At 32.6% G+C, this 70,684-nt stretch overlaps 7 protein-coding genes across 12 annotated transcripts in view; 5 read left to right on the top strand and 2 right to left on the bottom strand.

Moving 5' to 3' along the window:
* Nucleotides 1–6,823: 6,823 nt before the first annotated feature.
* Nucleotides 6,824–10,512, top strand: LOC18094578 (carbamoyl-phosphate synthase small chain, chloroplastic). 3 transcript variants are annotated; one of them, XM_006368907.3, is made up of 11 exons: nt 6,824–7,092; nt 7,229–7,361; nt 8,044–8,132; nt 8,216–8,276; nt 8,383–8,450; nt 8,558–8,686; nt 8,771–8,877; nt 8,969–9,316; nt 9,536–9,701; nt 10,079–10,157; nt 10,338–10,512. In XM_006368907.3, exons 1-10 carry the CDS (start codon nt 6,951–6,953, stop codon nt 10,126–10,128), a joined length of 1,293 nt encoding a protein of 430 aa, XP_006368969.3. In that variant the 5' UTR covers nt 6,824–6,950; the 3' UTR covers nt 10,129–10,157; nt 10,338–10,512. The 3 variants fall into 3 exon arrangements, with proteins under 3 accessions (XP_006368969.3, XP_024455008.2, XP_006368971.3); XM_024599240.2 differs by lacking the exon at nt 10,338–10,512 and having other exon boundaries at nt 6,824–7,080; nt 10,079–10,334; XM_006368909.3 differs by lacking the exon at nt 10,338–10,512 and having other exon boundaries at nt 10,079–10,334.
* Nucleotides 10,513–14,899: 4,387 nt separating this feature from the next.
* LOC18094577 (probable enoyl-CoA hydratase 2, mitochondrial) lies at nt 14,900–18,412 on the bottom strand. Of its 3 annotated transcripts, XR_002982420.2 has the most exons (9): nt 18,052–18,412; nt 17,772–17,941; nt 16,998–17,072; nt 16,509–16,599; nt 16,342–16,393; nt 15,917–16,020; nt 15,758–15,834; nt 15,331–15,395; nt 15,064–15,227 (listed from the first exon to the last, which is right to left on the bottom strand). XR_002982420.2 is itself a non-coding variant. In XM_024603369.2 (8 exons), exons 1-8 carry the CDS (start codon nt 18,239–18,241, stop codon nt 15,051–15,053), a joined length of 936 nt encoding a protein of 311 aa, XP_024459137.1. In that variant the 5' UTR covers nt 18,242–18,408; the 3' UTR covers nt 14,900–15,050. The 3 variants fall into 3 exon arrangements, 2 of the variants coding, with proteins under 2 accessions (XP_024459137.1, XP_024459141.1); XM_024603369.2 differs by lacking the exon at nt 15,331–15,395 and having other exon boundaries at nt 14,900–15,227; nt 18,052–18,408; XM_024603373.2 differs by having other exon boundaries at nt 15,064–15,395.
* A 6,557-nt stretch (nt 18,413–24,969) lies between these two features.
* Nucleotides 24,970–28,580, top strand: LOC18094576 (increased DNA methylation 1). Of its 2 annotated transcripts, none has more exons than XM_024594836.2 (8): nt 24,970–25,097; nt 25,337–26,122; nt 26,225–26,324; nt 26,418–26,503; nt 26,649–26,884; nt 27,157–27,243; nt 27,355–27,454; nt 27,923–28,580. In XM_024594836.2, the coding sequence occupies exons 2-8, from the start codon at nt 25,403–25,405 to the stop codon at nt 28,256–28,258; spliced, it is 1,665 nt and encodes a 554-aa protein (XP_024450604.1). In that variant the 5' UTR covers nt 24,970–25,097; nt 25,337–25,402; the 3' UTR covers nt 28,259–28,580. The 2 variants fall into 2 exon arrangements, with proteins under 2 accessions (XP_024450604.1, XP_024450597.1); XM_024594829.2 differs by having other exon boundaries at nt 24,995–25,116.
* A 14,628-nt stretch (nt 28,581–43,208) lies between these two features.
* On the top strand, nt 43,209–45,001 carry LOC18094575 (phospholipase A1-Ibeta2, chloroplastic). Its single transcript, XM_006368904.3, has one exon. It carries the CDS (start codon nt 43,376–43,378, stop codon nt 44,918–44,920), a length of 1,545 nt encoding a protein of 514 aa, XP_006368966.1. The 5' UTR covers nt 43,209–43,375; the 3' UTR covers nt 44,921–45,001.
* Nucleotides 45,002–55,583: 10,582 nt separating this feature from the next.
* On the top strand, nt 55,584–59,579 carry LOC18094574 (RGG repeats nuclear RNA binding protein A). Its single transcript, XM_006368903.3, has 7 exons — nt 55,584–56,009; nt 56,688–57,021; nt 57,138–57,203; nt 57,311–57,464; nt 58,498–58,656; nt 58,734–58,790; nt 59,046–59,579. Exons 1-7 carry the CDS (start codon nt 55,826–55,828, stop codon nt 59,214–59,216), a joined length of 1,125 nt encoding a protein of 374 aa, XP_006368965.1. The 5' UTR covers nt 55,584–55,825; the 3' UTR covers nt 59,217–59,579.
* Nucleotides 59,580–63,116: 3,537 nt separating this feature from the next.
* LOC18094572 (GTP-binding protein YPTM2) lies at nt 63,117–65,765 on the bottom strand. Its single transcript, XM_052449944.1, has 8 exons — nt 65,473–65,765; nt 64,935–65,007; nt 64,686–64,733; nt 64,540–64,587; nt 64,146–64,217; nt 63,887–64,042; nt 63,641–63,744; nt 63,117–63,444 (listed from the first exon to the last, which is right to left on the bottom strand). Exons 1-8 carry the CDS (start codon nt 65,484–65,486, stop codon nt 63,348–63,350), a joined length of 612 nt encoding a protein of 203 aa, XP_052305904.1. The 5' UTR covers nt 65,487–65,765; the 3' UTR covers nt 63,117–63,347.
* Nucleotides 65,766–68,855: 3,090 nt separating this feature from the next.
* Nucleotides 68,856–70,684, top strand: part of LOC18104711 (uncharacterized) — a 7,598-nt gene continuing 5,769 nt past the window's right edge. Inside the window, exons 1-3 of the mRNA XM_052449992.1 lie at nt 68,856–69,072; nt 69,578–69,680; nt 70,040–70,207. Coding sequence (XP_052305952.1) covers nt 68,856–69,072; nt 69,578–69,680; nt 70,040–70,207 — 488 coding nt within the window. The remainder of the gene's footprint in view (nt 69,073–69,577; nt 69,681–70,039; nt 70,208–70,684) is intronic.

The following is a 70,684-nucleotide window of genomic DNA, read 5'->3' as shown; positions in this document are numbered from 1 at the left end:
TAAAAATGACTTATATAAAAGGCAAGAAAAATCATATCTTCTGAGAAACGATTTTAGTTTTAAGCCTGAAACTAGAATTCCTCTCCAGAGATCTACGACCATTAAAATAAGCTCTAGAATTGAAAGTGACGCTACTTAACTCTCTTATATAAAAAAGGTAATGAGCTTGTCCTTTAAGAGGCTTTAAATCTCAAGGGAAAACTAATGTTACCTAGGACACCTAAGGATGAGGCAGAAAACATTGTCTTTTATGAGCAAACAACCCTGACCAACTTTAAATAACTAAGTGATTTTTTGGTTTAATTGCTGGAGGATAATGACCGTATTACCTAGGTCACTAGTAAACCTATTGAGGGTAATTTTATTATCATTATCCCCATTTGTATATATGAGTTTGAGTACTTGTTTCCCTTACAAGGGTTTGTAAGAGATGCATTTTTGTTACTCTAACCTGAGTCTTGCTCAGCTCCATCCTAACAAATGGACTATCGTGTTTGCCTTTGACAAGTTAATGAAGATCTTCAAGGAGAAACTCATGGTTAGGGTGTTCAAACACTCCTATTCACTAACCAATAATGCTCAAGATGGACCTTCCATTCCCTGGATTTTTACCTTCTCTACTAAGCTAAGAGAGTTTATGAAAGGCACATTTCAAGGAGAATCCACTCATACAAAGAAATGAAGGAGAAGATGGGTGATAGTTGCTTAAACTAGCCCAATCCCTATGCTCACCGGGTTTTCCAGCTAAATGTCTCATGTCATAGAGGTGAAGGACTTCTTCTCCAGGCTGAACTTGGATCGCGCTCCTCTTTGCTTTCCTAACCTGAGCTAGGAGGAAATAAGCATGATGAATTCTATTCTTCAGGGAAGGCCCACTTTCGAGTATGGAGGACTAGAGATTATGGACACCTTAGACAGGCTACTTACCTTTCCTTCTAATGTCAATGTGCTGACAGACCCTAATTATCAACATCACTTAGCTGTAACTGGGTAAATGACCTTTTATGCATGAATAGTCTTTACATATTTTTTTTCTTCTAATATACTAACTGGTCTTATTTAATAAAAGTTTGAATTTATTTTGTTTTTGTTTGGACTTTTATGATGTATGCTCATTCGGGAATTGATCGGTTAAGGAGAGAAAGTTCATAGAAGAGGCGATGAAGCAATATCATGCTGATAGGAAAGAGGTGCAAAGATTAAATGAAGAAAAGACTGCTTAAGATGTAGAGCTGAAAACTACTAAGGTTGTTCATGCTCAACTATAGAGAGAGATAAAGGGACAAACTTATATCCTGAGCTCGATTGAGAAGAAGCTTGGGGAGATGAATAACCGAATAGATTTTTTAGAAAAAGAGATAGCTGAGCTCAGGGAGTCTAGGAAAGCCATGAAGGAGTTGGGGGCTACTATGGAAGAGGCTCATAATTCTAGTCCGAGGATGGAAACATTACAGAATTCATCCCAAGAATTCTACACTGAGTATGGAGAGTCTGTCTTCTTAACAGAGACCATAAGGGACAAAATCTTCTTATCCATGTCTAATTTGTATTTCCTTAACCTCTATAGGGGAATGCAAGTGGACTTCAATGAGTCCTTTCCTATTGGCCAAATTCTTGATTTTAAGGACATCTTCCCTGCCAGGGTCGCTGCAGCCAAGGATGAAATCTATTTTGCCCAAGAGCAGGGCATGAATATGTAAAAACTTTATTTATTTATTTATTTTGAGTAGACATTATTTGTCTTAGTCTTGTAGGGCGTTTAATCACATAATGAATATATTGGCTTTCAAGCCCAGAGTTGGCCCTGAGACCTTTAACTATTTATTTTTATATATGGTGTTATATTTTCTAAGTATGATTGTAAGGTTTTTTAGTAGATTTAATATTTCTCTAAGTAGTTTGTATCCCGGCCTATATAGGTCCAATGCCCGATACTTAGAAAAATATAAGAGGGATCCCTTTAAACAGCCTAGATGGGTACTTAGAAAATTTAAAACATTCCACTTATACTTATTGAAAGCTTTTCAAAATCTCAAGGCTCTAATTGCATTCGTGAAGTTAGCAAACACATAACCCAAATTTACTCATCTCACTAAGTTTATGGGCAAGTAGAAAAAATCATAATATTTATGATTTAGAATGATCTAATTACTATTTAGCTTTTCCTACTTTTTATTAAAGAGTTATTGAAGCTCTAATAGAGTAGATGTGCCAAGAACTATAGGGAGGTTCGTGACACATCCTATTCCAGGAGTCTTAATTATCTATCTTTGATGGTGATTATGAATGTCAATAAACTAGTTCTGGAAGAATAATTAATGACTTTTTTATTAGTTTTCCACTGATAGCGTCAATTAATAATGTCTCAAAATCCGATATGCTTAAGAATAAGATTATTTGGTGTTTGAAAAATGGTTAATCAAATGTTCATGTCAATATTTCCCTCTCTATAGCCCAATAAGTACATAATTTATGGTAGAAGTCCTTTTATGTGCAATTTAGTCCAATTCGATAGGATTTTAGGTTTGATAACTTTTTAAACCCACGTCGACTTGGGTTGAGTATATGACTGGGTCCAAGTATATTAGGTATGATTACTTGCCAGACCCACACCGAGCAGATGCCGGAGTGGAGCATATCAAGGGAAGCGAAGTGAAAAATGACATCTATCTATAAGCCACAAACTACCACAAGCACCAAAGTACAAGGCTAAAAGTTTAAAACATAATCATGGCCAATCACAAAGCTAAACACAAGCTAATAACCTAGAGTTGACTGGATGGGTCATTGAACTTCTATATTTAGAGGGAAAGTCTTGTTCTTAGCTTAGAACATCTTCAGAAGCCTGGCCCGGCCTTTAGGTTGGGATATTTGATTGAATTAGAGAATCGGTTCTTACAGTGCCTGGAATTAGACAAACAACTCTTTGAAGATGCAGATGAATTGAATTAGACAAAAAAGAATAGGAGGGGGAGGATTCTGTCACCACAGTCTTAGACTTCCTCTAGGGCTAATAGACTCTCGCACCTTAGAACTGCGAATAGAGGCTTAATAGTAAAGGGACCGGTTGGAACGACTAACATAAGAAAGAAAAGCGCAAAGGGAGATGACCTTCACAACTGCAAGGAACGATTGCTGGGAGTCGGCCTCCATTGCTGCCGGGTTCACACCGCTGCAGCAACTTGTCTGCCGAAAAGGAGGCTGCACACCATTATCAGCATGACTGTGAAATGATAAGGATGGCCGCTGCTCCTCTTCTCTTGGCTTTCATGAGGCCCGAAATAAAACATTTTACATCAAATAACTTCATAAGCCACATTATTCAACTTCCACGTAGTAATTAAAGCAATAACCCTCTACTTGTTGAAAATCTTCATTTGTGTTTCATGTTAATTATTTCAATACTTCTATTGACCTAAAACATTCATCCATGTTGTTCCCGTCTTAGCACACATAACATAAAAGTTTACAAGGACAAAAAAATAAACTAAAGGATTCTAATTTATACATGTATCAAGCTGCCTGATGATGATGCACAATGCTATATTGGCCTAGATTTTCTCCCATTAAGCTAAAAAAGTTTTCTTATGTATAAGATAACTATGACTTAGTATTATGAATAGTCGAAACCAAAACTATTCACAAGCTCACCAACTAAAAACAACGCTATATTGTTGTTTTTTCATGCCTTAAACAAGCGTAGCAAAAGGGAAGCTGATTATTTAAGTGTTTACCATCCACATAAGTGAAGCATATAAAATGAGCGTCCACATTATCTGAAGCCTACACAAACAACAATTAACAAGAAATCAAAAGGAATGGCATGAACCAAGCAAAATGAAGATGAAGTAAACGTATGGCTAATTTTCAACGAAGTTTATTTATTTTAGTCAATTTTCAGTGTAAAGCCTTTACAACCATAGCAGCACATTACTTCCGCATCAAACATGAAGAAATAATGTATATCTGCAACTTCATATATTAAAAGCCAAGCTTGGCTTTTATTCCAAGTGAAACCCATGCTTTCAGCTTACATTTCTTGCAAAGTCTATTCATCAGACCATCTTTCCAACCTTTCTTAATTCAAACTCCTTAATCCTCAACATTTCTTTCTCCAACTCAGCCTATTCTCTAAATTAAGGTGGTTAAAGACCATGAAGATTTCTTCATAGAACCCGTTTTCTGAATTTTGCTACGAGTCAATGAATCTCGAGTAGTTATGACATGTTTCTAACGTAATTACTTGACCTAATTATGCTAGCTTGAGGCAAACTCTTGTCATCCAACCTCCAAGGCTACAACTCATTTATTTATCTCCCACACTTAAGGTTCTTAGCTCTCTGGAATATAGAAATTATTATGTTATCCAGTAATAAAGAGTACGAACACTGAAAGCCATGTGTATTTCTTAACCACATATGGATTGAAAAATCAAACTTCCCCTAAATCAACTAGGATAAGAAATTTTTTTATTAGTCTGATCACTTGTTAAGGAAGCATAACTCGATCAAAATCCTACGTTTTATTATTGAATTCTCTAATTATTAGAGGTCATTTAATGGGGTTTCCTGCCTAAGTACCCAATAATAGAAGAACGAAAAGTAAAAAGTCATGTTGTTATAGCTTCCTTATGTTTACATTACCTACGTTATATCACCAAATTGAATATACTATGCCATCACTGGTAACTGAAAACTGTAATTACTAGAACACTTACATCTGTATTACCATATGTGGGGCAATTACAGCATGGGCATCTTCCATTTCACTGTCACTCTGAAGAAATCTTGCTCGCTGCACAAAAAAGATGAAGAAAATATAAAAGGGAAGAAAAAGATATGATCGTAAGATGACACATATAGTAACCATTTAAATTCATCATCAAAACTCTGTAGACGTGAATTGTGGGTGCAGAGAAAGGGTGGCTGAGTAGTAGCAGCAGCAGCAACAACTAGCAGCAGAATAGCTAAAGACAAAAGGAGAAAAAGTAAAACCCCCAATCCATGCTTGTAGTGGATTTGAAAAGTCTATCCAAGAATGATCCGTCAGCTGAAACTAAAATGTTAAACAATAAATAATTACAGTTATAGCATGTGGAAATTTGGTTAGTTCCTCATTGTTGAGATTTGGAGTTTCCTCTCCCGATAATAGGTTGTTATCGTCTTTCTCCTAGAACCTAATAATGGGTTGTTATAGTTTTTCTCCTAAAACTCGATTATAAACACTTAGGGTCTTTGCACTTGTATCCTAAATAAGCTTTTCATTATGTTTTTTCATCTTATGGGAGAGACTTCGAAAAGCGGCTTACTAACGGCTCTCCGATGATGGTATGACTGACTTACTTCACTGTTCTTTCTCCCTCATATCAGAAAAATGGTCTTATAGGCGAGGTATTTAATTGCCTTCTCACTAAGGTAGCTGATTCGTCTTGAATTCTCTTGCTATCAACGAAGGTGTCTATAAGAGCCTTTCTTGACCGCTCATGCACTAAATTAGACTCTCAAACTTCTTCGGGTAGGTGTGTAGGTGATCAGTTTGTTAGAAGCGAGACAACTCGTCGTCGTGGTCCAATACTTAACGTGACAAAACCTAGCCAATAGCTCCTTTTTTTTTTTTCAAAATCCTTCCTTCTAATGATCTTCTCAATCCACTGTCATCATAGATTGGCCTCCCCTTTAAGAAGGAAGGCGGCGTAACTGACCATGTCTTCCTTTTAAATCTCTTGAAGAACTGGTTTGCTCGATAGAAATTACATCCATGGTTTGGTGGAGTGTTTTTTATAAGGATTGTTTGCGACCTATTCTAATGAAGAAGAAGGCTCCCCGATCCTGGTTTCGAGTCAAATTGCCAAGAGAAAGAAAACCTTTAGCTAGAATCCGTGCTTTTGTTGCGTCTTTGTAGACTCTTTATGATCACCTCCTTTGGGTGAATAATTCGTTGGTGGACATCATGCAATCCAATGCTTCAATTTGTTGAAAACATCAATGATAAATATACAAGTAGGAAATTTCTGAAATTAATTTTGTTCAATACAACCTGTAAAAATAAGATAATATAAATATTATAGATGATATTGAATTAAAATTTTTTTAAAATAAATATCATGGGTCAGATGACGAGTCAAAATTTTTAAAACCTGATTAACCCGTATACTTTATATTTTTTTATTTTTATATTTGATATAATTTGCGAATTAAATATTTTTTTTTGTTTAAATATGTTTTGGATCCAAAGTTTTTATTAGTGGACTTTCTATTGGATTTCTTTAATGTAATTAAAAAAAGACTTGTTTATTTGATGAAAGGAAGGGGGAGGTAACTAAAATTTAATGATGGTATAGAGTATGAGAATTAGACTTAATATTGGGTGTGCTATCACATGTATCTTCCATGCTGAAAATCCATCTCTAAATACAAATCCATAAAAATTAAAAATATAAACTCAATTAGTGAATATTTATAATATCTATAAAAAATTAATTTAAGCTAATATATCTAGTCTGCACAGATAAAAATAAACCAAATAGATTGGGTTTATAAATTATAAAATATAAAAAATCAGATAAAATATAATTATCAATGACCCAATTATATATATAGATCCGTGGATTTTAGCATCTGTTAGTTGACTTGCAAGTTGCAAGTATATTTTTACAGTCACTTATTCATAATCAGGTCCATTATTCATTACGGCCGGCTCCAATTCAAACTACCTCCAGCCCATTTTATAAGAGGCTCAGAAGCTGAAGCCACTTTGGTTTTAAAATGGGCTTTAAGCCTACAACTCTTTATACCTATCAAGCATCTTTCATAGCCAGCCTAAAGAAGAAGGGTTTATACCTGTCTCCTTGATACTAAAGAAAACCAGAGACAGACAGCACACCCGCACGCACAGAAAGCAAAAACCAAACGAATCACAGACACTGAAAGTGAGTGAGTGAGGGGGAGAGGATGGAGCTTGCAATAAAAAACCGTATTGCCCTAACAACACAAAACTTCTTAACACCAAAACCAAAACCAAAGGTGAAATCTTTGAGGGTTTTCAGTGTTAAATGCACAGCTTCTCTTTCTTCCTTGGATGGTGCTGCCACTGGTCAACCTCTCTCCTTTCTTAATATCATTTTTTCTGGGATTATTCTATATTGTTGATTTGTTGTTTTAATCGAGAGTAACGTAAGGATTATGTGCATGAAAATGTGAAAACTTTGAGGTCTTTTTTGGTTTTTAAGGAGTGGTGGAAAGGCCTTGGAAAACTTCAGATGCTAGATTAGTACTTGAAGATGGTTCAGTTTGGAGGGCAAAGTCATTTGGTGCTAGAGGAACTCAAGTTGGTGAAGTTGTCTTCAATACTTCTTTGACAGGGTAAGATTTCTTCATGTTCTTTATAAAGAAATGAATTTTAATTTTCTTTGTTTGGCCTTTTTATGGTATTATGTCCATTTATCATGTGGAGTAGTTTACTTAATTGAGTCAGTAGAAATAACATTGATGTAATCCAGTTTTTTTTTACAACGGAGAGTTTCCCTCATTTCAAATTATTAGGTTTGGAACATTTAAAAGTGGGACCACTCCAAATTTGCATAGTTAGATTAGAATTGACATGTTCACCTTAATATCGAGCTGAGCTTGGATATCCACTTTTTGAAGTGGTAGAACGAAGCAAGATAACAGTCATGTCTTCTCACCCTAGGAATGCTATTCTGTTATATGGTTTAGATAGAAAGCCCATACAAATCAATGTCTGAGGCACATTAAGGGACAGACAAGCGCATTTTACAATTGGTGCAGAGACATTAAGCAAAGGTATATATGATGCCAATTTGAAGGCCATTCAAATGGAAAAGGCTGACTAGTTTAAGTCTTAAATAGTTTTGTAAACACTACACACCGTTGTATGTCAATTCAAAGTTTTTTCCCTAAAATTGATGCAGCATTACCATGGTAGCTTCCCAAGCCTGTGAAGTACACTGTCTGTTTCAATTGTAAAAAAATTGTATTATCCATTATTGAAGTGAAACATTTCTCATATATATTCACATTATAGGTATCAAGAAATCCTTACGGATCCTAGTTATGCGGGGCAGTTTGTTCTTATGACGAACCCACATATTGGGAACACTGGGGTAAATTTTGGTAGGTTAACCAGCCTTCAATTCTTCACATAGTATATCATCTTTTTGCTACTGGCAATCTGATTCTGATGCCTTGCATGCCAGATGATGAGGAATCAAGGCAGTGTTTCCTTGCTGGTCTTGTGATCAGAAGCTTAAGTATCAGGTGCTGTTTCTTCATTTGCTGCTTTCTAATCTGTTTCTTCTTCACTTGACATATCTAACCAGCTTCTGCTTATTATGTTTGTAAACTGTCTAATAACTGGATTCAGCACATCGAATTGGAGGTGCACCAAAGCCCTTGGTGATTACCTGCTAGAAAGGAACATCATGGGAATATGTAAGTTAAATTTCAGTTTGTTGATGCTCTGTTTGTTATTTAGTGTCCTGCTTTGTTTGTCAATAGATTTTAACCTCTGCATTTGATGCTGTTTCAATACACAACAGATGATGTTGACACCCGTGCAATAACCCGCAGATTGAGGCAAGATGGAAGCCTTGTTGGTGTTCTAACCACTGAAGAATCGAAGACAGATGAGGAACTTTTGGAAATGTCTCGCTCATGGGACATTGTAGGTAAAAGATTCAGTTTACTTGATGGATACGGTTGTGAGTATTACAGAACATTGGCAGTTCTCACTTTGCTGATTCAATTTTCAGGAATTGATTTGATAAGTGGTGTCACTTGCACTGCCCCTTATGAATGGGTTGACAAAACAGATCCAGAGTGGGACTTTAACTGCGAGGGAAGAGGAGAGATTTACCATGTTAGTATGACTTGCCTTAGTTTGATTTCAGTTGAATATCTTTGCTTACAATTTGCTCTTACTCTTTTTCATGCTTATTCTTGGATTGAAGGTCATTGCATATGATTTTGGGATCAAGCATAATATACTCAGACGCTTATCATCTTATGGATGTAAAATCACCGTGGTCCCTTCAAGTTGGCCAGCATCAGAAACTCTAAAGATGAAACCAGATGGAGTTCTTTTCAGCAATGGACCTGGAGACCCTTCTGCAGTTCCTTGCGCTGTTAAAACAGTCAAAGAATTGCTGGGAAAGGTCCCTGTTTTTGGAATTTGTATGGGCCATCAATTGCTTGGCCAGGCATTAGGTGGTAAAACCTTTAAGATGAAGTTTGGCCACCATGGAGGAAATCATCCTGTTCGTAACCTTGTTGCAAACCGTGTAGAGATCAGTGCCCAGGTGAGTTTTTCAATGGTAACCTGTTTAAATGAATTTTCAATATTTGAATAGGTGAATTCATGAAAACATCAAAGTCAAAAAGGGGGTGGTCATGTTTTACAATGATTGAATTAGAATATAGTAGTTAAGATTGTATGTGCATAGTTGAATTCATGCAGGAAATGCTCTCCTTTTGTTCTATTCTAGTCACTTTCTAACATGCAATGGTTGATGTGGCAGAATCACAACTATGCAGTTGACCCTGCATCACTTCCCAAAGGTGTGGAAGTGACACACATTAATCTTAATGATGGAAGCTGTGCTGGTCTTGCTTTTCCGGCGCTAAATGTCATGTCTCTTCAATATCACCCAGAGGCATCACCAGGACCTCATGATTCAGATTCTGGTAATCAAAGTCCTTTCTTATCTTTGCTTGTTCCTTTTTTTTTTTCCATTTTCTGCACTTCTATGCACAACATAAAATCACTTTTCACTATATAGCTGATACAGAATTACATCCAAAAAAAGCTATTGTCATTGTCAAGTAGTTCCATTATACGACAGCTGAAAGGGAGAGGGAGAGCACAATGCAAAACAGAGTCCTTTCCTTGCTTCATTTTAGCTTTCCCCTCTGCACACAAGTGGAGCTGGGTGGTGTTTGTCATTTTTCTTGTTGTTGATGATGATGCATAATTGCTTCTTGAACCTCATCATTGATTACGCCTCTGTTTATATATTGGATTTCTTGCACATGCATGTTAACCTAGAGTTTTCTCGCTGCAGTTTTTGGAGAATTCATCGAGTTAATGAAGAAAGTCAAACAAAAGGCATAAGCAGAAATATCTGTTACTGTAAAGAAAAGGTGGTGATAAATCTCAGGGTTGTCTTACTCTCAGTTTTGTTGATCTGTGCGAAATAGTTGGGATAATTTATGTATCCCCATTTTTGTTTTTTTTACTATATAAGAAGTTCCAATGGATCGAACATACCATGTAATTTGTCCTATATTAATTATGTCCTTTTTCTTTTTTTGGTTGAACAGGAGGTTCAATGAACTCTGGGCTACACAATGGATAGTTTAATAGTCTTTTCCCGATTTCTAAAGAGAAGAAGGACATGAAAATCTTTTTAATGAAATCAACACGAACAGAGAGAACACACGTGCTTGTAATTTATGCAATTTTCTGGTAATTAATTTAATGTCTCCGTTCATGTTTGATTTGTTAAAAACCATTGGTAAAATGGACAATTACTCATTTTCAAATCTTCACCTTTCTTAGAGTTAGAACTTGAAATCTTGAAGTAGAAATTTTAAGTTTTAACTTTTAATCATTGAAACGCGAGGAATGTTCATTACTTTCATTCTACTACCTTCATCAATTTTTATTAAAAAAGTATATTTTCCTCAAATATTGAAGTTCTTTACCTTTTTTTATTACTGTAAAATCAGTAAAAGAAGCAAGCATAAAGCCAGATAAATACATTCTGCATAATTTATGATCAATCTCTACAAAACAACGACTTATATGGTTTCTCCCCTATTCACTAAACGAAATCAACTAGCCATGGAACCTGAAGCCTTCATAAAGATTTCTACTTAAGAAATGTCAACACAATTGCATGTATATCTAAAGGTGCTAATAACGTGGAGAAAAAAAAATCAGTGTTTGTTTAGTTGTTGCCAGAACAAGAAAAGGCAAAGAAAAGTCATGATGAACAAGGATATCTATCCAGATATTCAAGCAGCAAAACAATGAGCTTGCTTGCATAGACATGAAAGAGAATAAGAAGAAAAATCTGTTTTCCTATTGATGGTTACGATAAAATCATGAGCCTACGTTGGCAAGCCAGATTGGACAACTTTTGCTGGAACTAAAGACTTTTTGTCACTGACATTTCTCAGACTCGTCCATTTTTTGTCCAAAATCTGGTTTTTGGTCGGTGTGGGAAGTTTTCTGGCTGTCATGTGCTTTTACAACGAAACAAGATGGGCAATAAATGATTTAGAGAGGATAATAACCTGCAATGCAAGGATCAAGAACAGATAGAGATCATTGCAAGTAAATATTCATGTGATAGGACAAACTCAGTGATGGAGATTTGGTCAAGATTGCTTCCTTAAAGTTAACCTAAAGCCAAATAGCATGATGAACCTTTTTCTTTAATTAATAACAGAAGTAGCATACCAGTCCTTGTCTGTTTCAGAAATGCATTCGACCAATGTCAATTTTATTCCTATTGGAGCCATATTGTATATTTTTTTCCTTTAAGATTTACTTAGTCTCCATCAATATTTTCCATTCAATCTTTGAGAAAAGTGGACAATTGAAAAAAGAGACTGAAAATACATTAAGCTATTGTCCATTTCTAAACAGGAAAGACTTAGCCAGTAGGATAGCCATTAAATTAGCAGAGCAAACACAAGACTCATTTATGGTAATTCTAAGCTGCGGAGATAGGTCTAGTTAGTTCACTAAGTAATGGTTAACAGTTTCAAATTTTTATCTTGACGTAATCAAATGAGATTAAATTTAGGAAAATGTTGGCGGGATTCCTTTCGTGAACCTGAGAAATACTGAAACTGGACCGCAAAAAAACCTCCATTTGCAAAAGGGTCAGTACACCTGAGTCTTAGGCTAAATTTCAAGCTTAACACGGGAAAGTGCCCTTGTAAACCATGTATGATATTTGAAAAGGCAAACATGACAGTTCAGTTGCAATTGTCTTTTAGAGAATGACGAGCTAAAATTCTGAGAACAAAAGGAAATAAAGATTCAAGTCTCATGGACCTATCCATTTCAACAGAATTTACAACCATTATTTGCTAATACAATGCATTGCATTGTACTGTAAATTGATCTCTTTTTTCTTCTTCAGCAACAAATTATGTCATCCACGTAAACTATACATTGTGCTTGTTGGCTGGATGAAGGATGCAGTTGCTACTGATTCTAGCAGTATGACAATTTCGCATAACTACTTCTGAAATTCAATGATACCTTAAATGAATAGCAAGTTCAAAACAGTAAATTCAGGGTTTCAATTTCAAGGATTCTGTATGCTCGTGTCAATGTTTATATTCAAGCTAAATGAGGAGTTTTTCCGGCCATTTACTCTCCGTATCTGGAAAAAGACAAGTCATTTGCTAGCTTAATTTCGGTTTATGGCTCACATTAGCGTAAAAAAACATTAGATTTCCATTCCCAAAAGTAGTGTAATTTCAAACTAAGTGAATCATAATAAATGTGTTGGTCATTTTCTTAATCAAACTGATCTAATTTACGGCACGTCAAAGTCATGGTGATCATAGGAAGGATGCATTCCATATTGACAGCTAAAGTTCATCTGCATAAATTACAGCAGTATAAATTCTTTCCAAGTTCTGAAAAGCAAACTCACACTACAGCAGGCTCATATTGCATGTTCAGCATATCTAATATTTAAGTTTATGTACTAGAGAAAATTTGGAGACCTTTCTAAGAAGCAAATTTCAAAGAAAATAAAAATAAAAATGGGGTTAGATCGGAAGAAAACTTAATACAAATGGTTTAACTCAGGAAAGATCCCTAAATGGAGCTTGGTGGTAAAGAGTAAAACTTGTTCTTAAATTTTGTAAGAACTTAAATCCATATATGAGGTGGATGTGTCCTTTGCTAATATAGATTTCTCTGAAATTATTAACAATCTTAGACAAAAATTGGAAATTGTTTTGACAGAGACAAGCCTGCCTATGTGTAATGTTTGCAACAGACTTGTAATGAGGCCATAGAAGAAAGGTAGCAGTCTCAAATTTGCTTCACTCGAAAACACGTTATTATCAAGCCAATTTTCTAGTTTGATGTGAAGCTTTAGATTATGAACCTTGTAGCATCTGCTCAAAACCTGAACAGTGATATCTGCAAGGATTAAGAATGGAGTCTCGCCTGCTTCTATGTCAAGGATTCTCTTTTAGTGATCAAGAAGTTCATAGACATCCTAAAGTTCTGAAATCTGAAGGTTGAAAATCTATTTATTTTTACACACACACACACACACACATATCATACTTTAATCAAAGAAGATAATGTAAAAAGTCACAACATTGCTTAAGCAGAGCAGTTGAAAAGCTGATGAAATTTGGTCATGATCTAACAAAATAAATAACGTTGATTGGTTCCATGCATAAACAAAACTTAAAATAAACTAGAAAATAAAGTGATTTATTTTTTCTGTACAAAGAGAAATTAATTTTAGTCACCAGTAACATATATTCATCTGCACAGCCCAGAACATCATCTAATACAGTTTTTAAGTTAAACTAGAGCTCTCTGATAATTCAGCAAAGAACATATCATTTCTTGCTGAATGATTTGATTATCCTACAAATATAAGAAAATGATTATTGCATGCACTTAAGTTATAAAGACATTTCAAAATGAGTAATTCAACTAAAACAAGTATCTTAGCAGAAAAAAAATGTTGTTTTCTTTAGAGTACCTTTGCCCAGAGCGAGCAGGTATTTGGCAAAGCCTGCAATTTTGAGAAAACGACAGACACGACAAACTGGGGGCACATAAGATTTGAGCTAGCTTAAGATACCAATACAAACTAGATTATATATATAAATTGATGTCGTTAGTTGTAATGCCTTTATATTCAACTGAAGTTAAATCATGGTTTGTAATATTTCATCATCCTCCTTTCAAATTGAAAAGGCTAATCATCTTACAGAAAACAACCATTTCTTTTCAGTGTTGTCAAAGATCCTGTAGTCAATAAACTCACTTTCCAGTGCAGTCAAAGATTTCTTTGACAAAGAACCTGTAATCAATAATTAAAAAAAATGTAAATTTTTTTTTGCCAGCATGTTTTGTTGTTTAAAATTAAATACGTAGATATCCCAAGCTCATCATCCCCCAATTGAAGCTCGAATCCAAACCTCGAAACTTTTCTACTTTCTAAACAACTCAGCTGGTTCTAAAAGACTAAAACAGTGGTCAAAGACCTTTATCTCAAATCTGAAGCGGAGAACACTCCATATCAAATAGTTTCAGATACCTGGTCAACTGGCTTGTTAACCAAAATGAGCAAATGAAATTATAGCAGAAGTCGAGGGTAAAAGGCTTCTCTACATCCGGTTTCTCATTTTGACAGTAGTGTAAGTTTTGATTTTGCGAATCTTTTAATCTTTCATTATAAGCTAGTTTTTCAAATTCTTAATTTCACCCCAAAAACTCATCAAATTTGTAATGACTTCCAAGGCATTGCAAAACTCCCATATGCTCCTACTTTTCTGTATTTTAAACCTAAAACGACAGCAGTTTTTAATAATAGAGATATGTCACTTTCCCCCTTCATTAAGGGACCGCTCATACATGAAGATTCACTAGAAGCCCTCGCTAGCAATATGGCAAAGGTCTTCACTCAACCATCGATTTATCAATTCTATCAATAATATATTTTATATGACATTATTTGTATGTTAGGAGGTTACCATCTGTAAATAAATGCCCCACTTCAAAAGATGTTTTGCGCAGATTTCCAAATCATTAACTCACTAATGAAACTAGGTAGCTTCTAAACAAATAGATAACCAACAATACATTCTAATCATCACCAAATTGATTATGACAGACAAGATGAATGCTTAGTATTTTCTTTATTAATAATTTATACAAATTTAATACTGTCTGGCATGCACATTTGCTCATGGGCACAAATTGTATGAAGAATGGCATTTAATCCTAAGAAACTTGTCCAGGAACATTTTCTCTTTTTATTCCCCTCTGTACCTTGGTTTCCGCTTTTCAGCAAATGCTGCCAAGCCTTCCAAACGATCTTTTGTGTTCAAGATCTGTTCATAGCACTCTTCTTCCAATTCCAAAGCTGATGGTAAATCTATCTCAAGTCCCTCATTGATGGCCTTTTTTGCCATCCTAATTGCTATTGGACCCTGACAAGAGTACACACATGTCAAAGTGAACTTCCAACAAACTGATAGTAATAAATTGGTGCTCTATGTTCTACATCAAAATGACTTCAGGTTTACACAATACCCTTGAAATGCTGTGCATATGGTCACCATCAAGTCATTCAGTCTCCAAAGCTAACAACAGGCGCTCTTTGAACAAATTCAGTCCACAAAATAAAGGATCGTCAATGCAGTTCCAACAATGCCAAAGATAAAGCTTTACAATAGTTTTCCCCAATCCCACCATAAATGGGTTTGAAAGTTAATGTTGGGATTCAAGACCCCAGTTTTTGCATACGCATGACATTAAATACACAGGGTTTTAGACCTCCCAGAATTTCCTATCTTGAATTAACATTTAAAAATAACGAGTTTTTAGTATTCTAAGTTCTAGCAGAGATGCTTAGTCTTCTATGTTCAATGACAAAGTTTCCGCAGAGTGCAGAGTTGCACTGTTATTCTGTGCTAAATAATTTTCTGTGAGAAAAATCCTTAAGGTTTACATTTTGTACCTTCTGAATAATCTCCCGAGCAATTTCAAGTGCTTTTGAATGAGCTTCACCAGCAGGGACAGAGTAATTGACAAGCCCTGCAACATAACACACCTTCGTTGCTAAATATGAATCAAAGAAAGAAAAAAAAGATTCAAAGCGGCTACCAGCTAAACATACCCATTGACATGGCCTCTCTGCCGTCAATCTTGCGGCCAGTAAATATAAGTTCCTTTGCTAGTGATTTTCCAACCAACCTAGGAAGTCTTTGTGTCCCACCTGCACTGTTAGGACCAAAGATTCCATAAGAGGATGATCTATCACTAAATGGCCAATTTCCAATGAAACTTAAGAAGGTTTCAAGCACAATGATGTCTGTTTAAAATTGTTACATATCAGAAGTCCATTCCATGTACAGTTCATCATCAATGATAGATAAGAAAAATTACATTGTAGAATATAAGTGCTGTAACAATAAGTTGAGGAGACAGTACAATACATCCATGTTTATCTATAAAGAAAACAAGAGCAGTCAAATAAAAAATGCAAAGAACTTGCAATTCCAAGTAATTAACTACCAATGACAAGCCAAATTTAGCAAATACCCAGGAATTATGGCAAGTCCTGTTTCTGGCAAGCCCAATACTGCATCTTCTCCTGAATCATTGATATGGGGTAAGATGAGGTAAGAATCACATTTTGAGTATCAAGATACAATAATACATAAGAAAATATTTTACAGAAGCAAATGAATGAATAAATCTGCAACTACCACATATGCGAAGATCACACGATAAAGCCATTTCAAGTCCACCACCTAATGCTGCTCCTTCAATAACAGCAACAGTAGGAACATAGAGTGCCTGCATTGACAGAAACATGTTGCTCATTATGTTGTTAAAGAGGAGATAGAAATTGGGACAAATACTCTGACATAAAGACATCTTATAATAAACACATGGATCTTAGAATTGCCCTTGGGCTATAGTTCAGGAAACAAGTTTTCAAGGAGTTGGCTACATGCAAAATTCAAAACTTAAAACAAAAGGTCAGAGATAGAATTATAAAGAAGAGATATTAGAATTCATGCAAAACCAAAGAACTAGAATTTGAATGACATGTACACAATTCATCTACGGATATGGAACCCACCCCTTTACACCAGTCTCACAAACATATTCACACATCACCGTATCTACAATGTTCGAGTAACAAAAAAACATAACTTCTAGAAAAGATATGGACAATCATAAGGACCCACCTCTATGAGTGAGAATGTAGATCGCAATGAGTTCACAAAATCTTGAACTTCAGATGGAGTCATTGTCTTGCGCTCCTGCCAATCCAATCAAAGACAGATCTGTCAAGTCTCATTCACCACCAAATATAAGTACAGACTTGCAGTCCCCAAGAGGAAATATTATCAATACTGTCATCCTTACAAGAGAAAAATAAATACCTAGCAGAAAGGGAAAAGAAGAACAACAAAAAATCACAAAAACCTGAATGAGCTTCTGAACACGGAGAATATAGCCACAGCCCACAGGTGAGTTTAGAGTGCCTCAAAATTAAAGTCTATCAATATTAAAGCTCATAAAGGAGATCAAGTTCTTATCCTCACTTGTAATGAACACGACTTCAACTGATTTTTTTTATATATATAAAATCATGGTTGAGTATAACTGCCATAATTGTGTTGAACCAAAAAAGTGTAGGAAGAGATTCAAAGAAAGATATTGGTGATTAATGATTATTTGACATCAATAAAGTAACATGTAAAGAGAAAACAGGGAATCTAACAACCCAACTAGACATTAAGATTAGTTCTTAGAAACTCAAAGAGATGAAGTCTCCTCTACTTTCTAATGGTCTGTTCAAGCCTTCTGCGGTTCAAAGCAAGTTGCTTTTCATGAAGTCTCTTTCTTTTGGGATATTGTGATGAGCCCTTTTGTGACATAGCAAAGTTTTTAACAAATAAAATCCCCAACTACTGAGAAAAGGAGAAAAATCAAAGACCGAGGAGAGAATGCATTACCTTCAAATCAGCACCAGCACAGAAAACCTTCGGAACCGAACTGCAAATCAAAACAACCTGAGCAGAGACATCGCTTTCAATTGTTTCAAAAGCATTGCGTAACCCTCTTAACATTTCCTTGCCAATTGAATTTTTCGCTGCAGGCCTATCCAAATTAACCTCGACAATCCCTGTTTTAACAACAAAAGTATTCACTTTTTTAACAATCTAAAAACTTGTCAGAAACAAAAAAGAGTACAGCACCAAACACTAATGCAGAGAGTTTAAGGTGGGATTTTACCAGAATCCGAATCTGACAATCTTCGAAGCCTGACTGATTCAGAGGACAGGGAGTCCAAGATGAGGAGGGTTCTATGGGTTTGGTACTGGTGACCGTTGCTGTAAACGTGAGGATTCGGAAAGTTAAAGGATCTCGACTTTTTAATACAGTAATGACCCAGTGATCTTGTTAGAGCAGGGAAAGTACCCATTTGCTTGTTTCTTTGATTTTGGAAAGATTTAGACAAATTTTTGTGCGAGTAACTTGGACGGGAATAATTGTTTTATATTAATTCTACCTTATCCATTAATTAAATTAAAAAGCTCGTCAATCAATCATATAGGGTTATAATCTCATCTTCTTGTGAATTCGACGAGATTAGGTTCGAAAACTCATCTATCATATAATATTTAAAGTTTAAACATAATGAACATGGTTAAATTTGATCAACATTAAAAACAAAATAAAAAAATACTAATAAGTAGGCTGGTTGATTTTTGTTTTCTTAGACGTAGACATTCAATTTGTTGAGTTTTCCAGCATAATTGTAAATCTAAAATTCCCTAGTGAATAAATCATATAAAAATTAAATTATTAAGAATGAAATTATATATATATATATATATATAAAAGAACTATGATTAATAAATAATGTGATATTTTTTTAATTTTTTATATTTTTAAAAAAGTATTTTTTATTCAAAATAAAAATAAAATATTTTTCTAAAACCAGACCAAATTTTTTTACTAGAAAACAATTTATTGAGAATCACTTTTCATTAACAAACATAGTTAAAATATGTTTTTATTCACACCATTATCAAAATCTATCCTTTTTAATTATCAATGGTCCACACACACACGTAACAAAATCATTTCAGTGGATATTGGATAATGTCCTTATATCTTATGTTTATTGCCACGTAGATGGTTTATTTTTCCATCCTTTAAATTGGTTGTTAAATGAATGAATTTTAATATCATGACATGGAGGTGGTTAAATGATGATTAGCGTGATTCTATAATTAAAAAAGAAGTTAAAAAAGAAGCTAATCATCAAACTTTCTTGAGATAGGATATAAAATTAAAAAAAATCATCTAATAGTTTGATATGAATTATATTTTTCTCTTCATATTGTTATAATAAGAAAAAAATCAAATAAAATACATTGTCAAGATATGTAATATGTAAATTACATGATAAAAAATATAATTTATAAAAATTTAAAAGCAAACTATAAAAGAATTTTTATAATTATTCGAATTAAAAACTATCCTACCTCAATTCTTATGAAAATGATGTCATTTGACTAGTGCCAAGGTTGATATCGATACCCATGCCGCTTTTCTATTATAATTTTATGTTTTCAAGAAAATTGTAGATGAGAAATAGATGTGTAGAATTTATTTATTTTGGTTTAATTTATGAATTTTAAAAGAGATTGAATTGTTTTCACCTAGTTTTTATAAATTTGGTCTATTAAACTAAAACACAGTGGAAAAGAAAAGCGCAAAAATGGTTCAACTCTTATTTATTTATTTATTTTCTCCTCCATTATTATCGGTTTAAATTAAAGATCATTAAAATGATATTTTAGTGTGCAGTGCTGTCTAGGGCAAAAGAATTTTTTGCTAAACCTAATTTTAAACCAAAACCGTTATTAGCACTCTAAATAGTTTAATCACTGGTTATTTAACTCGTATTAATATGCTGTGGGTTGTATATTTTTTTAATAAAAAAAATTAAATATAAAAGTTTTATTGATGTGTTTTTTTTATATAAAAAAATAATAATTATAAATTAAAAAGCTCATGCAAATATTTTATTAAATAAATCAAGCATCATCTGTGTAAACAAATAAATAAAAAATCATTAACGATAACTAAAAATAAAACTGAAAAAATTAAGAGATAAATATAGATCAAGATATTTGATCTTATAATATAAAATATTTATTTGATTATGTTTATTGAATTTATTTATTAAAATCAAATTTATATTCAATTAAATGATAATAAAAATAAACACACACATTAAATTAATTGAATAAAACAAAAGAAAAAAATATTATACAAAACTACACACATTAGAAATATCATCAAAGAATAAGTATTTTTTTATTTTTAAAAATAAACCTCATCTAAATAAAATATAAAAAATATTTATAAATGAATCAGAATAATATCTTCAAAAATTAAATACATATAAAATAATTAATAAAAAACCTCTAACACTGAATGTTGCCGCAAGTGTTATCCAAAGAGCGAGTGTTGCATTGACGCACGTACTAACAACTTTTTTATATAAATATTTTATATCATTTAAATACATAAATTCCCCTCATTGCTCTAAATATAGCTAAAAAAACCAAGATAAAAGACTGAAATGCCTCTACAAGACAACTTTGGTTTTTTGATCTTGATGGTATGTTTGTCATTTTAGTGTACAACAAAAAATTAAAATTACTATAAAACCCCTGAACATAAAACTATTTTTTTCCTATAAAGTTACTTTGGTAATTATACTACTTTTAAAAAGATAAAATGACCTTTGTGCCCTTAATGAATCTAGAAAAGACATGTGTCCTTATAAAAAGACTATAATACCCCTTATCCATTGCCTTTTGTTTTATATAGATAAGGGCAAAATGGGCAAAACATTGTGGACCGTCCACAATGTTTTTCAGACGCATTTTATATTTATTTACTAAATATTTGACATGCGCTTCACCGTATGTTGAATAATGTTTTTAGCAAAAAAATAAATATATACAAGCTTTTCCAACATGTTTTTTGACAAAAAAAAATCCTAATCATAAATCAAAAAGCTTATGCATTCTTTTAATTAAATAAATTGAGCACAATCTATGTGAGTAAATGAAAAAAAAAAGTGTTAACATGTTTATTTGACTTACTTCGTTGCTAGGTTAGATTTTTCTTAAAGTGAAATAATGAATATATAGGTGTTGTCAACATGTTTTTTGACATAAAAAAAAATATAATTATGCATCGAAAAGTCGATACTTACATATAATGAAATAAAACGAGGATCATATACATTAATAAATACAAAAATAGAGTTCTTAACGCAATGTCATGTGTAGGGTCTCAAGTGCGTTTAATTGAGACAATATTGCGAGTGTGTTTAACTGTTTCGTGATTCTCTTGATTAAGAAACATAAAGACATTGTTTATGCTAAACGAAATAAAACTTAGAATGTATGAACCGATAAATTGAGAAATAGTTACTAATACCAATCAAATTCTAAAATAAAAAGATAATCATTCTCATAAAAATAAAAGATAGATAAGTATGATATTTAACCCCAACTTTTTTCTTTAATGCATATTTTTTTTTATCTTAAAGGTAACTTTTTCTTACTAAGAACAAATAATTTTTATTTTTATAAACACCTCATGAAAATAAATTTTATTTATATAAAATATAAAAAATATTATAGATGAATTACAATAATCTTTTCGAAACATTAAATACATACAAAATAATTTAAAAAAGGGTATATAAAAAATCTAAAAAATCAGAGAGAGAAGGGGTATTAATTTAGATATAAATTAAAAAAACTACTTAAAAATACATATAAAAAAGGTATCAATTAAAAAAACAAAAAAAAGGTCAGGCGCTGCTATGCTTAGCAAACTAGGCTCACTTGTGGTCCCTTATCTTTTTATTTGTAACATGTTTTCCACCCCAATTTTTTTAAAAAATAAGGCAAGTGACGCGTCGCGTATTTTTTCCTAAATTTCAGCCAAAAATGGTTGAAAAATCAAGGGTTTTTTTTATGTAAAAACTCTTTTTTTTTCAAACCATTTTGACCCAAAATACCTATAAAACACCCTATACACCTTGATAAACTTGTATGTGGTATCAAATAACCCAAAAACCAGTCTATGAACCTAAAATCAACTCCAAGCTCATATCTACCATTTTAGGTGTTGGGAAGGTTAAATAACACCTAGTAAGATTCTTTTCATCGAATGGAACCTATTGACATCAAGATCGATCTTTTTTAGGCCTAAATCAGTGTCAACCAAGTCTTTTTTTCTCCATCATCAGAATCCAGTAACTTTCTCTCCCCTCTCTCAAACTAGGGACTAAGAAATTTCAAAAACCAAGGAGATTGAAAAAATAAATTGGAAAGTATAAGGATTAAACTGAACTTTTTTTCTCAAAGTATAAGGTTGCCATATATTTTCCATGTCCTTTTCACTTTGGTCCTCTGTCTTTTATTTTTTCATTCCTCAACAATTTAACTTAAATTAGCCTTTTATTCGGTCATAAAATGGCGTAATTGAAAAAAAAAGAGAAAAGTTTATATGCTAATCTAAAAAAGTGTAACTTTTGCATGGAATATATATATATATATATATATATTGTTAGTACAAAAGGTATTGTGATGGATGAAGTTAAGGTTAATGTTAAAAAAGAGTGGTCTGCACATAAAATGATAAGTGAGATAGGAAGTTTTCATGGATTTGCTAGTTTTTATAGAAGGTTTGTGAAAGATTTTTGTACAATAGTTGCTCTATTAACTGAAATTGTAAAGAAAACAATATATTTTAAATGGAAAATTGAATAGGAGAAAGCTTTAAATTTGTTAGAAGAAAACTTTATTTCGGCCTCATTACTTGTTTTGCCTAACTTTACAAAAAATTTAAGATTGAATGTGATGATTTAGTTAGAGGTATTGAATTTGTTGCAAGGGAGGATAAAAGACACATATCTTATTTCAATACAAAGCTTAATTGTGCAACTCTAAATTATCCAACATATAAAAAAGAGTTATATGTATTAGTGAGGACTTTGAAGACTTGACAACATTTTCTTTGGCCTAAGGAGTTTGTGATTCATATCGATCACTAATCTTCGAGACATCTGAAAAGTCAAGGTAAGTTGAATCGTAGACATGCCAGGTGAGTGAGATTTATTGAGATATTCTCATATGTCATCAATCACTGTAATGGTTGTTGTGTTAACATACAAACTTTTCTTTCTAAACATATCAAGTATTTGTCTTAAATAATTTATATGTCCATCTAATTCTTCACTGTAAATCAATGTATTATCAAAATAAACAACTACGAACCTACCAAGAAATGCACGCAATATATAGTTTATCAGTCTCATAAAAGTACTAAATGCATTAGTAAATTCAAAAGGCATGACTAACCACTCATATATACCATATTTAAATAGTGAAATTAATATTTTTCATTAACCAAAAAATTAATCACCATCATTTTTTATATTTCTATATATATTTTTTTAATTTAACTATCCCTTTTTTAAATAATATCAATTTTTCAAATTTGTAGATGGTGTTTGTAATTTTATATTATCTCAAGAGGGTTATTGTAATTTCTTCCACTCAAAAAATGGAAACGAGCTTCACTTATTATATAGTTATCCATATTTACTAATACGGAGATTTTCTTTAATTGTATTGCTAGAACTCAGCGGTGAAGTGACCCAATTTTGCTAAAACGTATCTACAATTCGAGATAATACTGCTATACACACACTTAGATTTGAATTTCTCATATGCAACATTGCCATACAAGGAAAAAGGCTTTACAAAAATTGCATTTGGGATTCCTCTTGCCTTCCATTGCATGTAGATTTTCTCGTTTTTGCTTCGTGTCTTGCTCTTCTGTCTCCAAATCATTTCTGAACTCTTTAAAAGCAATCTTACTCTCGATTTCTCTCAGAACCCTTTTAACCAATCCCTTTTATTTTTTTGAATCTTGAAAAGAAGAATACTGTTTTGTTCTTCTTCTTATTATTATTGTAAAACTGTGATATTTCTTGATTTTAAGATCAGGAGGTCTTTGAAGAAGTTATCGGTCACTTCTTTTCATGATTAATACTTGATATCTGAAGAGAATCACATACATGCTGAGAATTTAGAGTGATCATCTCCATATACCAATAGGTAAATTTTCTCCTTAATTACATTTGTAGAGAATCGTGTTAGTGTTTTTTTTTTTTTTTGGTAACCCGGGGTGTCCGGGCCAGCTTACACGCACCACAACTAATCTCCGGACCCACTGAACACCCTGCAAGCCCAGTAGGCAGGTAAGACACCGCGGGGGTGACAGGCGTGCACGCTGAGGCTCGAACCCAGGTGACAGAGGCAAGGAAACCTTGCCTCTGCCGTTGGGCCACAAGCCTCGGTGCAGAGAATCGTGTTAGTTCGTTTGGAGTGTGGTTGCGGTTGCTTTTCAAAGTGCTTTTCATACCGAAATATATCAAAATGATATATTTTTTATTTTTAAAAAATTATTTTTGAGATTAGCGCATCAAAACGATCCAAAACATACAAAAAAAAAATTAATTTTTATCAAAAAAAATTTAATTTTTAGCAAAAAAAATTTAATTTTTGTGGAACGCCGTGCAAATCGCGTTCCCAAACAGTACCTCATAGATAAGAAATATATCAAAATTATATATTATTGCTAAGAAAAAGGTGGGTATATCTAATATATAAAAAATCATCTTACAAATTAGATTAATCTCATCATAATTATGAATATAGCCTAATTTAATTTGGGTCACTTAATTTATTTAAAAATGAATATTTGATGCACAATCTAATTTGATCCAAGAAAGATAATGTTTTTTCTTCATCAAATTTTAAATAATTTGGAAATTTTACTTGTCGGTGGGATATTTAATTTCATACGTAACTACTCAGACATGACTTTCACTATCAAGTTAAATCACTGGCAGGGTGTTGGGCTAAAAAAGATGATAGGTTTGGGTTTACACAAAAACCTGGTTGGCTGGTTTAATGGCGGAGGATTTTATTTTTTTTGTTAGTAAAAACAAATTAAATTAGGGATTCATTAGAAGCAAAAAAAAAAATATTTAAAATTTATATAATCTTTGCATATATTTACTTACTTAAAAAGCAAGCCAATAAGATTAGTGCTCAAAATAGTGAGTGTCGGGGAGAAAAACAGGTGTTTTTGACAAACAGAAATGGATTCGAGCAAAAAAAAAACAGAAAAATGAACATCAACCGTAACGCTCCAATCATTATTACTCGGTACAGCAATAGCTACAAGGTTTTTTCTGTACTTCAGTTCTTGTTCCGTATTTGGACGTTAACATTGAAACTCTCCCACGAAGAAGATTACAGCAATCAACAAATGAAATGGAAACAAATCAAGATGATTTTGTGTTTTTACACCGATGCTATTTTTGTTTCTGGCTAGCTAGCCAGCTCTTGCTGTTATGTGGTTACTATTCTGATTATTATTGTTGTTGTTATTGTTTCTGTTTCAGATACTTTCTTGCGTACCAAAAACACAAATTCTTGAAGCAAAACCAGGGTTCTTGAAATCTAGAAACATGGCTTATAAGTTAAGGGCTAGAAAACAAAAGAGGCCGTACGTCAGCTGTGATGATGATGATGATGATGATGGACATGAAAGTGATTCTAGCAGGAGAATGGATCCTGATTTTACCAGGAACGTTAGACCGCGAAGAAGTAACACTATGATTACTGAAAGTTCGGAGCAGAGAAGGGCGGGTCGCCCTCCTAAGAGGACGAGGAAATCAACTCCTTCAGCCGGAGAAGCAAGTACTTCCGGCAGCAAACCTGCAGAATATGTAGCGAGAACTATAATGTCAAGGTTGATAGACCATGGCATGATCATCGAGAACGAGAAAATTTATTATGTTGCTGATAGGGAGGGGGATTCGGATGCTCGCAAACAAAGCAAAAAGGAGGTGCTGATGAAGGGAAGAGCAAGAAGAGAGGGTGTACGGTGTGAGTGCTGCAATGAAGTTATGACAGTGTGGGATTTTGAGACCCATGCCGGGAGTGTTTTACAAAGGCCATATGAACATATCCATGTTGCTCGAAGCAACAGCTCCCTCTTGCAGTGTCAGTTTGAAGTTTGGCAGAGCAATGTAGAGGTCGAGCGGCGCACCTTTAATGAGATTGTTCCCCGTAATGGCGCCTCCGATAAACACGATGATGCTTGCCTGATTTGTGCAGATGGAGGGGACTTGATCTGTTGCGAAAAGTGTTGGTCCACTTCCCATCTCAAATGTATGGGGTTGGAAGTAAGTAAATTTTCTTGACATGATAAGTTTTTTTCGAAGAAGTAAAAATCATTGCTCCTCTGTTTTTAATGTAAATTTTTCAATTTTTTATTAATTGCGCAGAGGATTCCCCAAGGAGATTGGATTTGTCCCTACTGTGTGTGCAAGCACTGTAATAAAAACGACAAAGACCTGCAAACTTGCGTTCAATGTGATAAAAAATGTATTTACTTTCCTATCATTTCCTGGTTATTATTTTTTTAAAGATTCTCAATTCTTGTAGTCACTAATGAAGCTGTATCCTTTGCTGTCATAGATCATTGCCAGTGTTTAGTTAGCAATAAGGAGTTGGATCTTAATGCCAGTGGCGAAACCTTAGCATGTGATTCTCACTGCGGAGAGGTATATATTTCAACACAATTAGCTTTCTTTCAATTTCCTTAACAATTACCATTTTACTGTTAAGAATATGTAAGATTAACCCAACACATTAACATTTAAGACTTGTCAACTTGAGATTTGAATTGATCTTGAGCTTTATTCATAGGTTTACGAGAAGCTTCAGAGCCTCGTAGGTGTGAAACATGAGTTAGAAGGGGGGTTCTGTTGGACTCTCCTCCAGCGGATGGAGCCAGACAACTTGGACTTCAAGGATCTTCATTTAATCACCGAATGCAATTCAAAAATTGCATTGGCCTGGGAGGTGCTGGACGAATGTTTCACGACAATCATTGATCGGCATACGCAGATCAATGTAGTTCAGAGTGTGGCTTATAGTCGAGGGTGAGCGCTTATAGATTTTGCAGAGCTGTGCCTTTTTCCCATTGTATTTATGTTTAAGCTCCTCGGTACAATTGTGGACATAAGGCTGTTTAATACTTACCAACCTCGTAACATTTTTTTCTTTTGTTTTACATGTTGTGTCATATACATACTGATGCAAGAACTTCTCTATAACATGATCACTTTTGCTATTTACGTTCATAAAGAATTCCTCAAAAGTCAAAACATATGAAAAATCCAAGAAATAAAGACTAATATTTCTGTCTTTTCAGATCGAACCTCAACAGGATAAATTTTCGAGGCTTTTATACTGCGATCCTGGAGAAGAACGATGACATCATTTCAGCTGCAACTATAAGGTATCTTCATTTGTCGGAAACAAATTACACATGCTGTTCTTTGTGCAACTATCAGCAAAATACATACGTAGGATATGGTTAACTTGAAATGTTTGTTCCGTGCTTCTGCAGAGTGCATGGGACCGATTTGGCTGAGATGCCTTTCATTGGAACTCGGCACTTGTATAGGCAAAACGGGATGTCAAGAATGTTACTGGTTACTCTTGAATCTGTAAGTTCTCATGTGAAATTCTCTACTATCTGAAAGTAATTCTCCACATTCTCATTCGTCTTGATTAAGAGCTTCCAAAAGTAATTTCTGCTAACTGCTTCACATAAATTATGGCAAGTTCGGTCAAAACCTGGAACTTTCACTTCTGTTTCATTTTTTAAGTGCTCATTTAGAAAGAAAAAAAAATCATGGAGAAAAACTATGTGATCGAACTAGGTTGGTCTCAATTCTGCCCATTACGCTATTTTATGCTACAACCCTCGGCAAATCACAGAGAAAAAGCAGTTTTCAGCCAATGTACTCTCTTCTCTTTTCTGTCATTGACAATTTCAGAATTCAGATTGTAGCTGATGTTATGCTCTCAACTGCTAAAATATATGGTTCAATTTGTACTGATCATTAAAGCCTTCTGTTTATATTATAATTTTCAGTATCTGACCACGTTGTTACTTCTGATTTAATTTCCAGATTTTTTCAGTTATGGGGGTTGAGCATCTAATCATCCCATCAGTCCAGGAGCTCACTGAGATGTGGGAGGGGAAATGCGGGTTTTCCCCCATTGAGGATGCTGTTAGCCAAAAGATCACCAACTGGAACACCCTCACGTTTCCAAGTGCAGTCAGGCTGCAAAAGGCCCTTCTCAGCACCCCAGCTAGTAGTTCTTCTGCAGTCATGAATGCGGACGTGGGCGTGGATGTGGATGAGGGTGTGGATATGGTCAGTGATAACTGTGCAAAACTAGCTGGTCTAGATTTAAACCATGAATATATTGAATCTGGAGATGAAGAGGCAGAAGACAAGTGACATAAATTGTGCAGTTTAATCAAACACCAGGGACCTGATTTTTTGGTCATTTAAAGGATGGTTTCAGGCCAGATCCTTCTGTTCTAGAATGCTATTAGATTTCAGGTTTTTGTGCTGTGCAATGTCTCTTGCGTTGTTGTCTTAGTCTTGCTGGATTTAGGATTAGTTCGTCTGCTGGATGTTAACTTGCAAGCTTGGAGACACCCCTACTAGTGCTGATAAACTACATTTTGATCATCTGCTACTAAAAACTTAAATTTCGAATTGTCTATCTTATTGATTATCATAGTGATCAATGTAGTAATAATAACCATTATTTCAATGTCAAATTTATGAAAATTAGCACCCCGTTGGTCATTGAAATTAAAACCCAGGATCTCATTCCCTATACCACTAAATGTTTTTCAATGTCTTAATTAAATAGTATTCCTGAAAACGCACATCCAGAATTACCTCCTTGAAGTGTCCAACAAATCATCTTCATGGTGGATCATCTCATGTGGATGAAACATGGTCCAACAAATATTTTCGATACGAAAGTTTCAAGCATTAGTACCTATACTTTTGTTTTTTTATCAAGCAAAGTTGCACCATATACACCACTTCGTAATACGGTAATGCAAGTCCTCCAGAAATTTCTTCAAAATTCTTATTTTAGTTCGCATTCAACTTAAATCACGAGTAACCATCAGTTTGCAAATTACCTTGGTGTTATTTAGCAAAAGCGCATATGAAAATGTTGGAATGCAAGAAGAAAAATGGTTTGACGAGCCAATAGTTCAAGTGATCCATTAAAAATTGGAAGATACAGGTAAAGTCTGATAAACATCCCTCGAAAGAAACGAAAAAACACCAAGGAAAATTAACAGGTTGGAAATTTCAAAGAATAATAAAAAAAAAGAGCACAAATTTTCAGGTATTAACTAATCTTGAGCAATGCCCTTTGCATAATAGAAATCATTTATCTAGTTCAAAAACAAATATTTTGAGAACCCTCAAGTAAAAACGCATAACCAGTAGATTCTTTAAAGTCTACTGAGAAATATGAAGTGAAGGAAAACACGTGATGCATTCATTTTCTTAAGACAGTGGAAGGAGGGAGGAGGGGGATAGGAAGACCTAAGATAACCTGGAGGTAACTGGTATTGAAGGATCTAAAATCCCTGATATTGAGGCAGATTTCTTAAGAAAATTCATCATAGAATGATAGCCTCTAAAATCTTGAAGGGATGAAAATAATGTAATATTCATTTAGTATAAAAAGCTCGGATGTTACAGTTAATTCCATCACAGCAGACGAGTAACCGATAATCAACAGGCCAGACAAATGATGCAGCAGAAAGTTGAAGGTAACAGGTTCAGTAATAATTAATCACCTGAACTCTATGAGTGACAAAATTGTCGTTCCTGCAGAAGTGCATGGCTGGAAAAAGAAAATTTCAGAAAGGATTAGAATTCCAAATTGAGACAATTAAAGAGAACATATTTTTGGTAGCAGTCTCCGCTTTATACGATGTTATCTATGGTCCCATGTCAAGCTTCACAGTCCGCCAACCTCCTTACGTATGTCAATTATCTGATAATTTTACTAATTGTCCACGGTCCAGCAATCCCTCACGGATTACTCACGGATATTAATAAATTTAATAATTGTTTTGATTATTTATAATCCATCAATCCCCTCACAGATTATTAATTAATCAGATAATTTTTCTGATAGTCGATAATCTAACAATCCTTCTGATTATCACCGATTCAACAATCTCATTAATGAATGTCAATAAATCTTCTGACAATATCATTTTAATTCTTAACAATCCAACAATCTCCTAATAAATATTAATTAATCTGGTAATTTTATTAATTGTTTATAATTTGATAATCTTTTCATGGATGCCAATTAATTTGAATTCTACTGATTGTCTACAAATTGATAATTTCCTCATGATATTAATAAATTCGATAATTACTGACAATGTTTTTTATTGTCAGTAATCCGGTAATCCCTCACGGATACTAATTAATTTGATAATCATTATGATTGTTTACAATTCATAATTTCTTTATGAATACCAATTAATCCAACAAACTCAATTATAACTTAGAATAACTTCACATAAACTTGTTGAAATGAGTATAAAACACCTTATCAGATGATTTTGTGAGCCTTAAATGTTCTTCAGGGGGATTTCCAATGGTTCCTCTTCTTCCTTGGTACTCGGCTAAACCTCCCTATTCATTTTCTTCCTTCCTCTCACTTGTTTTCCTCTTAATTTTGCGTTTAAAAAACTTAATCCTCACAAACTCTCAAGACTTTCCCTTTGACTTCTTGTTTTCTAAGGATTTCTAAGATTTTTTCTAGAATTTTCTCCAAGTTTCTCTCATTCACTTAATCCTGAGATCTATTTCACTGAATTTAAACTAGGGCATATTGAATTTTATTATACTACATTTCATCTTAATTCTTTCGTTATTTATTTATCCCATTTGATTTTAATTCATATTTCTGTTTTTTTTTGTTATTTTTCACAATTTATTTTTTAAAAACCCATACATAAACATTTTATTCTAACTTCTCTTATCTATCATCATCCCCATAAGTTAAATATTTCTTTTACACACTTAGCATAATATTTCCTTCATCAATTAATTTTTTTTTCCAAGGGTTGACAACTTGGATCAAGGGATTTACGGTGGTTAATTTTGGAGTCGGTTTCTATGCTGATCATCAATTTAATCACAAAGCATCGTAACAAAGTGGATGCTAACTACACTACGGTTAATAGAGCGAAGGAGATCCTGCCCAGGAAATGCGATGTTAGAGCTCAACACATATTTAAAGAGGCCAATACAATAGTAGATTGGTTAGCAAACTTTGGTTCGATGAAATGTCCATATAGTAAGGACAATTGGATTATAGATGGCCCAACCATGGGTTTATTTTCAATTTTGTATTATGATTTTATTGAGTACTATTAACTCGATTAATCTAATCATGGTCGTTAAGCCCCGATTTTCATCCCAAAAAAAATAGAGAAAAAGTGAAAGAAAAAATTAATTCATTTTTTATATATAAAAAAAAACTTAACAAGTTTTTAATTGGGCTAACTGGATTGTAGATCAATTTAAATTTTTAACTAAATTAAGTTAAGTCAATTATTATTTTTTTCAATCTAAATTGATTTAGGTCTCAGGTTGCAGCCAGGAAGAAGTTTTATAACTTTACATTGGACTTTGTTCATGCTTCTCGTCGAGCTACCAAAGCCTATAAGCCTTGGCCTTTCTTTCGTTTTCTTTCACTTTTCTCCTTGACCGCTAGTATACTTCCAAAGTGCTTTTAACATTATCCCGACTCCTGAGCCGTAAGGGGGAAAAAAAGTGCTATGAATCTTTCACCGTACTGTTACTATAGTGTCTATTGACTTATTAATTTTTTAGGGCGTAACACCCATTAAAAGGTACGTTATTGTGATCTGCTTCTTGTTCCTTCAGAAACAAGCAATGAAACATTGTTGATGACGCATGCCAGGCACCAGCAATTGCATGAGCAAGAGAGGAAAACTCAACTCTAAATAAATAAAAAAATACAAGAAAAGTATTAAAGATTTTGAATCATGGTATAGATCTTGTACTTCTGCTCTCACGGTGGTTTGGCCCTTCATTTTGTTCGTGTTTTATTGTTGACATTGCCTCAATTCTCCACCAGTCCAATTCAATGCTTATGACTTGCCAGAGCAGCAACATGGCGTCTACTTAGAAACCCTTTGTGGAAAGAATTTAATATTTTATTGATTTCTCTAAAAATTAGTTGGTTAGACTAGACTACGAATTGTCCATATTTCACATTGGGATTTTCTAATTCGTACTCCACTGTTAATATTTAGAAAGAAAAAAAAGGGGGGGGGTTCTATTTCCCTGTCGGGGAAATCATCAAATTACTTCATAGGCTTTGTCATTTTCTTGAGAAATATAACCTTTTTTGTTTTTTTGGGGTTCCTCGAGACTTCTTCGTGTCTAACGTGAGTACAAGTATGCGATAATGTTTTCTATCATGTACTAGTCGCTTTTGTTTTCTGTGCACGCAACATAAAAGAGAAATTAAGGAATAAACACATAAATGTGAAAGACTGTATCTTATTTTTATTGACTTTTTCCTTTTGAATTATGCACATTAATCTCCAATATATATCCTTAATTATAACAAGGGAGGGGAAAGGAAGAGTTGATTACTTGAAAAATCTTGCTAAGATAGTAGAGAAGAAAGGAAGATCAAAGCAGCATGCATGAAAACAAAAACAAAAGGAATAAAAGAATCCCTTGCCTGTTTTTTTTTCACTGTCATGATTTTTGCCAAACTATGAAGATTGGAACAAGACAATTTTTATTTTCATTCTAAGAACATGATCCATCAAATAAGGATTCAGCAAGAGTAATGGTGCCTTTAATTAGTCATGTTGGAATTTCATCTCTTACCAGTTAAGATCTGTCTCTTTCATTTTATTTTGTTTGAAATGTATGAATCCCCTTTTGATCTGAACACCTTTACAGCTTAGACTGGTGTACCTTTTCTCTTAAGATTTAATCACGCCAATCAGCTTGGACGGTGGAACTTCCTTTCTGACTAACCATCATCAGAGCACCTTCCCCGCAAGTCTCCACTTTTGCTGATCTTTTTAATTGCAGTGGTTGTTTTCTACTGCATGCGTGCGGTGCAAATATAATTAATTTCTTTAGTCAATCCTACAAAATTTCCTCGGCAGAGCCTTTCCTCGTATGCTCGTTGACTTAGCTACAAATTTTGAAAGAGAATTCAGTGACCAGGACATGCAAAACACAAAAAAAGAAAAAAGAAATGAAAAGGAAGAAGAAGAATACTTCTCGTGAGAAACACTAGCTGTTTTCTTTGCATGCACTTAATTTAATTCCATTGTATGGTATCGAATATCTATCTATTGCTTACCTTTACACATTTGACATTAATGCTATCCTACCCAATTGTCAACATGGTTTTCTCACTGCCAGATGCCCGGCCCCTCGCACTCAAGGAAACAGGCAGCATATAGTGTGATTTCATAGGGCAAAAGCCTAGCACCGACAGTCGACTAGATTGTCAACCAGCATGTCGTCTCTAGACAATAACTATCTTGTAAGAAATATTATAAACTATACGATGAAGGAGGACCAGATAAATCAAAGTAATTAACACTTGCGGGTTAAAGAAAGATTTTTCCTTATCTTTGAAGTCTTTTAATATAGGTATATGGTAGCCGATTTTCAACCTGCAGTCACGTCATTTAAATACAGTAGTGGATGTTAGTTGGCATTTCTAAGGGGAAGATAATCGTCTTCCTCTTCTTGTTCTAGTTGTTGTTGATTAATTCATTTCAAAATAATCCTTTAGACTCAGCCTTTTCAATGAAGTGCTCGTTCAATTCCATTTTCAATATCACGTATATAGCTTTATCCTTTAATTTCCTTCCCACTACCAAACTGTTCCTAATTTCATTCACCAACACACATGCATATTCGTCCAGGCAGCGTCTCATTCAAATATATCGAACTACGGTCAAGGAAACTCTGCGCGCGTATTAATTCTAGAGTAGAATGGAATTGTAAAAGATATATAACAAATGGGATCAGAATTAAGGGTATTTTTTTCTGAGGAACTATTTAATTTCCATTGGCAAGGAACATTAATCTGTTGCCGACGAAATGTTTCCTTTGGTTTTTTTTTTAAAAAAGTTCTCTTGTGAGGCACATAAGATTGAAATAGTAATGGAGATTCTTGATACACACATATAAAGCGTAATTTACACTCCCTGAGAGTTTAAGTGTGATGTTGCTGGTATTTGGCTCATGTTCATACTGCTATGCATGAGATCTAGCTAGTGTTGGCAAATTCAAAACCGACGTCCCCACTTATCCAATCTAAATGCACCCGTAAACATTGGGTTATGGGTGTAATATTTTCATCCTGAGACTTTTCAGTTGAGTCAACCTTACCCGTGGATAATTTCTCAGGTCACTGATCCAATCTAATGTGTTTACTTCATATAATAAAATTATATTTTTTTATTTTAGATGAAAATCAAAAGATATTTGTAATTCATATATATGTATATAGATATTAGTTTACAATAATATATATTTCAATTCTTTCTTTTATACGGAAAAAAAAAATCTCTCAAATCTATAGGTAAACTTAAATCCGCCCCAATCTGTGGGTTAGAATTTGAATAAGGAATATTAAAACAAAAACCAAAAAGACAAGAGATTCAATGTGAACCACGACACAGTATATTTTGATAGCTATTGGCAGCAAAATAATTTTTTTTATATGGTTTATTTATCATTATTATATTAATATGAGACAAATCACTCTTTTAAAATTTTAGATGGATGATAAAATAATTTAAATAATTTTAAAATGAAAAAACAAAAAATATAGCCCAGCCAATAGCTTTTCAATCTTTTAATACATACTCTAATTGTAGAGTGAAATGACTCCATTGCTTTTAAAAACAAAAAAAAAAACAGTCTAGTAGCTTTTGAGTCTTTTAACACTTTAAAATCTACTTTGATTTGGAACTTTTAATATTTTCAAGGAATTTTTTGTATTTTCATCATAGTTTTTTTAATTATAATTAATTTGGATAAGAAGAAAATAATATTTTTAATAAATATAAATATAATTAAAAAAAATAAAAGTGGTTGGCACCTGCTGGACACTCGCCAGCAAGTGAGAGGCCCCAACACTCTTTAGGAGGCACATGTGGTATTTTTCGGTGGTTAAATATCACCTTACATGACTGCATTAATTGAAAGAATGATGGCATTCTCTCTTCTCAGTGATCAGGCATGTGTGCTTGGTGTAGCAGCGGTTGGACTCCAGTTGATTATTTTTCTCCCTCTTTTCTCTCTTCTCATTTTAGATTTCATTCTATCTGTTTTAAAAATTAAACATGTTCTGTTAGTTTATATTTAGAAATTTTAATTTGTAATTTTTTTGTGTTTACTTCTATAGGGTAATTATAATATAGGTAATAGATTTCAAAGATTAGCTAATTAACTTTGATTTTTTGAAGTTTTTTTTATGAGGTTTTTTGCTAATTTGTCTGTATTCAGTTTTATTTCGTGTTGCTTTATTTTGTACAACGACTTAGATGCATCATATATGTAAAAGGAGCATCAAGTGTAACAAAATCAAGAAACAGAAAGAAGAGCATTGACCGCCTAGATCACAATAAACGAAACCAATTAGATCCATGTATATAAAAACGATATATATAATAATTTCTATGAAAATAATAAATCGAGGGAACGTTAGTATTTTTTATTTTTTTTTCGTAAAAAGCGAGGTTCATGTTTATGCGGAAGATTGGATAACACAATGCAACATGGAATCATATATATAATAATTTCTATAAAAATAAAAATAAAAAACAGCGATATTGTCTTTGAATATAAAAAAGAATACTAATATACTCGCGCTCTCCTTTTTTTCTTCATGAATTTGGGTACGAGCACGACTACCCTCGATCATCACACACTCTCTCACTTGGTGCTGCACGCTTTCCCCCCTGTTGGTGGTTCGTCAATCTGCATCTCATGTGATTCATGCTTCTGTTTGTTAATTTTTCTTTGAAAAAATAATTTATATAATAATAGGAAACAGCCCCTTAATTTCTTTCATTGACAGATAGATGTGTCTCTGCAATAATTATTTCCCGAAATTCTGCACCAGAAGACGTCAAGCACAAGCATATTATTCATCAAGTCTTTCTCCCTTTCCATATAACGGCATGATCGGTAGCCAGTGCTCTTAATTTGTTCAGAACTCAGTAGTTTCCCTCTTATATATATCTCTATACCATTCTCTCATCGTTAAAGTTTTTTTTAAAGAAAGTAGGGCGTCACTTGGCAATGGCCAATTGCTTGTTGTTCTAGCTAGCCAAGCAAATCAAAAATAAGTAGCATGATGATGATATGTTTAATGCAACTAGTAATAAACTAATTCTTGCCGTGTCCCACGTTTTCCATCATACACTCAGATTTTATAAGCCCAAAAGGGTTGATGATTATCTCCGAGTATGTATTACGTTAAACCCTATCATCATTAAGAACTAAGAAAGTTAGCTATTGTCAAATGGAGCATGATCAAAAGTCAGCAACAGCGGGTCATGAGACACGCCAACGGGATTTAGTACAGTAGAGGAGAGACCCGTAAAGAACGAGACATGATGTGTTTGTACTGATCTAAACGAGAAACTCATTAAACGTTCATGTGTTGTTTCTGTTTCAGAATTTACTCAGTTGCTTCGCTTATATAACGCATTGATTCAATCGTTTACATATAAACTAGCTAGCTAGTTATATTTTATTTTATTTTAGTTTGAATATTAATTATAATCAATATATATTATAATTCTCTAAACATATTAGACCAATGTCATTAAGTAGTGCACGTTTAAAACTGTTTAAGAATAATTTAATCTCAATTAATGTACAAAATTGATTTGAAATATAAATTCGTTATTATAAAAATAAAAATTAATTTCAATAGTATTGCTGATTTGGGCATGTATCATGACAACGGACAGAGAGTATACTTGTAGAATTCTTTTTCTTTATTATGTTATCTAGCTTGTTTTGTCCAATAGTTCAATGTCAGTGCCCTAGCTTTAGGAAGGAGGGAGGGGCCTTAAATATTTGATTGCTGAGAGATTCTTGTCGTAAAAAAAAAAAACCATCGAATTGATGTGACGCCCCAATCTTGTCATGGGTATGTATAATTTTTGCGTTTTGCATCGTAATTCATTCTCAATGTCATGGATGATCTACAGCATAATTGCTTCCAGTTTTGTAAAATATCCTGCTTGCATGTAAATCGAAAACATGTATGGTATGCAATCGTTTTTCGTGATGTGTAGCATGATTTTCTCCCTTTTGTAGTATGAACAGCTTATAAATGAAAAGAACGTTTTTGTTGTCCGGAAATTCACATATAAAAAAATAATTGGCAAGTGAATTTATTTATTTCATGCAAGCATATGAAAACATGGTAATCATACAATCGATATAAAAACTATCATCCATACTAAATAAATATATAAACTTGTGAAAATATAGGAAAAACAATCATTGAATGCAAACTAAAAAAAAATTGAAATTATACTTAAACAAAAATAGTTTAGAGTACTTGTTAAAGTTCTTAAAAGATATCCAATTTAAAATTTTATTTCTGTCAAAGATTAATTATTTATTTTTAAAGCTTTATTGCTCCTCAATTGATGCAAAATGACTTTCTTCAATATGTTTCTCATGATTCCAACAACTCCTTATTTAGATGTACTTTTAAACAAGGTTCAATAAACTCAAAGGAATTGTACTTAATATCTCTCTATAAATATCGAACCTAAAATCTAAACTATAAAGAATGAATAGAAGAACACGATTTAGAGAAAATTAATAACAACAAAAGGAGAAATTAACTCAAAAATTCTTTCTATCCCTTTCCACTCATCCAAGATACCTATTTATATATAGAACAGGAAGATATGTTGATGAAGCAATTGAGGAAAATGATTTAGTTGGGTCAATAAACCAATTCATATGACCTCTTATTCCTAAATTTAAGGATATTAGTGGGCCGACTCAACTGATATGCAATTTACTAGGCTTTGAGTTGTAAAAATTTAGGTTTAATTATTGAGTTGAAGGATAGACAAACCTTTCAATCCATGTTTAAATTAATTATTGTAGTTAGGTGGTGGCATACAAAGAATTCATTATATCATAAAGTGTAACGCTCAACAATAATTTATATGTAGTTACCGTATATGTATGAGCCAGTATATTAATGGTATTTGTGTAGTGTATATCGCAATAATTCTTTTTCATTTGAGATTTTAAAATTAAAAGAACCACACATATCTCAATCCAATGATTATGCAAAGTCACCATCAGTTTGATTCGGATTTTATCGTTAATGTAATGTTGATCATTGTCAAAGCTAAAATAACTATTAAAATAGTGATCATTCAAGCTACTAGGGATTTTATTATATGATGTCTCATATCATAAGGTGTTGGTAGCTAAACAAAAACTATTTGAGCAATTATTTGGTTTGTATAAGTCCTTTTTAAGTATTTTCTACAATTATAAAAATATTGTTAAAAAATTATTTTTTAACATGTTACATATATAATTACATGCAGAATTGTATTAACTTTGTGATGTTGTCGATGATGTTGTGTGTGCCGCTCTCTCCATTTGGTTCTCATCATGTCATTTTGGACCTAGTCAGGTTAGGAAGGTTTGATCCTTTGGACATTGAAATAGAGGAGGATGAGCTTTTTTTTCATACATGACAGCATGTTCATGGTTTTGATGGTGCAAGCTCATCCACGAGATAATTTATTAGATATAGTTAAATGATGTACTTGAATATTATGAGAATTGTTTTTGTTGATATAAAAAGATTGTTTGAGTTTGTTTTAATTATGAATTGATTTGAGATGAAATTGAATTATAGATCATGGGAATTGTGTTGAATTGGTTGTGGATTATATTGAATACCACTAGTTGAGTTTGTTGGATTTTTTTTTTTTAACATAGAATTGAAAGATTGAAAAAACATCATTGGTACTGCAATGTTGAGATCAGGCATGTCACACATGCACATCTTTGCTAGTTGTGAAGGTCTCATCTGTGCCTTTTATTGTCTCAATTAATTATATTATTTTTATAAATAAGTTTTTAGTGGTCATGTTTTCCCAAAAAAAAAAAAAAAAAGGAATTTCCACTATACTATTTTTCAAAAAAACAAAAAACTCAAAACAAAACATGCTGAATTTTTCTCCGCCAATGCTTTATATCACGAGTGAATGAAACTCTGAATTAAAGCCTGCAGAATATTGCGGTGTGCTGTTCTTGTCACTATAGAATATAGATAGTGGGAAATAAAGTGAAAAGGAAAAGCACTATTCTCGTTTAGTGCCTTTAGCTCTCCTCCACATTCTCTCGAGACCTCATATCAGAGCAATAATTTTGTACTCGGTGTTTTCGAAGAGCGAGATGGATAAAAAAAGGTAGATCCCAAAAGCACAGATATATATATAGAAAAAAGATTGGCATGTTTTTTACATGTGATGCAGCTGAACTACATACGATGTTTCTTTTCTTTGACAACAAAACAGATCTTACGTGTTTTCATTAAATTACTGCTTCTAAGTGCTCAGATAGCAAATTTCTTTGTAAGTGGGAATCTTGGCCTTTGTGTCTTTTTTTGTAAATAAATTGTTTAAATATATAATATTTGTCCATATTGATCTTAAACTTAGCTTCTTGTCTTGGCATAGTAGTTGATATATATGCAAATGCGTGTCTTATCTATTTAATTAGCACGTTTTAATAACAATTACAGTAGGAGTGCTAGTGGCTAGAGTTAGATATACGTACTTACTATGAACGGATGAAATCAGCCTCAACTATTTTTTTTGTTTTTATTATTATTTCATAAGCTGAGGGATATATTAACAGTAAAAGCGAGCTAGCTCACAACGACAAAACACCCACAGTAAAATATGGAAGAAAAAAAGAGAGGCAGTATGTGAGCGAAGTACTCTCTCCTGCAAGACCAACTTGCATGAAAAAGAAAAGGATCCTGAGGAAATTAAATTTAAGAGCTTAATTTGGTATGTTTTTTTTTTTTAAGAAGTATAATATTGCATTAGAATACGGAGGAGACATATAAAACATAGAAAATCTGCTTACAGCTCACGATTAGCAGGTCTAAGAAATGAAATGATAACCAACCCAAGAAACCAAAATTACAAATAGCAGCTAAGAGAAGCAAATTTTATTCCAAAATAACAAAATAGCAGCTAAAAGATGCAGATTTGGTGCCACACACCAAGGCTTAATTTGGTATGTGAACCTAATATCTTTTGTTCTGCAAAAATGATGGAGAAAGGAACACGATATGTGTTTTCTAGCTAGGTTCATTAATTTTAAATCCCGTTAATGTGCTATTTTCTAGCTTATGATCATATAGTAGTTGATATGCATGCATCTGCGTGTCTTCTCTTTTTAGCATTAGAAAAATAGTTTGCACGTTTAATTTAATAACAATTACAGTAGCAGTACGTAGTGGTCAGATTACTGTCATTTGTTAATGTTGCTGGTGAACTAGAATTATATATTTAGTATCGATGTATAAAATCAGTCTCAACTGTTACAGCAGAGAATTGATGTCGCCTGAGAACCTAATTTCTGTCCTGAAAAAAATATTGGAGAAAGGAAGGCATATATATCTGTTGAATATCTAGCTATATAAGCTACGTACTCGTTAAACGTACAGTACTCTAAAAAAATGATTAAATAATATTTCCACGAGACCACTCCAATTTAGAGCAACTTCTGTGTATCTTCTTCATTGGAAACTTCAAGCCGTTGCATGTAGTTAACAAGAACTTAGAGTTTGATTTTGTTTTCTTTACTGAAAATTGGGAAAAGACCATTACGCAATGCAGTATGTTGCATTTCATGACTTTGGCCGAGCATCAATAAAATTATTAAATAATTTAAAAATATTAAAAAAAATTAAGATATTATTGATATTGCATGATCATAATAATCTAAAAAAGATTCTTGATTACTATATAAAAAAAACAATAATTTAAAAGAATAGATTTAACCTAAATACAAAGAGATTATATATAGATTAAACTAAAAAAATTATTATTCTACACTTAATAAATAAAACAAAACAACTCTATATTAATTTCTTACCACAAATCATATACAAATACAAATTCTCCCGTCAATTGGTTGTCTAAGGTTACGTTACATGACCACCAAGCAATGAAGAGACGTCCAATCTGTTTGGATAAAGGTACGTCACAGAATTATATTTGACTTGAATTTTCCTCCTGCAGCTCTTTCATACCTCATTCAATATTCAACATATGTAGTTTGGTAGATTTTCATAAAGTTTTACCATGTGCACTCCTGTCATAGGCTAGTTAAGAGAATATTTGCCAAATGACTGGACTGATAAAGCTATTGACAAAATTGAGATGAATTAAACGAGGATGTTGGTGGCATAAGAATGCTAGTCTCGGGAAAATCATGTAGCAGAAAACTAATCAACAGCATGAATTTTATCAGACAACATTTGCAGTTAACGAGTTTTGTTTGAATACTCTGTGCGTACTTCTTGTCTCCTTGAAGGAAAAGTCTCAATTTCGGACTTGAACTCCTATGAAATAGAAAAACGAAATATAATATGTATTTATGGAAGAAAAATGAGTTAGAGAAAAACTATGTTTGGTTTTATATGTTCCAAAATTATTGGGAGACTGTGTGACTATATATATATATACATGACGCATGCATTCAAGCATAACCTCTAATGACGTACATAAGTTTGAGAATAGTGCTTCTCTATAATATTATTCAAGTTAGTAAAGAAACAAAATAGCTGCGAAAACGTAACTCATGCTTCTTAATTAACAAGACAAGACAGTGGAGAGTTCCCATTTTCCTTCCGTTTATGAAACTATACATTAATTTGCACGGTTTTTTGTTTGTACCTCAATATTTCTTCCTTCTTTTGATTGATGAAATATATGCTGCTAGGGAACAAAGCTAATATCCTTACTTTCAAAATTTAATCTTACATTCTTTGAGAAACCACCGGGTAATTTATAAATTTAACTACAACATATTTGATAAAGGGATGTATTTTGACAATTACGATTAGAGGTAGTTAGGATTACAGGAAGTGTTAGGTAAAAATTTATAAAATCTGTTTGTTTTTATATTTTGAAAGCTTTTTTAAAAAAAATAAAAAAGATTTATTTTTTATTTATTTCAAATTATTTTTTTATTTTTATATCGCTTTGATGTTATAATATTAAAAATAAATTTTTTAAAAAATAAAAAATTATTTGAATATATTTTAAATTAAAAAATATTTTAAGAAATAATCAAAAAAAAAATTACTTGAAGAGAAAGGAAGGTTTAGAAGATAAAATATTACACAGCAGGTCTTCTGTCTGTACAATTTTTAATTGCAAGGTAGATGAGAAAGGAAGACGTAGAAGATAAAATATTACACAGCAAGTCTTCTGTCTGTTTAATATTTGGTACATTAAATGTCATTTCGATAGATGATGAAGATTTCCATGACAAAATTTTTACACAGAAAATCCATAATTGGACTCCCAGTTGTTGAGTTAAAAGGGAATTAGGGCCGATCTATAAAAAGGAGACAAAAAAAATTCTTTCATTTTGCTGATTAGTTGCTTGTCCGATCATCGGTTAAGAAATAAAAATGAGAATTATTTTACATTATATATACTATTTTTTTATTTTAATTCAATTATCAAGTATAATTAATGTTGTCGCTACAAATGTTCCTTCGTAATCTCGTTAATATCATTTTGTTATTAATTATGATTATTGTTTTTTGTTTTCGTGTGTTCTTATAAAGTCCTTAAAAAGTAGCATAGTGACAAAAAGCTTAAGATCTATATAGCAGGTTTTAAGTTCGAGTCAGGATGTATTTCTTGTAAGAGTCTGAGACAGCCAGAATTTTACTCACTTATCTAGGTCCACAAAATACACTTTACAGAAGAAAGAGTTTCTTCAAATAAAAAAAAAAATATTCTTATAAAGTTGGCAGAGAAGATCATACCTTTTAAGTTTAAATTTTTGAATAAAAATTACTTTTAGAAAATAATAACTACCACGTTACAAACACTACCTTCGACCTTCAACGATTCTGACTTTTTGCTTCAAATAATATATTTAACTCAAACGCGTAGCTCTCCTCGTTTATTTATGAGAGATGGGGTCCATAGGTTTTTAACTCTTTTACAATCATACCCCTCAATCTAAGCATAGAGTTCTGATATTATTTGTTGTCAACAATAAGGTTCTGTGATGTAGTTAATTAAATACTAATAGTCGGAGGAGGGGCATTTAGAGAGCCATGACTATATATATATAGCTAGCTCCATTGATCTCTTCAATACCACTCGGTTCAAGTAGCAGCACATATTCCTAATCGACTCTCTCTCCCCCTCTCCCTAGCTCTATCTCTGTCTCTCTATGGCCATGCAGATCAGCTCAACAGTTCCAGCCCAAAATCTCGATCTCTTTCAGGCCAGACGTGCCAGCTTCAAATGCCAGCAATCTACATTAAAATCCGCTTCAACTGTAACTCATTCTTTAAAATCTGTTGGTACCGAGCTAACTAAAAAACACCTCGCAAATCTTGAAAAACTCCTCCAAAAGCAAGTCCCCGAACCAACTAACCAAACTGTCTCGCAACCGACTCACGGAGTTTCTAATAAGGGGTCGTTGGCCAATAATAGACGAAAGAATTTATTAGAAGATCTTAATTTGGCTAGAATATGGTCTGAAACGAGAGCAGCTGAGGAAATGTCACCTAGACATCTAAACAGGCTACAACGTTTGTTATCCAAGACGGAGGAGTATTCTCCGAGGAACCATCTTGGTTCTCGGTGGCGAGAGTATCACGGAAGCAATGATTGGGACGGGCTTCTTGATCCACTTGATGAGAATCTCCGGCGAGAGGTGGTGAGATATGGAGAGTTTGTTCAGGCAGCTTATCATGCTTTTCATTCTAATCCCGCCATGTCGGCAGGGAAACCCCCGTCACCCCAACAGGTTTCACTTCCCGATAGGTCCTACAGGGTGACGAAGAGTCTTTATGGGACTTCCTCGGTTGGATTACCGAAGTGGGTGGACGATGTGGCACCGGATCTAGGGTGGATGACCCAACAGTCTAGTTGGATCGGTTATGTTGCGGTGTGCGAGGACCGGAGGGAAATCCAACGGATGGGAAGGAGGGATATTGTTATCGCATTGCGTGGGACTTCTACATGTCTTGAATGGGCTGAGAATATGAGGGCCCAATTAGTTGAAATGCCCGGAGACCATGACCCGACTGAAATCCAACCCAAAGTGGAATGCGGGTTTTTGAGCTTGTATAAAACTTGTGGGGCTAATGTGCCCAGTCTAGCCGAGTCGGTGGTTGAAGAGGTGAAAAGGCTAATAGAGCTTTACAAGGGTGAGGACTTGAGCATTACAGTCACGGGACACAGCCTCGGCGCAGCCTTGGCTCTATTAGTAGGTGATGAGTTAAGTACATGTGCACCACAGGTGCCACCAATCGCAGTCTTCTCCTTCGGCGGACCCCGTGTGGGCAACAAAGGTTTTGCAAACCAAATTAATGCCAAAAAAGTTAAGGTCTTAAGAATTGTGAATAACCAAGATCTTATCACCAGGGTCCCAGGGATACCCATGGTAGAAGAGCTGAACGACAACATGCCACTGGCCTATGCACACGTTGGCACAGAGCTACGTGTGGACACAAAGATGTCACCGTATCTAAAGCCCAATGCCGACGTGGCATGCTGCCATGACCTGGAGGCATACCTGCACCTGGTCGATGGGTTCATGGCTTCGAACTGTCCGTTCAGAGCAAATGCAAAGAGGAGTTTAGTTAAGTTGCTAAATGAACAGGGATCAAATGTGAAGAGATTGTACACAAGTAAGGCACAAGCCTTGAGTTTGAATTTTGAAAGGCAAGGACTGGCCGCTTCTGGCTGTTTGCCGAGTCCATCTTGACAGACTCACCCACGGGTGCATGTAACCTTTGTTCATAAGGAAATGTAAAGTCATTTTTTAAAAAGCAAAATTGGGAAGGCATACACTTTTGGTCCGTATTTAATGTTTGGACAAAATACTTCAAGATATTGTTCTCTGGATTTTTTTTTTTTTTCTTTTGAACTGATTTGCCCAGCATGATTGAAAATCTCTTGTGCTTTAGCACCAAAAACAACAATTTCATATGCTTTAACTATTTTCTTTATCCATCACTGTTTCTTTTTTCACCTACTAGTTTTCCCACGTGCTTCTTAATCATTCTAAATTATCTCTCTGTTAGATAACAGCACTTTCTGTTTATAAAAATAGATTTAATTAAGATCAATATTTAGTTTTCATTCAATTGCTTCATTTTTTTTATTTTTTTTAACCACGGGTATCCGGACTAGCTTACATGTACCTTGACTAATTCTCTGATGCCCTGAAATTAACGACCAGACCACGTAAATCTCCAGTGGCCCCAGAATTTACGGCACTCGAACTAGTAATTGTGATTCTGGAGAGCAAATCTAGAGGCTAGCCAATTAAAATATATTTTCTAGGATTCATTTAATTGCTTTGTTAATTGCATCTATGATATGATAATTAAACAAGTTTCAAATAAAAAAAGATTTAATCCATGAAAAAAAATATATATATATATACACACCACTGAAATCTTAAAATACTCTATGTTAATCACCTGACCAATATCCTCATTCCCTTCATATAATATAATGAGACATAAAATGTCTATTCTAAATCTTAAATATTCTTGATGTTTTTCCCAAAACAATTATAAATTAATCTTAGTCAAATCGTGAAACAACTCGAGCTATTTTGTATGTAAGAATAAGATTTACAAAATAGAAAGTGTTATTAAATAAATTTAAAATAATCTAGGCAAATACGAGGAAGGAGCAGATAATATATTTGAGAATACTTTTCGCATGTCCAAATGTGGCAAAAACATTTTAAACTGCTGGAGCCTTTAAGGGATGCGTCATCAACGGTAGATGGGATGATGATGCAACACATCAAACCAAACCGCGGATTTGTTAGATGTGGAGATACCACTTGTCCATTTCGTATTCGAGTGAACACACGAGGAGAGGAAAAGGCACATCCCTTCCTTGCCATGCGGCTTTCGAAGAAAAAACACAATGTCAAAGCCTTCAACATCTATTAAACACAACCGACCGTTTTAACGCTAGTTCGTGGGATCAATTTATTTTTATCTTTGACGATATTACAATGGTTTTACATCTGCCGACCAAATTGTCTTCGTTGTGGCTTATTAAGGTTTTTTTATTTATTATTATTAATAATATGAGTGTCTGGATTAACTTGCGCGTACCTCGATTAATTTCACGGACCCTGAAGTTAACGACCATGTAAGCCTACAGTGGTCATCATATTAGCAAACTCATTGGTCCCAAACTCTTACCACTAGGTCACATATTAAGCTCTTACCCCTTTGTTTTACTTCAAATTATTAATGTTTTTGATAATACACTAGTAGTTGTTGTTTTTTAAAATACTTTTTTGTTTAGAAATGTATTAAAATAATGTTTTTTTTATTTTTAAAAAATTATTTTTAATATTATAAAATCAAAACAATTTGGAAATATAAAAAAAATAATTTGAAGTAAACAAATCTTAATTTTTTTAAAAATATTTTTGAAACGTAAAAATAAACGGCCATCATGTTTATTTTTTATAACCCAAAAAAAATAAGAATTTAATCCAATAATAGATTCCCTCCATCCTAGTCCTTTTGAAAATTATACAAAAACTAAAAGGGAAACGCTATTTCACAGAAGAAATTACGGTTTAGAAATAATATCTGGGATTTTGGCTATTTTGAAATGGTGATTTGGAAATTACGTATAGAATTTTGGCTATTTTAAATACTGTGGCAATGGCAATTTTGTAATTATGATTGTACTATCAACAATAAAACTAAAACAAAACGTTTTTTTTCTCGCTACGGATGACACTTTGAGAGAGATTAGTTGAAAAGGCAAACTATGACTCGAGGGAAGGCTTCAAATGGCATTTTTATCATCGAGTCCATGCATGTTTCGTTTTTTTGTTTTCTTCCTTGGAGTCATAAACATAGACCAGATTATAAAATTATAAAAAAAAAAAAGCCATTTGAAGCCTTCCTGGGAGTCATAGAACATAGACTAGATCATAAAATTATAAAAATGCCATTTGAAGTCAATCATAGATTCCCTGCTTCCTAGTCCTTCTGGAAATTAGACATATACTAAAACAAAACGGTGTTTTTCTATAGACATGACAAAATTATAGATTTTACTATTTTTTTTATTAAAACAATGACAAAACTGTAATTTTTGTATTTTGTTTTTTCAGAGAAAACAAGTTTTTGTTGTATTTTTTTTTCTCTTTATTCTTATTTTTTTCACTTTACACCTCTCCTATTTATCATTATTTTTTTAATATTGTTTTAGTTTTTCCTTTTTTTCTTTACACTTTCTTTTGAAAAAAAATTATTTTTTTTATTTTTACACTTTGAATATTTATCACCCTACACTGCCTATTTATACCATTATTTTTGTTCTTTTATAATTTGTTTTTTAGTTTTTTTTTCTTCACACTTTTTTTTACAAAAATTATTATATATGTTGTTATCTATTTAGGGGCTCATATAAACAGGAAAAAAAGGATAAAATACAAAAAAAATAAAAAAAATATATTAAAAGAAAATAAAAAATATATATATATGAAAAGAGTATACCAGAACGTCGAGGAAATTGTCGAAGATTTGCTAGGAAAGATTAAATATACACTTTTTAAAAAACAAAAATTATTATACAAAGACTAAAAAAATGGTGTTTCACTGTAGTAATTGCAACATTGTTTCATTATTATGCTACATTCAAAATTAGTTTAAGATCTTACATGTTTTTATTAACGCATATGTTTTTTACTAAAAAAAAACATGCTAACAACACCTACACAATAATTCTTTTGCTTTAGAAAAAAAAAGTTGTTCAACCTGCAACGAGGCAAGTTGAATAGATGTGTTAAAACTTTATTTTTTGCATTTATTGACACAAATGGTTTTCGATATATTTAATTAAATGCATGTATAAACCTTTTGATTTATAATTAGATTAAAAAAAAAACATATAAAAAGCTTGCATGTTTATTTATTTATTTATTAAAAAAATTATCCGACCTTTGATAAAATTCAGATTAAATAACTACTGAAAGTGTAATTAGTGTTGCTTTCCATATGTTATTTATTTTCTACCTCTAAACCGTCTAAACCTTTATGCATTCTTGGATTATAAATTTAAAATATATTAAATAATATAATGATAAGATTAATATCCATAAAACCTGGACTTTTAAAATGACAAAAAAAAAACAACTAAAAATTACAAAAAAGAAAAGCAATAAAAATAGAATGGGTGAAGTAGTTGAAATGGCCAATAAAATAGGGAATCAGGCTTGAGTTGATAAGCCTAAAAGCTGAAGAGGCTTAACCCAATTTAAGCAGCCAAGATTTTGGCCCACCCTATTTGCTAGATGGACCGGACCTACTTTATGCGAGATTATGGATCAGTTAAACTAAGAACCATGCTAAAATAACGAAGGAAACTCGTTCTAACAAATTCTTCACAGAGACAGTGACAGATTGTTACAAACAAGAACGAAGAACCATGCTGTATACAAACCCATTAATTTTCCTGAATTGCTATCAGAAATTATTTGTTGGGTTTATCTATTCGGGTCCGTGGGCTCTTAGACACGCAGTTTGTTTTTACGGTGGAAAAGTGCTTTTTTAAAAAATAAATTCTTTTTAAATAATTTTTTTATATTTTTAGATCGTTTTAATATGCTAGTATCAAAAATAAAATTAAAAAAATAAATAAATATTATTATTTTAATATATTTCCAAGTAAAATATACTTTGAAAAGTAATTGGTACCACAATTTCAAATGAACTCTTAATATCTCAGTCCTCCCAACGCTTCAAGTATTTTTGGGTCCCCATGTTCAAAGTTGAAACCATAACTTCAAAAGTTATATTTTTCCACCTATACAGAAGCCTCAATAGTTTTATTCTTCTTGTTTTTTTTCCCATTATTCCCAAGAAAAAAAAGAAAAATAATTCTTGGCAACTAAAAATGGATCCACTGAACACTCTTTGACATAGATGTTAATTTTTTTTATTGACAACAAGGGATAAAACTTGGGGTTCACTATAATACCTATTATATTATATCAGATACTTCTACATGATCTATCAAAAACATCTCTGGACTAGCCATTTGTTCCCTCGTAATGGCCATACCTTGAACTGACCTTATAACCACACATAACGAGATTTAGATGCGTACGCCCCCCTCCTCAATGGACTACCCACATGTTTCTATTGGATTAACCTCACAACCTCCCACGACGAGACATGACAGCAAGCGTTGAAAGTCTAGGTAAATCTAAGAGGAGGTGGATTAGGTTGCCAATTAAAAACTTCTTCTTAACTTAAAAGCAAAATATAACACAACCTAATGATCAATCCAAATAAACAACTCAAATATCAATTGAGACAAATTTAAATAAGCACCAATACAATCAACACTTCAAGACGATCACAAATAAATATAAGAGATAGTTAAGAGAGTGTGTACCGAGATTTTTATAGAGGTTTGGAAAATCGCCCACTACTCTTCTTAAACCATCATTCAAGAGTTTCACCAACACTAACTTGATCTACTTCACGGATAAGACCAAATTTTTACACAATCTTTTTCACATGTCAAGTATTGAAACCTTTCTCGATCCTTTTCTAGGCTCAAGATTAAACCAAATCCTTTTACAAGCTAAGGATCAAACCTAACACCTAATCTTTTGATTAGCAACCCCTTTCTCACCAATATTTGTAAATTGAAAAGTATCAAACAACTTTAATAGCCTTTATAAGACTTTCTCAAGTGCTTTAATGTCATTTACACTTTCTAAAATATTACTCTCCTAATAGAGTTGAATGGAATACAAACAAAGCACTAGAAAGAATGTTGTCAATAACAATTCAACCTTGTTTTATGAAAAATCAAGAGTAAAACTACGGTCGTAGAAGGTTATTAAGAACGAGAGCATGATCAAAACTTTGTCTCGGATGTTCTACTTCATTTTGCCGAAGAGTATTTATAGGGCTAAAAATCAAACTAGTCGTTGGTCATAACTTTCAAAATATTTATGTCCGTTGAAGAATTGGATATACCCTTATTGGAACCGATTATATCGTTTTAAAGTTGCTGGATAAATTTTGGAATTTTTAGAAAAATAGTTAGACCATTTTACAAACCAATTAGATCATTTCTTAAAATGGTAACCTATTTTCTAAATCGGCTAGACTAATTTAGGTATTAGGAAAATTCTTTTGTTTTGTGTACTTCGGTATTTTCTTAGTTTTCTTGTGTTCTTTTGAGTTTGTCTAGGTTTTATATATATGAAAAATGATTCCTAAATAAATTAAAAGTTATTTGACAAAACCCTTTTTACAAGATCTTGATCTTTAAAGTTGAAAGTCATTATTATCTAAAGATTTTTGTTTGAAATCGGAAAATGTTATGGTATCACTTTATATATTCATGCCCTGCTTCTTTGATGATTTCCCTAAATAATTCCAATCTCTTGAAGCTTATCTAAATCATCACAAAACTTGTGCAATATGCAAATATATATGTGTGTCATATTAATTAAGTAGAGTTACTTATCGTAGCTCTTACACATGTCTTTACTTTTTATTTAATCATTATTTAACTTAATTATTAATGCATGTTTTATATAGGCATTCAAATAAATAAATGATTATCTCACCATATAGAAACATAAAGATCCAAGCATGATCATAAGCTTTAAACATATAGGATAAATCAAATTAAATTTTAAGTTTAAAACACCTTAACTTTTAAGTATAAAACAAGTTAAAAGTACAACTCTTCAAGATTATTGTTAAAACACTTAATTGCAACTCATTAATCATATCAACTTGCACATGAATACTTTCAAACATGACAACATATATATTTCTCCTCATACTGTATGCAATGATGACATAAATATAATGCTACAAAATATATATCAAGTATGTGTCATCATTAAAAAACATTTTAGAGATAAAAGATCAACCAATTCAAATTATTTATTCCACAAAAGTATAATCATAAAGAAACATGGAGTCAAATATTATATATCTCTTTTGAATAAGCATATATACAAATAATTAAGAGGATAAGAAATTTATATCATGACTTATTGACAAATGATAAGTCCTTATTTGTTCTTCTAAAATTTTTCTTTTGATTTGATTGTTTCATCGTATTTAAGATAATCTATCATTGTTCTTAAATGTTTCTGATCCACGCTTTATTAAGATTGGACATTAATTAGAATTGTTGAAATTGATATACATTATGTTATTTCTTTAATGAAATGAAATAGTTATTATCATAAACTAAGGTATGAGGGATATCTAGAATTAATATGTAGGTGTTTGTCGAATGATATATACACTGAACTGACCCTCATGAGAATTTCATATGGAGAGATCATTTATGTCTATAGAAAGACTCACATGATGGTTGTGTAGGTGATTCTTATATTTGAGATCACTAAGTTATCTTATATAAGGAGTGTTATGTTATGATTCTGTTACTCGTTGTTCAAATCAATGGTAACAAATAGATAGATTTTGGATATAACATGAATTATATAAAGGTATTTAAGTAATTATGAGATGATTCATCATCCTAAGTGAATTAGAGAAAATGTTTCATCTTTTTTCAAATAGTATCGACTATAAATTCTTGTGCATAGTGAAATGAGATTTGAAAAAAGTTTCAAATATTATTTAAAGAATTAATGACTATGGTGTTGAGAACAAATATGATTTAATAGAGTAAACACACTTCATGCTATAATGTCTAAATCGAAATATTATTGATGAAAAGATAATAACTATACTGAGAAACTTGTCACTAAAAGGTTAAGTCAAACCACTTATGACTTTTCTAATATTCGGGGGATCATGACAGGTTGCTAGACATTGTTCTTGATCTTCAAATATAAATCAATCAATTGTTGAATTAATAATAAATTAATTTGTATAATTTATTTAATCATATTTTATTTAGGATTGTGATTTATATCTGGGCTAACTTATTAGAGAACCTAATGAGTCACACACATAAGAATCATTGATCATAAATTAAAATGAGATGATTAATCAAGTGTGACTTGATTGTAAATAAATTTTAGAATTTAAGGACTAAAATGCAATTAATATAGGGAGTTACAATTCTAGACCTAGAAACAATCAAGTAAGAACTTGATTGAGTAAATTTCTAAAATTAGCTTAAAATAATAAATGTGATATTATTTAAGGGAAAAATTAATGTTTTTTCATTTATATGGATTTTAGGTTTTTCTTATAAATAGAAATTTATATCTTTTATTTTCTCAGAGTAGAGTATAGTAAAAAAAAATACCTGAAACATGAAACAAAAAAGTCAGCACTCAAAATTATAGCAATTCATCTCTCCTTAAAGGATTTAGAAGATTTCTCATTAATGGTTTGTATGGATTGCAGTTAAAGGTTAAACACTTGAACGATTTGTAATTTGCCAGAACCTAATTTTGAATCAATCATTTAAAGCAAAAAAAAACATTTAATCTTCATATAATTTTTATATAAACCCAAAAAAACCTTGAGATCTTTAAAACTTCAAAAAAAAAAAATTAAATTTATTTTTGGATATTCTTAAAACATAGAAAAAGTCGTTGGGTTCAGGGGTTTCCATGGTGTGTGTGTGTATATCTTACACGTTGAATCCGTGCATTGTAAGGAATAAGGAATAAGGAAATCTTGTTGGAGAGTGGATTAAAAATTAATTAAAGACGGTTTGTGGTGAAGAAATCAGTGATGGAATAGGACTGTGATGTAATGTGTTTCTCTGTTTTGAATGTAATTGAATTCTGGAGTGAGGTTTTTTCTTTTTATCTTGCATTACAAAGATAACAGCCTTGAGATTATAGCAATTTTTTTTTCCCAATACCGAGGATTTAACTAATCGCTAATTAGTTTATTTACTGGTTATTGATCTGTGTCATATTACGGGTTGGATTTTTTTTTCAAACAAAAAAAATTTAATAAGTAGGTTTTATCAACATGTTTTTTTATATAAAAAATCTAAAATATAAATTGAAAAATTTATGCACATATCTAATTAAAAAAATTAAAAATTATATGTGTTAATAAATAAAAAAAATAATTGACAATAATTAAAGATATAACTGGAAAAATTAAAGAATATATATAAATCAAGATATTTTATTTTGCAACACGGGTAATTTGTATAGTCGTGTTCAATGACTCTGTTTATTAAAATTAATTTTTTAGTTAGTCAAAAGATAGTATAAACAAACATACATGTAATTAATTAAATAAAATAAAATAATTTTTTTTAAATAAAAGTCATTTATATAAAACATAAAGAAAATCATAGATAAATTATAATAATCTTTTCAAAAAATAAATATATACAAAATAATTAAAAACAATTGCTATTTGAAAAAAGGCTAAAAAAAGAGAGAGGGGAAACATTATTTGGAAAAAAATACATATTTAAAAAAGCATCAATTTTAAAAAATGGGAAAAATTAGAAGAAAAAAAAAGCCAGGTATAGCTAGGCAAAATAGAAAAAAAAAATTTGAAAAAAAAGCTAGCTAACAAGTCGTCTGTTTTTTCCTAGATTTCAGCCATAGTTGTGGTCAGAAAATCGAGATTCCTTATTTTTTGACATAGAAACCCATTTTCCAACCCATATTTCACCCAAAAACACCCTAAATACCTTGATAAACCATTCAATAATCTTAAACAACCTAAAAAACCATACAAAAACTTGAAATCGACTCGAAATCAAAAAATTTTATGAGCTTAGATATGGTTTTTAGGCAATTTTAAGGTAAAAAAACATCTAAGTGTAATTTCTCTCATCAAATGAAATTCGTTGACACCAATGTTGACTATTTTAATGGCTAAAATCGATGTCAACACCGATTTTTTTTTTTTTACTATCGGAATCCAGCAATTCTCTTTCTCTTTTTTTTTTAAACCAGAGACTTAAAAATAAAAACAAATAAAATTTTAGACTAAAATTGATTTTTTCTAAAATTTAAAAAATTGAAGGGATATAATATTTATAATCTGGAAACTACGAAGACTATAATAAACATTTAACTTGAAATTTAAAAAAACCACCTATTTTGTCCGTGCTTTTTTATTTTAGTCTCTTGTCTTTTGATCTCATTCTCTTGACAAAACAAACTAAATTAGCCTACAATTTAAGGATTAATAAAAAAAAATTAACTAAAATATCTATGAGATTGAGATAAAACACCTACAAGGACTCCAATATCTATGAGAAATATAAACTAAAATATCTATGAGATTAAGAGTGGAATAAACAAAGAGAATTAAAAAAAAATCCAAGAAATCCATTTTTTTTTTACTTGGAGTTTATGGAATTCAAAATTCTTGGTTTAAATTAATTTTTTATGATAATTTTTTTATTTTTAAACAATAAACTTAGTAAATCTCTAGTTCCAGAGCTCCTGGGTTGATATTCAATAGATCTTGTTAATCAACATGGATGAAAAGTGGATGGAATGGTAAAATAAAATACCTTAGATAATGTTAAGGGTATAATTTATAGATGCAAATGGTGAAAAATAAAATTGATAATAATCAATATTTTTGCATCTGATTGTAAATATCTATGTGTATTTTTTTGTTCACAGCTCGTAACTAACATACGTGCTTCCTTCTTAACTTTGAGGACTAGCACCTATAAAATTTTATTAAATTTATTTAAATATATCAAATTAAGGGTGTATAACTGTATTTTTTTTTTAATATTTTTAGATTGTTTTGATATACTGATGTAAAAAATATTTTTAAAAAATAAAAATATTTTATTTTAATATATTAAAAAAAATATTTTAATCCGTAATTGCTATTATAATTAGAGGAGTAACCTGGTTTTAATTAACGATCAAGTTAGCTGAAATATACATTTACCATTAAACCAAAAAAATTTGAAATACCAAACCAGACCATGAGAAACAAAACTCAACCAAACTTTAATGATAGAGTTTGGGAGCACGGCTCAAATTGTTTGATAAAATTAAATCTATTTTAATCAGTCATCAAATATCTAATATTTTTCTTTCTTTATTTAATTTAATAATTTACATTACTAATCAAATTTGTATAAATGTTATTTTATTCTCTTAATAAAATAATTAAAAAGTCAAGAATTTACCAAAAATAGTAAAATCTTGTCTAAAAAATCTTTTACTTATTGTGTGTTTATTATCATGATATTTTCAGAATTATTTTTTAATTATAAATATATTAAAATAATTTTTTTTATTTTTTTATATTAACACATAAAAAAACATCAATGGAGCTTAAAATAAAGAGATGTCAAATTTACATCAGTGGGGCTTAAAATAAACAGAGACGGCAAGCACACATGATAAACATACACCCTTCCTTACACTAACATTGCATACTAGGGTTTTTAAGGATTAGGTTTCTCCACTCTAACACTCTCATCACTCTCAACTTCTTTCTGCCGCATTGACTAGGGTTCCAACGCAACTCACTCTTCTCGCTCCCTCGTATTTTCCCTCTTATTTTCTAACCTCCCAAACACTCCTAGACTTCAACTACTCTCAATAAATAATGGCTTTAATCAATCAATAGGGTCTCTTGCTGTTTGAAGGTAAACAAGCTGAAGGACTATATATTTATCTGTGCTTATCAGAAACTCAAAGAGACAAATGGCATCAGCGAACCCTTTTGATATCCTTGGCGACGATGACAACAATGAGGACCTTTCTCAACTCATCGCCGCTGCTCAGCTTAAGGCGGCCGAGAAGCCCAAGAAGGCGGATAAGTCCGCTGCTGCTCCTGCTTCTCAGCCTGCTAAGCTTCCCACCAAGCCTGCTCCCCCTGCACAAGCTGGTGAGCTTCGATTTACTAACCGTTGTTTGTGTTGATTAAATTTGTTGCTCTTGGTTCATTAACGAAGAAATTTGCTTTGGAGGTGTTTAAAGTACTGAGTTTTTTTTTTTATTTACGTTGGTTTTTGTTTTGTTTTTATATTTGAATGCTAGAACATGAAGGGAAAAGTGGTAAATTTATTGAAATTGTTAATTGAATAGTTGTTTTAACTTTATTTTTCTTTGAGTACCCCTAATAGTGTTAAATTGTTCTGGTTGTTGAGGGATGAAGGGAATAGAAGAGAAGGGAGGACATGTTTATTGAATCTGTTGGTGTTTCGTTATTTCTTGAATGTTGGTTTGTCAGCTGATCACCTGTTTGCTTACTTATCCCTGTAATGTTTGTTAATGGTGGAGTTCTAGATGATTGTTTAATCTTGTTTTGATTGTTGGAAGATAAAATTGTTGCTTGACTCCACCCAAATACCCCTGTTAGGTATCTCCTGGCCATTTTCTCTCTATTTTTGATAAATATTTAACAGAGTATTTCTTTTGTGTTTTTAAAATTACTTTCTTTTGTCACCTTTTATTGCGTTCTTTGTTATTTCATGGATTGGTAGCACAGGCTGACAGGTGGCACTGATTAATGTTGGAGTTGTATTTCGTGTTCATAATACTGGTCTTTTATCTTCTCAACCAGTGAGGGAGGCAAAGAATGAAGGTGGACGTGGAGGAGGCCGTGGAGATGGGCGTGGCTATGGGCGTGGGCGTGGTCGCGGTGGCGGTGGCGGTGGCGGTGGCAGATTTAACAGAGAATCAAATAACAATGAAACGCCCTTCATTGGCAATGGTTTTTCTGGAGGATCCAGACCATCTGAAGATGGAGAGGCTGGGAGAACTTCTGAGAGGCGTGGCTATGGTGCCCCTCGTGGTGGTTTCCGCGGTGGTCGCCGTGGTGGTTATAGCAATGGGGAAGCTGGAGAAGGTGAACGCCCTCGAAGGCAGTATGATCGCCACAGCGGTACCGGTCGTGGGTTAGTATTTTATCGCTGAAATATCCATTTTTGTTATATGCTGTTTTGACCTTGAAATTTCCTTCATTACTTGATATAATTTGCCATAAAAAATTTCATTGTATTTGCCATGGCAGGAATGAGCTTAAACGCGAAGGGTCTGGCCGTGGTAACTGGGGAACTCCTGCTGATGAAATTGCTCCGTGAGTTTCTGTCTTTGTGCTCTCAGCAATTTTTTTTTGAAATTTAACTTTACATGTGATGACTTAGCTATGCACACATGTATGTATACTTGTGTAACTGAATTCAGAGAGACTGAGGAACCTGTTGTTGACAACGAGAAGAGCGTCATTACTGAGAAGCAGCCAGAAGAGGAGGATGCTGCAGCTGCCAGCAAGGATGCTGCAGATGCCAGCAAGGATGCTGCTGTGAATGAGCCAGAAGAGAAGGAGCCTGAGGACAAGGTGAATTTTCCTTTTTAAACCTGGTCTTATCTTGGGATGTCTTCACAAATAAATGGAATAGTACTATCATCTAGAACTTCAATTTTTATTAACTTTTTTACTTTTCACAGAGGTATGACTGTTATGCTGGATTAGTATGATGCGATTTATTAGCTAATGTGAAGATATAAGGTTCAAAACTGACTTAAATGTTGTTTGCTTGATCACTAATTCCATCCTCTAAATTTTGACAAGATCTTTCTGCAGTGTTCTGTATACAATCTTGAGTTTTTGTAACTGATGAATTTTTTTAACTTGGTTTAATATTGTCAATCAAGGACCTCTTTCATACACATTCAGTAAAATTGATGACGTGTTTCCTATTTAATAAGCAATCTTATGGAAGCTTCATTGTCAAGATTCAGTCATGCTTCCTTGGAAAAGTCACTGATAAAAAACTTATATTTTATTGGTTAAAATTTTCACTGATAAAAAACTTATCTTTTATTGGTTAAAATTTTCTTATATATGTATATTTGGACTCATTTTGCTGGGAAATGACAGATTGAAGGCATTGATTACTTATTATAAGTGCTACTTTTGATCTAGATATTTCTGTTCAAGCAATTCTGTTTTTGTGCTTTGCTTGCGTTTTGTAACAGTTTCAATTGTAGTTATGTACTTAACCTTCACATATTCTGCACGTATGAGTTCTCAATTAAGAGATCAGTCAATTTAAATGTTGGTTATGTTGATTAATTATCATTCAGAACAAGTTTAGAATTATAGGGTAATTAGCCTGTTTCAGTTGGATTCCTCTGGAAAGTCAAACTCCCCTGAATCATCATTTATCCTAGATCAAACTCTTAAGCTATGTGATGAAATGACATCGCTGTAATGATATTATGCAGTTCAATTTCAAAGTCCATTGAACTTATGACCAGCTTCGGTGTGCATTGAAATTGACTTTCTGGTTTTGATGCATAACTATTTTGTGTGTTTTCTTGTGCTGTTGTATTTTTTTCAATAAATCCCTTTCCTTTTGTATTAATAGGAGATGACACTGGAAGAGTATGAGAAGGTTCTTGAAGAGAAGAGGAAGGCTTTGCTTTCTCTGAAGGCTGAGGAGAGGAAAGTTGGCTTGGACAAAGACTTACAGTCCATGCAACAGCTGTCAAGTAAGAAGAGCAATGATGAAATTTTTATCAAGCTGGTAAGAATCATTTCTTTCTTTGAATGTGGAATTGTATTTCATTTGGTAGATTGCTAAACAAGCATATTAACTTGTAGGGTTCTGAGAAGGACAAACGAAAAGATGCTGCTGACAAAGAAGACAGAGCCAAGAAGGTGTGTTTTTGGTGTCAGAACTTTTGGTTTTTGTTCGTGCCATGTTGATCATGGTTCTCTCTAACTTCAGTTCCTTTTGATATGCTGACATCTTAGATATGCACCCCAAAGTACTTGTCAGTTTTATGTCCTTGGCTCTTTCTTATTATCCATTTTTTATTTGATGAATAACTTTTTGTATGACCTAGAATTTTTTTAATCCATCCATGCAAGTATTGATGATGGGAAAGCCCAACTGTCGTTACTTGAATGCAGGCTGTCAGCATAAATGAATTCCTGAAGCCTGCTGGAGGTGACAGGTACTACAACCCTGGTCGAGGCCGAGGCCGTGGCCGTGGAAGGGGTGGATATGGAGGCAATACTCGTGATGTGGAAGCTCCCTCTATTGAAGACCCTGGGCAGTTCCCCACCTTGGGTGGCAAGTGATACTTGCACTGCCTTTCATCATCGCATCGATTCCCGTGTGGAATTCCTTGTGATCTAATTCTTGATTTCTCTTGTGGAATTCCTTGTGATCTAATTCAAGAGTTCGAGTCAAGGGTTATCAATGGGAATTATGATTTCCTATGTCAAAAACCATCTCAAACATCTAGTCTTTTGGGTGTAAATTTTAGATTTATTCCTGTGATTCCTTCTCAACTTTCAAGTTGCATGCATGACCAACTTTTTTTTGGTTTAAATTAGGGCATATGGAGTCGTTATTGTGTCTGACTTAGTGGCATCAGTTTTGGTTTGTTTTAGGGTAACAGCATTTTTACTAGTATTTTCAATTTTTCCTGTTGTGTTTCTGATCTATTGTCATTATTTCTTTAAAAGAAATGAATGAGTTGCTTTCAAGGTTCCCCGCTATTCAGGTATTAGCTTCAGCTTAGTATATTGTCGCCAAATGTCTGAGATATATAGGAACTGGAATGAATTAGCAAACTGAGTATGTGATATTTAGGCAACTGTTGAAATCCTATTGCCTGTCCGAAACTGTATTATTTACCAACAAAATAGAGCACCCACTTCCCTCCCTTTCCTCAAAACCATGCTTCTTCTCTTTCCACTTGCACAATCCAAAACCAAATGCCGATCCAATCAAAAACCCAATGGGGTCGGGCCATTTTCGGCAAATCCACTGCGCAACTTGACAGCCATGCCAAACCTAGTGGTGTCATTTTATCAAACAAGACAATCACTTGCTATATTAGATCCAGAGACTTAGATTCTGCTCTTAATGTTTTCACTAATATGGCGGTTAAAACAACAGTTACTTGGAATTCAGTTTCGGCCGGTTTCTCAATGAAGCGCTGGAAATTGAGGAAGCCCAAGAACTGTATGTTAAAAATACCTGAACCATGATAGCTTGTTATGTATGTAGTTCTGACGTGGAAAGAGCTCAGCCTTTCGTTGAAGATATACCCATTAAAGATGCAGCTTCTTGGAATGCAATGATACCCGGTTTTGCGTAGAATTAGTTTATGGACACAGCACGCACCTTGTTCTTGATAATGCCAAAGAAAAACGTAGTTACTTGGAATGCTACGATTTCAGGGTCTGTAGAGTGCGGGGAGCTGGATTTGGCATTAAAGTTGGTTTGAAAAGGCGCCAGTTAAGAGAGTGGTGGCTCGGACCGCGCTATGATCATTGGGTACGTGAAGCTTTGGAGGATTGGATTGGCAGAAAGATTGTTTCGTGAGATGCCCGAGAAGAATTTATTGACTTGGAATGCTATGATGGTGTAAAGCTTTTTAGAACAATGGTGGGATTTGGTATTCATCCAAATTCGTCAACTTTGAACAGCATTTTGTTAGGGTGTAGTGAGTTGTCTGCTTTGCAGTTGGGCAGGCAAGAGTATCAACTAGTTTGCAAGTCTCCACTGTCTGATGATACAACCGCAGGAACTCCGTTGATTGGCATGTATTGTAAGTGTGGAGTGATGGAGGACGGTTGGAAATTGTTTTTGAGGGTTCCACGGAAGGATGTTGTCACTTGGAATGAAATGATTTCTGGTTATGATCAATACAGAGAAGGTAATAAAGCCAGACTGGATCACTTTGTTGCCATATTATCAGCTTGTAACCATGCTGGATTTACAGTCCTCGGCGTTAAATATTTCCGTTCAATGGTGAGGGATTAAGGACTTGCAGCTAAACCTGATCGCATGTATGGTTGATCTTCTTGGTCGGGCAGCAGGTAAGTTCGTGGAGGCTGTAGATTTGATCGAGAAAATGCCTTTCAAACCTCATGCTGCCATATTTGGGACGCTTTTAAGTGCATGTAGAACACACAAGAACACTGAGATAGAAGAAATCTTGATCCAACGGCTGCAGTTGGACATGTATGATTATTCCCCATAAAGGATCAATTCCAAAGGAGAGGTCGTAACAGGCATACTTCTGACTTCTACTAGATCATATCAGCCTGGTCGAATTGGCAGAGAAGCTAAGGTTGCTGTAGCCATATTCTCCCCTATTTGGAACTTATAATGCATTCGATCTTAAAGCTGGACAAATCCCTCTGCGGGGACTAGCTTAAGCCTGATATGGCGGCAAATGTAGCTGTTTATTTGCTGAAGTTGATTTGGAAATCAAGAGATAGAGCTGCATTTCCTAAGTACGATGGAACAAGGAAGTTCGACAGTGAAATGAGAACAGTAATGAGTTGCAGTGAATAATGCGGATCATAATTCAAAATAAAAATTGGTTTAGTATATGTATAATCAAGTGTAAAACAAGAGAAAATACATGCATAATCTCAAATTCTCAATAATTTTTATATTGGTTTAAATAGTGGGTGTGGTTCTGTTACCATATTAAATAAAAATTATTAAACTTAGTAGAGTTCATAACCTGGATCGTGGATTTGGTGGGTTAAACTGTAAAACCTAAATAAATTCAATCGTTTTAATATTTAAAAAATATCTTTTTAAAAAAATAATAATTAAACTATATTTTTACTGATCATTTAGATTGTCTTTGTACTTAATAAGTCAAACAAGTTATGTTAAAGTAACTCTAATAATAAATTTAAAATTCAGATCAAACAAATAATCAGATTAAAAATCTTCAAGTGTGAATCACAATGAAAAAGAATTTCTCGTAGCATAGATATTCTTTCTTTTTTACGTTCAAAAAATTTTAAGTCCCATCCACAGGCAATAACCTAGTTTTATCTAATTTAACAAGATGAATACATTTTTAAATTATTGAAAGGGTTTTGTGGTTTTATTTACTAAAAGGGTTATTATTATATATATTTCTAGCAAATAAAAAAGCATTAACAAAAAACTGTAAGAGCTTAGGCTTTCACTTTGGAATTTGGACACGGACTCGGGCAGCTGTGGTTTTTAATAGTTGTAATTACAATTTGCCCCCTCTTTCTGATAGACAGCCAAGTTCCTTTTCCCTCTGTAATAGTTATGGGAAGCTCTTACGTCATAACAATGGATTAGCTATAAATGAGTGAGCTTTGAGATCTCAAGGGTTGTTAGGAGTTTGGGAGGAATAAAGAGTTTTTCGTGCTTTATTTATTTAAATTGAAGGATTAGAGTTTTTTTTTTAAGAAAATAAAACTGGATTCGTTTCTAATTTTACTTTTTTTTTTTTTTTTTTTGTGAAGTAGATGGTTTATTGTCATGATAACCACTTGATTTGGTTGATGAGTATGGTATTTTGGACATGATCTCTTTGATCTTAATTTGGCCACTCATTTTCAGAGTAAGTGGTGTCCATTCAGGTTTAACCAAGACAAAAATGGCAAAAAAAAAAAGAAGAAATAAAACAAAAAAATAAATAGAAACAAGTCATTTTTCATTGTACATTACATATTCTACATTAGAAGATCATCCTAAAAACAAGAGTGTTATTAAATTCTTGGAAATTTTATAGTGTTTAATGAGTAATTAATAGTATTTTATTAGTTATTATTTGGGCCAACTTTAAAGAAAAATATAGATACAGGAGAAAAATAAACATACTAGAATTTAGCTTTTATAAAAACTATTTTTAAACTCAGCACAGTTCATCATAAATTTAACATGCTAAATCATGAAACTCCGGTTAATTCAATATATCTTCAACTAAATATTTTTTAAAAATATCATTACAAAAATAAAACCAATCCATATCTTTTACTGGTCAACCAAGTTATATTAAAATAACTCTTATAATTTAATTTTAAACCAAAATTAGAAAAAAAATTGAATTGAAAAGTTTCAAAATTAACCTAGATATTAATATAATATCAAATAATTTTGTGGCCTAAATATTTTTTACATGTATATTTTTTTAAAAAAATGATTTTAGCCACAACGTATCTATCTATGTAACGAAGAGAAGAAAGTTTCAAAGAAAAGACAAGGCAAATACTGCTATTCACCAGTACTCCTATTTTGTACAGATGTTTTTAAAATCAAATACATTTAAAAGAATGGAAGGTTTGACAAAGGTGTTAACTGGCAAAGAAAACCAAATCATAACAAATAACCTTCATATCAAAGGATTGGGAGTAGACGAACTAGTTTCACATGCCAACATGGTTAAGGTCACAAGCCAACTTCACAACGGCTCTCTTCTAAGATGAGCAGCAGCCAGAATTCTGGTTCACAGGCTGTCCTCGAATCTGCACTGTTGGGGGCCTTGCGTTGTTCATGGCTGGCTGGCTTGCCATCCTGATAGACAAGAGCAAAAACGTAAGAGGCCAATTGTCTAAAACATGCCCATGTTAAAATACCCCACAATAAAGAAAAAGTCTGTTGAATTTGCAAGGCAAAACGGCCTCTAAATGCGGGAACTGTTCAGCTAGTAAATAATGGATTTCATTTTTCAAAAAACGTTTTGGCAATATTTGAATGAAATTAAAAGCACCTGTTCTTGATCTCTGTGGCCATAGCCATGAAAGCCTGCTCAACATTGGTGGAATTTTTTGCGCTTGTCTCAATGAAAGGGATCCCAATTTCATCCGCAAATGCCTGAATAAAGATGCAAATTCCATATTAGAACTTCCAAGACTCGTCAAATTGTAATGTGAACCAATACACTTTAACATTTGTAATGTGAACCAATACACTTTAACATGCAAAAGCAAAAAAGAATGTACATCACTAAAATTACCTTTGCTGTCTCATAGGAGACGACTTTGTTAGCTGTGAGATCGCTCTTGTTTCCAACTAGAAGCTTGTTCACATTTTCACTTGCATAACGGTCAATTTCACTCAACCATTGTTTAACATTGTTGAAGCTCTCTTGATCTGTGACATCATAAACAACCTAACCAAGATGCCACAGAAAGAAGACAAACCTCTCAAAGAGATGAAAAGTAAGGTATTATGTAAACAAGGAGAGAGAGGAAGAGATGAAGAGGCAAACTCACAATGATTCCATGAGCTCCACGATAGTAACTGCTTGTGATTGTCCTAAAACGCTCTTGTCCAGCTGTGTCCCACTGCACAATTGGTTAACCAGGAAGCACAATTAGTAATTGTGTATAGAAGATTGTCATGTCCAAGGAATTTAAACATTGCCATCTATGCACCATATCTTTATATGATAAATAGAACAAGCAGCTTAAATAAACCATTGTGTATCAAAGATAGTTGCAACTACTGCAAGCTTGAACCACCCTCCCCACCCGCAAAAAAGAAAGATAGAAAAGCTCCATACAGCCATTTAAGTTGGGTACAATTTCAATCAAAACCAATACAAATGTTGAGACTGAAATCCAGAAAAATAACTCAAAAGGTCATCAATATGATCTTATAACTTACAATTTGGAGTTTCATTGTTTTCCCATCCTGTTCCACAGTACGGATTTTCTACATAATACAGCAGAATTAAAAAAAAAATCAATCCCATAATTATATTATTGAAGTAAAAAGGAAAAGCAAAAAAAAATGCCAAGATAATAGCTTACAAAGTCCACTCCAATGGTACTGATGTAACTATCCAGATATGAACCATCCTGGTAAGAAAACATATAAAAAAATTAAGAAACCATCATCAACGGTACACAATGCAGTGGATGCAAAAATATAGACGCAGAGGATTGAATGATTTATTGAGAAGAACGCATATGCAAGTACAAATCGCCGAGCTTAAAACTTCACATGTTATTTAGATGAAATTGAAACAAACTAAGAAACCACGAATATAAGAAACTTACAGCAAACCTCAGAAGTAGACATGATTTTCCGACACCAGAATCTCCAATAAGCAAAAGCTTGAACAAATAATCGCTGCAAAAAAATAAATCAAAATCACATAGTTTTTTTTTTTTCTTTCCATTTAGTAAAATCGTAACACACGCCTTCTCGCAATTACCTATTAAAATCAAAACCATTACTTGTTACCAAAAAAAAAACACTTGTCTTCTAATAATTTCCCAATTACTATGCAAGTTGCAATCAATTCAATAACAAATTAGAAAGAAAAGTCAACGGATCTGAAATCAAAGTACACGGATCTAACTAATCAAAATCCACCATATCATCAAAACATAATCCAGCCAAAAGAATTTCAAAGACCAAACAAACAAATTTGCATTATTGCAAGTTAAAGAATTAATCAATTAACTACATTCAGATCCGGCATAATTGCATCCGTATGTAACATAATTATATATATATATATATATATATATATATATATAAAAAGATTGGAGTTTAACTAAAATATTTGATGGTGATAGATTAAAAGCTTACTATTCAGGATTCATGATTTGCGTTGTTAATGGATCGATTGAATCGCGTGAGCTAGGATTAGATACCGTAGAAAAGAGGGGTCTAGATTGCTGGTTCCGGCGAGAAATCGAACTAAAATACGAGTTGATCGCCGGAGAGGGAGAGCGAGAGCGAGAGGATAGAATCGAGGAGAAACTGGGGTTTCAGGAGAGAGCCCGAGAGGCAAATACGTGTTGTGCTCTGTTGTATCGATTTTTTATTTATTTAAAGCAGGAACTCGATTTTGTCGGAATTTATTTCAAGTGGCTGTGACGTATCCCTTTGGTTTATTGCTTGCCACGTGCTCTACACTCTCCACCCATATTAGCGTGCTGTTATCGCCCCTTCCCTTGATTAATTGCCCATTCGCATCAAACATAATAATAATTAATAATTATAAGAAGTTTTAATAATTATATTAGTGGTAGTTTCATTTAAAAAAGCATCCATTTTTTTTCTAAATATTTATTAGTCTGTAATCACTCAAAAAATGATTTCTTTACAGCTTAAATAGTTTTTTTTCTCTCTCTTTGATGACAAGAATTTTTTTTAATTATTCTTAATTGTACAAAACTTTTTTTAGATAAAAATGTATTTTTGAGTTGTAATTCTACAATACTATTAGTAATAATTATAACTACGAGATAATTAATTAAGCTAGCGAGTGATAAATAAACTTTTTTATGATATGATAAATAAAAATATTCAATGGTATTAGTGTTACGAAATAATTAATTAAGTTAATGAGTGATAAGATAAATTATTATAATACAATAAATAAAAATATTTAACAATTTATAACTTTGAAGACACCATGATTATAGTACTTTCAAATAACTATAGAAATGGTCTAGTGAGATTAATTTCATATATAAAAGTACCATAAGTTTTAGGCCTACATACGTGCAATGAGATTAATTTTGAAGTAAAAAAACCAAAGGAATTTTGAAGTAAAAAAAACCAAAATCCAAAGATGACATAATTTTTTTTAATACTAAGATGATAAAATATTATATTGATTCGGGTTTTATGGATTAACTCATCAAAATCATGAACTAGGGTTAAGATTCCTACATGTTTTATTTTTTAAAATTATTTTTTATTTTATTATATAACACACGAGTGTAGTGATGGATTTAACTTCGTGTAATAACCTTATCCTTTTTTGAAACAATTCTTTTTGTTTAATTATACCACATAAATTTTTTAAAAAATATATAGTCAAAGCAAAACAAATAAAATATTGAAGGAGAATATTAGAAAGAAAAATAAATAAAGACAGAAAAAATTAAAAGAAAATCAACACAAAACAAAGCCACTTGCAGGTTTAGGATAGCTCATGTATCTAGACCTGTTATTTCTTTTCTCTTTTTTTTAGTCCTATTAGAGGTGAACAAAAAAATCGATTAAATAAAAAAAACAAAAAAAAATAACCAAAAAAACCAAACCGTAAAAAAAAACCGATTAAAATTTTGAAAAAATCGACCAGTTAGGTTTTGTTTTAGTTTTATAAGCTTGAAACCGAAAAAACCGAACCAAACCCAAACAGGAAAAAATCGAGCCAAACCGGAAAAAAATCGAGCCAAACCAGTTTTTGTCCTAAAAAACCAAACCGAACCGAACCGAGACCGGTCAGTTTGAACTGGTTTCGACTTTTAAAAAAAATAAAATTCAGTTTGATTACTTTTTTTTAATAAAAATCAAACCGAATAAAAAATAATCACCCCTAAACCTCGCCTAATAAAACAAATTACAGGCTGCACATTTCCTATTGTCACAATTTCTGCCTACTACTAGTGGCTGGAAAATCAGGTAATTGTCCTTTAGAATTAAAAACCTAATTTTTCTAGCTCAAAACAACTAGGAAACATTTGAAGGACTCGGAAAACTCCATTTTTGGTATTAAATCACCATTTAATTGCTTAAAAATGAAAAAAAAAATCAACACAAATTAAAATAAATTTCAAAGATTTATATATTATTTTGAACAAGATAAATTGAAAAACAAATCTAAATGGAATGTTCCTAAGCAAATTGAACTCATTAATACCAAGAACAACGAGTTTCATTGCTGAAAAATAATTGTTTGTCAACTTTCTTTTTTATTTGTTGTAATTCAACGAATCTCTTTCATCTCTCAAGCTCAATGACCAAAATAAAAGAAAAATAAAGTTTTGAATCTAAACATATAATTTCAAAACTAAAAGGACCAAAAATGATTTTTTTTACAAAAAGGGTCAAATATTTCACCATATATAATGTTAGTCCTCTCATTTTCAATCATTCTAAAATTAGATTATTTTTTTTGTGAAACCAAGTACAAAAAAAAAGATGGGATTTTATAATCGATATAATCATATAAAAAAAATATCAAAAAAAATTATTAACTTCAAATTCTAATCAACCCAATATTAAAAGATCTAATTAAAAAAAAATCAATTACTGAAGGGCTAAAAACAGAAGAAAAGGGCAACATTTGACCCCTTTTTTATAAGAATAAAAGGCAAGTTATTTTTTACTTCCTTTAATTTTGGTCTCCTCACTTTTAATTCCTTAAAAATAACCAAATATAATCTCTTATTTTTAAACCAAGCACTAATCTGATAATGAGTTAACTCCTAAGTTCTTGATAATTATATAAAAGATAAATACAAACAAATTATTAATTTTAAATCTCAATCAATACAACATTAAATAATTAAATTAAAAGGAAAAAAATCGATAATGAAAAAAAGACAAAAAAAAATACTATTGCAATCTACCATTAATTATCTAACCATCCATAATGGATTATTTAGTTGTTTTAGTTTTGTTTTTTTTCTTAATTTTAATGTTTACATATGTTAATATATATTAATATGATAATTAATATTTAAATCAGTTAATTATCATATCGATATATTTTTTAAAGAACTTTTGATACTTTACTTATATCATTTTTTTGGCATGGATCTTTTTTAAATTTTATTTAAAAACAAATTTACATGTTTTTTCCTCACATTGAAAATGCTTTTTCTAAAGTCTCAATTTATTTTGTATGTGTTTTGTATTGTGATATAAAATGATTTTTAATTGAAAATATATTTAAATAATATATACTTTTTTATTTTTAAAATCAACTCATTATAATTACTATTAAAACATCTAAAAATCATTATTTTTTTAAATAAAAGATAATTTAAAAAACATATTATAACGCAAATAGGCGCAAGTAACCCTCTTTTAGAAGAGCAACGTACGTCCAAAAAAACGAAAAGATAAGAAAAGAACAGAAAAGAAAAACTCAATTGCGTGCATCCATCTCCATCTCTCTCTGCTTCCCTACCTCCCTCTCTCCCTCATCCTCTCTCTTACCAATTCACAAGATGCAGAGATCATCGAACAGTTCCAGAGTGACTGAAGAGTTGTTCAAGAACGCAAGCACAGACACAGATCAACAAGAACTTCCCACGTATGATCCACTTTCTCACATTGGAAAGAAGGAAAAGTCTCGTCTCAGATCTGCTGAGTATGCAATCCATGTCATCCCTCTCCTTCTTGTTCTCTGTGCCATCATCCTCTGGTTCTTCTCCAACTCCCCAGGTACTCAAGTCCTATCTTCTTTCTATTTTGTTACCCTCCCTTTTGTTTATTTTCTCAAAAGATACAGTGACTGATTGATTGCTTTATTTACAGCTTAATTCTTTAATCAATCTAAACATTTTTATTCAATTCATGTTCTTACCTGTACAGTGATGCTATCTTGTTAACTAACCAATTAGCTTAAAGGTTGCTGTTAGACTGAGAGTGGTAGTAAATCTATAAAACGAACTGTTTTAGGAATACACTAGTTATTTAACCCATCGCCGCTGCTGGAATATTTTTTAAATGTGTTTATTACAATAAAAATTCAAATTATAAATAAAAAATCTATACATACATTTAATTAAATAAATCGCAAATTATCTGTGTTAATACAATTTCATCTTTTTGTTGGTTGATGAGATTATATGGAAGAAGATTTGTCGAACAATAGTTTCTTTCATCTTTTGGATTGCAGAATTTTACATTTTTTTTTAAATTTCTTTTATTTGCCTTTTGTTCTTAGTCAATCCTGGTGTTTATACTACCTTCCCTGTGACCCTTTTGCCTATTTCTATCCTCTGTTCTGACCTGGGCTTTCAAAAATCAGATTTCTCAATGCTACGGAGGTCACACTATCTTGTATCACAGATTTGTATGTGGAAATTGTTTTCCTTCTCTTTCTTTTTGTTTTGTTAGTTAACCCATTTGTTATTTTGTCCTAATCATTTATCATACTGAATAATTAAGTGACTGCTAGAATCCCATGCATTGAACGGTACATGATTTTCTCTTTATCCGAGGATGAGCAGTGCAGTGACTGTAAATTTTTCAACTGATATGGCTTCCACAGAATTATCGTAGTTTAGAGACAGATAGTAAATTTTTAAATTGCTGCATAAAAACCATTATATTGATTAAAGTATGCGCATATTATTTTTTAATTAGATCGTTTTCTGATCACGCAGTTTAATTAATTTTTTGGCAGAGCCAAGGATTTGAGAATCGATAACGTCGGCAAAGGTGTTAATTCATGGAACAGGTTGCTGGCTGGCTTTCCTCTTGGCCAAAAGAAGAAAAGAAGCGAAGGGCACTCCAAACAATCTTCCGAAGGGCTCGGATTGGAGCCTGGTGCCGGCGGCAATTATGGAGGAAGGTGGTATCAAGGCAGATTACTCTCAAGCAAATCCACCGGACTCCGGCCTACAATCATGATGATTCTTACCAGGACTAGTACCTCTGATTACCATAATTTTTGCTGCAGAATTCTAGCCAACAGACTTGTATTCTTCTATATTTAGCTCACTGTAATTCCTGCATTAGTGTATACAATCTCTATAAATTAGATACCAAATTACAGTAATAAGATGAGGAGAATTTCCTTTGAAACACTCTCTCTGCAACTTGTATATGGTATCAGAGCTCCACCACTCCGACAAGACTACAATCCCCTTATTTGACATGTCTTCCTCTCAACAGCCAACCTTCCTTTCCAATCGAAACACCACTGGTTGCTCTTAACATCACAACCCAAATCAAAGAGAAACTAACTCCCTCCATCTTTTCATTGTGGCGTGCCCAATTCAAAGCTCTTCTTAGTGGGTAAGACCTACTGGATTATGTCACTGAACGT

Source organism: Populus trichocarpa, chromosome 1 (assembly GCF_000002775.5).
Source record: "Populus trichocarpa isolate Nisqually-1 chromosome 1, P.trichocarpa_v4.1, whole genome shotgun sequence".
NCBI classification, from domain to species: Eukaryota; Viridiplantae; Streptophyta; class Magnoliopsida; order Malpighiales; family Salicaceae; genus Populus; species Populus trichocarpa.
Note: the sequence above shows the minus strand (reverse complement) of the source record. Positions and strands in the feature narration are given on the sequence as shown.

Excerpts from the sequence above, each read along its gene's own strand:
- LOC18094575 (XM_006368904.3), top strand. The coding sequence starts at position 43,376 with ATGGCCATGCAGATCAGCTCAACAGTTCCAGCCCAAAATCTCGATCTC.
- LOC18094576 (XM_024594829.2), top strand. The coding sequence starts at position 25,060 with ATGAACATCAACCGTAACGCTCCAATCATTATTACTCGGTACAGCAAT. Across the intron at positions 26,504-26,648 it reads GTGATTCTCACTGCGGAGAG|GTTTACGAGAAGCTTCAGAG; the intron begins GTATATATTTCA and ends CTTTATTCATAG. Across the intron at positions 26,885-27,156 it reads AGTGTGGCTTATAGTCGAGG|ATCGAACCTCAACAGGATAA; the intron begins GTGAGCGCTTAT and ends CTGTCTTTTCAG.
- LOC18094577 (XM_024603369.2), bottom strand. The coding sequence starts at position 18,241 with ATGGGTACTTTCCCTGCTCTAACAAGATCACTGGGTCATTACTGTATT. Across the intron at positions 16,021-16,341 it reads GGACTTGCCATAATTCCTGG|TGCAGGTGGGACACAAAGAC; the intron begins GTATTTGCTAAA and ends TGGTCCTAACAG. Across the intron at positions 15,835-15,916 it reads CAGAGAGGCCATGTCAATGG|GGCTTGTCAATTACTCTGTC; the intron begins GTATGTTTAGCT and ends GTTATGTTGCAG.
- LOC18094574 (XM_006368903.3), top strand. The coding sequence starts at position 55,826 with ATGGCATCAGCGAACCCTTTTGATATCCTTGGCGACGATGACAACAAT. Across the intron at positions 57,022-57,137 it reads CACAGCGGTACCGGTCGTGG|GAATGAGCTTAAACGCGAAG; the intron begins GTTAGTATTTTA and ends TTGCCATGGCAG. Across the intron at positions 57,465-58,497 it reads AGAAGGAGCCTGAGGACAAG|GAGATGACACTGGAAGAGTA; the intron begins GTGAATTTTCCT and ends TTGTATTAATAG.
- LOC18094572 (XM_052449944.1), bottom strand. Across the intron at positions 64,734-64,934 it reads GTCTACTTCTGAGGTTTGCT|GATGGTTCATATCTGGATAG; the intron begins GTAAGTTTCTTA and ends TTTTCTTACCAG. Across the intron at positions 64,043-64,145 it reads GTGGAGCTCATGGAATCATT|GTTGTTTATGATGTCACAGA; the intron begins GTGAGTTTGCCT and ends CATCTTGGTTAG.
- LOC18094578 (XM_006368907.3), top strand. The coding sequence starts at position 6,951 with ATGGAGCTTGCAATAAAAAACCGTATTGCCCTAACAACACAAAACTTC. Across the intron at positions 8,277-8,382 it reads ATCAGAAGCTTAAGTATCAG|CACATCGAATTGGAGGTGCA; the intron begins GTGCTGTTTCTT and ends AACTGGATTCAG. Across the intron at positions 8,878-8,968 it reads GAAGAGGAGAGATTTACCAT|GTCATTGCATATGATTTTGG; the intron begins GTTAGTATGACT and ends CTTGGATTGAAG.